Consider the following 72,089-nt stretch of genomic DNA (forward strand, 5'->3'; position numbering starts at 1 on the left):
ACACTTCACTGGCTGAGCCACCCAGGCATCCCCTGCCAAGTTAGACTCTTAAAGATTTTAAAGATTTTTGACTTATATATAAATCTAAGAAACTCCAAGAAGCCTCAGAAAACCCCTTAGGGGTCACCTTGGCCTATAGGTCTCAAAAATAATAAGGAAATCATTTTTCTAATGACACAGTCATTACAGGTTTTACCTTAAATTTGCTTAAAAGCAAATATCAGTTAATTCATTTAACTAAGAATACATTAATACAATATAAAAGAAGTATAAAAAAGTGTATTTTGAAGAACTGGAGGCTTGCTCTCATTTTCTCCTCATTCTGTACTGGGAAAATGGGGTAGGACTCTAAAGACAGAATTCCATGGCACACAGTTATCGGGTCACATGTTTCAAAAAGAAGAAACAGTTTTTAAATTTCTATTTCAGAATTTCCCCTATATGATACTTTCCAGCTTTGAATTCAATATACCCAAACAACCATTTAAGTTTTACAAGTTACCTTGAAAAAAATCAAATGCAAATGAGTCACCTAATTGCTCATTCTGCATAGCGCCAATACTAGAATACTGACTATGAACAAAACCATGACTGTTTGGATTAGTACCGTTTGATGGTCCTGCCTCATTCATCATACTGTTATCTGTGCAGTTGAAGTCAGATCTCTCAAATGCCTCCGGCTGTGGAACAAACGCAGCCGTACTGGAGCCAGCGGCTGCCGGCATGCTGGGAGAGGACATCTGATGGAGCTGTCTCAAGTCTCTCGGGTCTAACACTGAATTACATGAGGGGTTTTCGAGATTCATGCTCACAAGTCTCGGATTATCAGTCTCCCTCATGCTGTCATTACTAGGTGTTATCATATTCATAGGGCAATTCGTCAGCATGTTGCCATCAGAAATACCATATAAATCAGCTGGTGACATGGATGGTGCTTCCATTCTGCCTATGTCATTCGAATGGTTATAAATACAAGCATTAGAGGCATTCAAATCACGCTCAAGAGGCATTTCCAGATATGGTGAGATACCTTGTGGATTAGAGGAGAGTGTCCCTGTTGAAAAATCACTCAGTGGATTCGTACTGACTGTGCGCGAGGTGGGGTGGGCCCCTGACGACCAACTGGAAGAAGCCTGAGACACCATGGAAGGTATGGGTGAAGTATGATGTGACAGTGCATTTGAGATGGACACAGGTGAGGAAAAGTAGGAATCTGCTTGACTTGAAACACCGGAAGTCCTGGGCATTTCTGTCAAAACTGCACCATGAGAAAAGTCTGATTCTGTGGAGAGGAAAATGTATTTTTATAAGCTGAAATAAAAGTATAAAAAACATTATCTCTAAATTAAACTTGCATAAACACACTAATAAAAAAAATTTCCAAGCAAACTGATGTAACGTTTTAGAGAAAAATATTAAATAGCACCAAAATTATTATAAGAGTCCAAAAAGCTAAATTCTGTAACCCTTACTGTTTTACAAATACCTATAAAATAATTTTGTAAGTTATTTTGGCATAGATAGCTTCATTCCAGTTAAATATGAAAATTTAGCTTCTGAGGCTCTATAAAGTGAAAAATAAATCAGAATTTCAGGGATGCCTGGCTGGCTCAGTTGGAAATCCTGATCTCGGGGTCGTGAGTTTGAGATCCAGGTTGGGCGTAGAGATTACTTAAAAAATAAATTTTTTTTAAAAATCGGAATTTCAGTTAATGGGAATCTAAATAGCCAAAATCATTTCATATTCACTACGTTTAGGAGAAAATAGAGGGATAGAAGAAATGCTCATTAGGGATGATTGAAAAATACACATAACTTGCTAAGATATATTAAGATATAACTCTAGGGGCACCTGGGTGGCTCAGCTGGCTAAGCGTTTAACTCTTGATTTCAGCTTGGGTCCTAACCTCGGAGTTGTGAAATCGAGCCTTGAGTCAGGTTCCCTGCTGGGCATGCAGGCTGCTTAAGATTCTCTCTCTCCCTCTGCCCCTCCCCTCTCTCTGTCTCTCCCCATCTCTCTAAAAAAAAAAAAAAAGATAATTCTAAGGTACTACAAAATTCCCAGTCAGAAAAAAATTAAGGGTTCTGTATTTATTTATATAGTATATGACTGCTGTACATACTAAACCAGGAAAAAGCACAGATTTAAGAATGTAAGGGGAAGAAAAGACTTCTGGTTACATAACCCTGGTTCAGTGATTTAAACCAGAGGTTCACAGCTTTTTTTTTCTGTAAAGGGCCAAATATTTTACGGTCTGTGGGCCATACAGCCTCTGTTGGACCTACACAATTCTGCCACTATAGTGCAAAAAAAGCAGCCATAGACAGTATCTAATCAAATGAGCATGGCTGTGTTCCAGTTAAGCTTTATTTATAAAGATAGGCAACTGGCCAGATCCAAACCATTTCTTCCATGACACACTGTAATTAAATAAAATTACCACCATACAAACAAATGTAATTTCTCAAACAATAAATCCCAAAAACATAATCCTAGTTTCCAATAGAACCTTAAGAAGTGGAGATCAATTCATTTAACATTCAAAGCATGAAAAAAGTTGGAAAACAGTGAAGAAGCAGTTTTCATTCCTAAGAATGGAATTCTAATATATTGGGCAAAGCACTGGTCTTTTGACCATAAGGAATACTCTATAGGATAAAATACCTTTTTTGATGAATCTTCCTTCTCCAGTTGATACTAGGGTACCAGGTCTAGGTCTTTCAGGAAAATTAACTGCTGTGATAAAGTTTTTCCATTATTAAATGCAATTTAAAAAAGAACATCAGTTAAAATTTAGAAAACTGAATAAAGCAAAAAACCCAAAATCTATTTAAATACAAATCAATCCAAAATAATCTTACCACAGTCTTGCCACAGTTTCTGGAAAAGTAGAGTTGTTTTTTGTTTCTTTGCTTTATTGCCATAAGTATCTGGTTAAAAAGAAACCAGGAAATCATCACAGGTTTATGCTGCTTCTCCTTTAACAAATAAATAGGTGTTTTATTCCCATAAGGTGCTTTAAACAAATGTATGTAATATGGATTTAGTAAGTGTTGCAGAATGTGTCCCAAGTCAGTCGGAAAGGGTATAATACTCATCTTGTTTTCTTGTAACACCTATAAGTCAACAATGTCAACTAATGCAATAAAGGCAGATAAGGACCAAACCAAAATGGAGACCACTCTGAGTGGCAAGCTTCCCATCTTAAAAAGGGCACAATAAGTACAAAAACAGAATCTCAAATATACAATACATTTTGATAAACAGTTCAGATACTCTGAAATTATTCTAGATTCCTTTCCAAAGAAAGAGAGGCAAAGAGCAGAAGGACCAATCGATTAAAAAAAAAATCAACTGAAAACTTCCAGAAAATAGGGGCGCCTGGGTGACTCAGTCGTTAAGCATCTGCCTTCGGCTCAGGTCATGGTCCCAGGACCCTGGGATCGAGTCCTACATTGGGCTCCCTGCTCAGCGGGAAGCCTGCTTCTCCCTCTCCCCACTCCCCCTGCTTGTGTTCCCTCTCTTGCTTGCTGTGTCTCTCTCTGTCAAATAAACTAAAAAAAAAATCTTAAAAAAAAAAAAACTTCTAGGAAATAAAATGTAAATTATGAATAAACCTAACTGTATCCAAATGTATCTTACAAGAAAATGTTATTAGGAGAACTAACTTTAAGAAATACATAAAACATGACCACCAAGAAGTCATACCTTTTTCATCTGGCAGGTATCTAAAATCCATAGATTCACTAACTTCCTGGTCAGAAGGTCTCCGCAACTGCATTTTTACTGTCACTGGTTCTGTTATCGCTCTGCAATATGGTGGAGTCTTAAAAACAATGGCTACTTGACGGTGTACATCAGCTTGTGAAAAGATACCTTTTGCTTCCCAATCGTTCAACACAAACCGAACTTCTATGTCATCTAGTGAATACAAAAGTAAAGGAATAGCAATGGAAAACAAAATCCATCTATTAATCTAAAATACAGATGGTCCCCAACTGATGATGGTTCACTTAACAATTTTTTGACTTGATGATGGTGTGAAAGTGATATGCATTCAGCAGAAAGTGTATTTCAGATTTTTATTTTTTTCCCAGGCTAGTGATAGGCAGTACGACACTCTGAAGATGCTGGGCAGTGTCAGCAAGCCCGTCGGCGACATGACCAGGAGGGTAAACAACATATATCACAACTGTTCTGATTTTCACTTTCAGTACAGTTTTCAATAAATCACATGAGATATTCAACACTTTATTACAAGTAGGCTTTGTGTTAGGTCATTTTGCCCAACTGCAGGCTAATGTAAGTGTTCGGGCATGTTTAAGGTACACTAAGCTCAACTATGGTGTTTGGTAGGTTAGGTGTATTAACTGCATTTTCGATTTAAGATTATTTTCAATTTACAGTGAATTTATGATAGTATAACCCCACTGTAAGCCAAGGAAGATCTGTCTATTCTAAATTCAATGAAACAAATAAATGAATACCTTTCTGAACTTTATCACATAGTAGAAATATTTCATCACCACCTCTGACACTTCCACAGTTCTTGTTCACACGACAAATCCTTAATTCTGCAGTATTAGGAGCACCTAAATATAAAGGATTGTTTTAATGGGTTTCTGCTTTAGTAATATTTTTTATTCCTTTTTGATGGTGAGAATTATAGGAAAACAATTTACAGAACAGATAAAAGCTTTAGTGTATACATAAATTAAGGACACTAAGTACATTAATCACCCACAACTGTCCTTTTCCTTTCTAACTGCACTGCCCAACCTGGTTTACAGCCTTGTGATTTCGTTTCTCAGCAATAACTGATCCTCTAGTTAAATCTCTCTGTTCCTAAATTCTGATTCTTTCAATCCATCCATACACTGTCACCAGATTAATCTCTTAAATCATAACTATAAGCCTATAGCAATGCAATTTCATGCTTCCTATTAGGAATATAATTTTAGTAATTCTCCCTGGCAATTTAAAGTTCTCCATGATGAGGATACTCTGATCCACCTTTATAGGCCTATGTCCCACTATGCTACTATATGTAAAACAGGCAGTAATATACCATGAATGGATGCATATATAAGAGCAAATACACACACACACGTGCACACAAAAACTTTGAGGGCAATTTCTTTTAAAACTACGAATACCCATATCCTTTGATCTAGCATTTGCCAACATTTCTACTTCTGTAAAATTATGCTAGAGACACATTTGCACAAAATATGCACATACAGGATATCTTCTGAAGTACAATCTGTTAGAGAAAAAAATCGAGAAGGAAACAAACCAAATGTCTTGTAATAGGGTAATGATTTAATAAAATTGTGATAGAGCCATATAAGGAAATATGCAGCTACTGAAGAGAATAAGGTACCTGAAAAGGGAAAAAGGCTCAAGATATATTGCTAAGAGAAAAAAAAATTTTTTTAAATGATCTGTGATGATTTTTTTTAAGTTGCCAAAAGTATACTATATGAATGATAGTGATGATGTGTTTTTATATATGAAGAAACTGGTGAAATATGTACCTGGGGATAGTGATTATCTTTGGAGGAGAAGATCAGAGAAGATCTATTCCTGTTATTTCAGTAATGCTTGAATTTTTCTTATAATGAACATACTCTTTCTCTGCCAAAATACCTTAAAAAATTAAACTAAAAAAAATAAGCTAATGCTACAAATATAAGAAAATAAAGTACTTACGGTTGTCATAAATTGGGTTAGAGACAACAGGAGGTAGAGCCGTTGTCAAATTACCATGTTCATCAGGGAGGAAAACTTGAAAACATAATCTCACCACATTGAGGTCGCAATCTTCAATATCAAGCAGCTGCTGTTCAGGGACTAAAAGGTACATTTTTTTAAGAATGTAAAATAGTCACATAGAACTAAAATCCTGCTAGGTCCTCCTCCCTGCCCAACATATCCAATAACCCTAAGTAGCATCCAGTCTATGCTAACAAAATAGAATAGTATACAATCTCAAAAATGCCTTTTATCATTATCATATGTAGTCACTAACAGTATTCATTAAGTTATGTGCATGGTTGGGAAGTAACTACCCTAAATCATCTGAAATTTAGAGCAGAACTCTGAATTGATATTAATAACCAACCAAATTTTTACTAAAATGGTTGCAGGTTATACAAAACAGGGAAGAGGGAGAATATAAATCTGTGTAAGAACTACTATCATCCCTATTTTATAGATGAGGAACGGATTTTAAAGAGATAAAATTACTTCTCCAAAGTTCCAGATAGGAAGTGGTAGAGAAAGAATTCATACTAAGAAGTCATTGAATCCTGAACCTATGCTCTTGAAAACTGAACTCTATTAGAAATTTTACATATGTTTTGCATAAAGGTGACATACATAGAAATATTTACCAAAATTCAGAACAATACCTTAGGGATTAAATACCAAGAAGATAATAGATGATATAAGGTAGCCAGCTAGTTTCCATAAAAAGTTTTTTTTTTTTTTTTAACGATTTTATCTATCTATTTGACAGAGAGTTCACAAGTAGGCAGAGTGGCAGGCAGAGGGAGAGGGAGAAGCAGGCTCCCCGCTGAGCAGGGAGCCCAATGCGGGACCCGATCCCAGCAGCCTGGGATCATGACCTGAGCCGAAGGCAGACACCCAACCAACTGAGCCACCCAGGCGTCCCTCCATAAAAAGTTTTATGTGCGGGCGCCTGGGTGGCTCAGTTGGTTAAGCAACTGCCTTCGGCTCAGGTCGTGATCCTGGAGTCCCGGGATCGAGTCCCGCATCGGGCTCCCTGCTCGGCGGGGAGTCTGCTTCTCCCTCTGATCCTCCTCCCTCTCATGCTCTCTGTCTCCCATTCTCTCTCTCAGATAAATAAATAAAAAATCTTTAAAAAAAAAAAGTTTTATGTGCAAATTAGGTCTGCTTTAAAAGACAAAAAAATGCTATAGCAGGAAAAATTTGCAGCTCTGAAAAAATATAAAAACCTTTATGACAGGGGTGCCTGGGTGGCTCAGTCGTTAAGCGTCTGCCTTCGGCTCAGGTCATGATCCCAGGGTCCTGGGATCGAGCCCCGCATCAGGCTCCCTGCTCTGCAGGAAACCTGCTTCTCCCTCTTCTACTCCCCCTGCTTGTGTTCCCTCTCTCGCTATGTCTCTCTCTGTCAAATAAATAAAATCTTTAAAAAAAAATTAAAAAAAAAAAAACCTTTATGACAGAATATAATGTAATGACAGTTTGTTAAATTGATATCTGAAAAGAAATCCAGGTTTAGTTTTGGAATTAAAAGAAAATATTAACTGCATTTTCAAATAATACAAGCTGTAGGAGTAAATCATAACATAGTCATTTTTTTAAAAGCACAAAATACACAATTATGTGAAAATTTTTTTCAGAAAGTATTAAAATTTGAAATGCTAAATTGGAAACACAGTTAAAACCCAAATTCTTTAGTCTTACAGGCAATAATAAAATGACAATACAATTTTGATTCTGACTTTTTATTTAAACTATGCTCACAGTCTCAGTAGCTATCACAACATTTAAAATATCCCCATTAGTATTTTTTTTTTTATTTATTTGACAGAGAGAGAGATAGCGAGAGAGGGAACACAAGCAGGGGGAATGGGAGAGGGGGAAGCAGGCTTCCCGCTGAGCAGGGAGCCCGATGCAGGGCTCGATCCCAGGACCCTGGGATCATGACCTGAGCCGAAGGCAGACGCTTAACGACTGAGCCACCCAGGTGCTCCCCCCATTAGTATTCTTAAGCGAAGCATTTGAAGGCATCTACAAGAACTTATTTGTACAACTATTAGGTCAAAATACACACCTGTGATGTAGGTGTTCGTATCATAACATAATATGACATAACAGGTGTGGTTGAAAGGGGCTTATTACAAATAACAAAAGATACTCCTTTCAATTTTTTTGTGTTATCACTTAGCCAGGGTTTTAGGAGCTCTTTGCCAGGAATGGGGGTGAAGAGCAAATACATATTTATTATAAATCACAATATCACAAAAACCCAGAGAGTTAAGTTCAGCGTAAGAGACCTCTTTTTTTCCAGATAGAGCCTGCCAATTTTGTAAGAGGTGGCTAAGAAAATGAGAAGTTGAGATCAACTCTCAATAGCCTATAGAGGAAAAAGAAAGGAGTTCTGGTCTACTGAGAATGGAAGATCTGATAAATGCCCTATACTCTGGTTGGGGCCCTGAAGGAGCTATACCTTAGGAGTTAAGAATGAACTGGAAAGATACCAGATCTCACAGAGATGAAGTCCGGCTTCAAATAATCTAACTCATTCACTGATCTGAGGCGATCTGAGATTGCTATTGACTAGCTGCCTACCACAAGAAAATCTTCTGGAAAAAAAAAAAAGAAAATCTTCTGAAGACAGATAACAATATCCTCGGCCTAAAATCTTTATAATTTTTCATATACAATGACTGGTATTCTATTTTAAATAACAGGCAAATGAAGAGACAAAATAGAGGAATTTTGTTTTTTGTGTTTTTTTGGTTTTTTTTTAAAGAAAAGAAAAATAGTCTATAGAAATAGACCAGGGGCGCCTGGGTGGCTCAGTTGTTAAGTGACTGACTGACTCTTGATTTCAGCTCAGGTCATGATCTCAGGGGGTTGTGAGATCGAGCCCCATGTCATGCTCTGGCACTGGGCGTGAAGCCTGCTTAAGATTCTCTCTCTTCCTCTCCTTTTGCCATCCCCCCTAAAAAAAGAGACCATAAAGGATTCAAATAATGAAGTCTTCAGACAGGTTATTTAAAATATATATTCAAGGAGTTAAAAGACAAGATGGAGTTTAGTAGAGAACTTGAAACTATTAGGAAAGGAACCAAACAAATTCTACAACTGAAAAATACAGTAAACTGAAATTAAGACTATCATCAAATTTATCAACTGTTTTTATAAAACTTTATTTTGTATATTGCCTTTCTATATGCCAAGGACTAAAATTTGTTTACCAATATTTTTTACCAAGAGTCTTTAAAAATGTTGATTTACACTTAAATCTTCAATTCATTTTCAGCTGATTTCTGTATATAACAAGAGGTAGAAAAATCCAACTTAAGTCTTGTGTTTTCTTTTTTTTTTTTTTTAAGATTTTATTTATTTATTTGAGACAGAGAGAATGAGAGAGAGAGCACATGAGAGGGGAGAGGGTCAGAGGGAGAAGCAGGCTCCCTGCTGAGCAGGGAGCCCGATGCGGGACTCGATCCAGGGACTCCAGGATCATGACCTGAGCCGAAAGCAGTCGCTTAACCAACTGAGCCACTCAGGCGCCCAGTCTTGTGTTTTCTTAAGTGTCTTTCTGGGCTCACAATTCTACTCCACTGGCCAATCTGTCTATTATTACCCCAATACTATGCCTTAATTAATACGTCTTCATAATAAACCCTATTATCTGATAAAGTCAGTTCCTCATTGCTGTTTCTCTTCTATAAAGTATCCTCCTTCTCCTGTTCAGAATCATTTCATCATATTTAATGAAAAATCTCAAGAGTTTGGACTTGCATTGAATCTGTATATCAATGTGGGGAAAAATGCCATCTTTATAATATTGGTATTAGTGAACATGACATATATCTCCTTCGGTTTAGGTGTTCTCTATCATCTCATAATGAAATTTTATAATTTTCCCTAAAGAAATCTTGGTCATTTCTTAGATTTGTTGACATGTACTTTACATTTTCTGACAATTTTTCTTTAATTATTTGCTGCTGATCTATAGAAACGCAACTGACGTTTACATATTAATTTTACATCCACTCACCCTTTTAAAGTTATTATTTTAATAATCTATTTGTACGTCCTTTTGAGTTTTCACCATAAATAACAGCTTCCAATAATTACAGTTTTATTTCTGCATTTTTGATCAGGTCTCACTGCACTGGCTACAATCCCCACTACAACGCTGAACAGAAGTAGAAAGAGTACACATCCTTTCCTCATTCCTTTTCAGAGTGAATGCTTCTGATGTTTCCTTCATTTAGGATAATGCTTGCTGTAGGCTTTTTAATACATACATATCATTCTATAGCACAAAATGCAGTATTTTATTCTGCAATGTGACAAATGCTACTCAGCTTTTAAAAATATGCAAAATCTGAAGTATGAGAATAATCAAATTCTCTTAAATTCCTCTAAAACTAGTTTAAAATTTCCCTTTATATTTGATCAAAAGAAAACAAGGTAACAATCATTCTTAATCTATCTTTACAGATAAATATTACTCCTTAGTCCTAAGAGCAGGATGTACAAGAATTTCATTTTTATCAAAAATATATTACCATGATGTATTTCTCTTGGAAGTAGGGATTCTTTTTAAAAGTCAATTATAACCTCTATTAGGTCTAGAGATGTGACATTTTCAAAATCCTAATACAGTTAAATACTACTGAAACACAATTAAACAACAGGATAAAAATATACAGTATATAGACTAATGATTTTATTTTTTTAAAGATTTTATTTATTTGACAGAGCAAGAGAGAGAGAGCACAAGGAGGGGGAGGGGCAGAGGGAGAGGGAAAAGCAGGCTCCCTGCTGAGCAGGGAGACCAATGCAAGGCTGGATCCCAGGACCCTAGGATCATGACCTGAGCCGAGGGGCTTAACCAATTGAGCCACCCAGGCACCCTGATCACTTGTCTTTTTAAACTGTGTTCTTAAAAAACTTAAAAAAAAATTAATAAAATAAACTGTGTTCTTTTTTAGACTACCAATATAAAATAATTCCCCCAACTCAACTGTAAAACAGTTTTTGTAACAATTCAATGTCCTGTATATGGAAAAATAGTAAAATACCGAATAAAACTGAATTGCAAATTCTTTATTGTCAAAATGCTAGATTCTAATTACTGAATATTAGAATTCCTTATATGTCCTTAAATACATAGATAGAAAATGATAAATAAATGAAATTTTTTTCAGCTTTTGTAGTAAGAGTCCTCTACGAAGTCTAACTGCTATTCTTTTATTCCAGCTAAGTGGACACTATTAAAACTTGATATTGAAAAAAAAAAAAAACTTGATATTGAAGCCCTTCATTAAATTCCTCACCCAATTTAGATTTTAGCACATCTTAGACAATTTGAACAATATTTTTACATGAAGCCTCAAGGTTAATACTACTTGATTGCTATATATCCCTATTTGCAAGAGATAGTTCCTGTTTTAAAGAACTAATAGCAAGAAAGATAAGGAATGGCCTTACAACATACTAGTTGATGTAGTACACAAACTAATTCTACGCAAAGTAAGAATCGTTTTTAATAGTCTTTGTATTTTCACATGATACTTGATCTCTAGAAAACAGACTGTCACAATGAGGTAGCATCAGTCTATGGATCAGAATTTGTAGATCCTACTCTGCTAAACATTTCCAATTCCATTGTTTTGTTTTTTTTAAAACCCAGGAGAACTGAGCAACTCCTTTGTTTCTATATATCATAAATATATATCACAAAAACAAAGTCAGCTGGTCTCTTGCAGTACAGCAGAATTCTCCTATGTGAAGTGATGCAGCTATGAAAAAGTATCAATTCAGCTCTGACAAATTTCTATGTAAGTGGTAGAATTTGAACTTGCAGATCCCAAAAAAAAAATAAACAACCAAAGAAAGGATAATTCTACCTCTGAGTTCAGGTTATTTAAATTAGTTTTTAGTGTTTTTGAGGTTTTTTAGAGGGATTAGATTTTGTTTTGCTTAGTATTAGAAATGTACATTTTAGGTTTTATTTCAATACTCTAGGAAAATAATAACATAATAATCATTATTTCTATTATGAAAAATACATCAGAATAGAGAATGAGGCCTACTATAATCATCCATTTATAATTTATAACCTGTTCCCCCTAACTATGGATTCCCAACTCCTTACACTGCTGATATTCCCCCTTAGCACTTTTCATTGTCTAATAAATTATATAATACACTTATCTAGCAAATTTGTTAACTGTTAGTCTTTCTCCACAGAAATATAAGCTCCTCAAAGGCAGGAATTTCTGTTTTATTCACTAACTTATCCGAAGCATCTAGAACAAGCTCGGACTATAAAGACTGAATGAGGTAAACACCTGTTGAAGGAATGAATGCACATAAGTAGGTAAGATGTGTAACCTACTGCATAGAAGTAGACTTTTACCTCAAGGCACTTAGTTGTGAAGATATTTAATATAAATATACTGTTGAGGTACCAAAGTGAAATATAACCCAGTTCCATCAGAGATCCTGTCCACAGTGAGCATGAAATTCATCTCAGAAGACAACCACCGAAGCATTAAAGGATGCAACAGATGTCACAAAGCTTTTCATGACCAATTGCTGAGTGAATGTTATAATTAGGAGGTATCACCTTTGGCTCAGGAGAGCTGAAAAGGCTTTCAGGGCATTTCAGGTAAGGAAAACAACTTGAATATTTTTGGTAGACAACTACAAATAAGGCATGTTCACTCATTCATTTGTTCATTTACCCTTTCAACAAATTTTAATTAAGCCTCTACCATGTGCCAGATACTAGGCTATGTGTTAGAGATACATAGAAGACAGTCCTTCAGAGCCTCAGGACTCAGTGAAGGAGAAACATGCAAACAAAATTATAGCAAATCATATCAGAAATATGTAAAACATTTTGCTCTGTCTGGAAAGGTCACAGAAAGCTTCAAAGAGGTGACCTTAAACTTGAAAGCTGAACAGGAAGAATTCACAAGGTAGATCAGAATATTCCATGTAAGAGAGTTGCATATATTTAAAGGCTGAGTAGCAAGAAAGAATGTGGCTCTTCTAACCTGGCAAAATGGTTCAGATGGCAAAAACAAAGCACGTATGTGTGCACTCAGTATTAGGGGAAGGAGGGACAGGAAGTCGAGGCAGTGCAAGCTAGAGGTGATGATGGAATGGAAAGCAAAGATTGGATTATGAAGGGCTTAGAGTGCCATGATTGAGAAGCTGAATCTAGCAAGTAGGTCAGAGTTGCTCAAAGTGTGGCCCATGGATCACCTGCATCAGAATCATCTAGGGCAGAGATTTTCAAATTGTAGTTGGGGACCCACACTGGTCATAAAATTAATTTGGTGGTTGGATAAGCATTTTCTCTTTTCTTTAATTTTAATTCCAGTTAGTTACCACACAGTGCTATGCTAGTTTCAAGTGTACCATATAGTGATTCAACAATTCCATACATCACCTGGTGCTCATCACAAGTGCACTCCTTAATCCCCATCACTTATTTCACCCTCCCCCATGCACCTCCCCCTGGTAACCATCAGTTTGTTCTCTAGAGTTGAGTCTGTTTCTTAGTTTGTCTCTGTTTTTCCCTTTGCTCATTTGTTTTGTTTCCTAAATTCCAAATTTGAGTAAAATCATATGGTATTGGTCTTTCTCTGACTGACTTATTTCACTTAATTATACTCTCTAGCTCCACCCATGTCGTTGCAAATGGCAAGATTTCATTTTTTTTATGGCTGAATAACATTTCATTGTGTGTGTATATATATATATACACATATATCCTTATCCACTCATCAGTTGATGGGACACTTGGGCTGCCTCCGTATCTTGGCTATTGTAAATAATGCTGCTATAAACATAGAGGTACATGTGGATAAGCATTTTCTTTAAAAAAAAAAGAGAGAGAGAAGGAAATGGAATGGAAAGGAATGGAAGAATGGAATAGCATAGAGAACATATTCCATGTAGTAAGAATTTGGGACCCACTGCTCAGTCATAAAACTAATTTGGGGGCGCCTGGGTGGCTCAGTTGGTTAAGCGACTGCCTTCGGCTCAGGTCATGATCCTGGAGTCCCTGGATCGAGTCCCGCATCGGGCTCCCTGCTTGGCAGGGAGTCTGCTTCTCCCTCTGACCCTCCCCCCTCTCATGTGCTCTCTCTCATTCTCTCTCAAATAAATAAATAAAATCTTTAAAAAAAAAAAAAAAAAAACTAATTTGGTGGGTTGGATAAGCATTTTCTTAAAAAAAGGTGGGGGAAGAAATGGAATGCAAAGGCATAGCTATAAGAGAGTATATTGCATGTAGTAAGAATAGTGTTTTTAGGGCGCCTGGGTGGCTCAGTTGCTTAAGCGACTGCCTTCGGCTCAGGTCATAATCCCGGAGTCCCGGGATCGAGTCCCGCATCGGGCTCCCTGCTCAGCAGGGAGTCTGCTTCTCCCTCTGCCCCTCCCCCTCTCATGCTCTATCTCATTCTCTCTCTCAAATAAATAAATAAAATCTTTAAAAAAAAAAAAAGAATAATGTTTTTATCTATGTATGTATGTATGCCTATGTATGTATTGAGTGGAGAAATAAGATCTGTTTCTTCTATGAGTTAGTCAAATAAGTTAAGAAACATGGAGCTACAGGTTTCTTAAAACACAGTCCCAGGGGTGCCTGGGTGACTCAGTTAAGCATCAGCCTTTGACTCAGGTCATGGTCCCGGGGTGCTGGGATCGAGCCCCGAGTCTGGGCTCCCTGCTCAGCAGGGAGTCTACTTCTCCCTCTCCTTCTGCCCCCTGCCCCTGCTCGTGTGTGCACTCTTTCTCTCTCTCTCTCTCTCTCAAATAAATAAATCTTTAAAAAACAAAAACAAAACAAAAAACAACCAACACAGTCCCAGATCCCTTGCCAGACCTAACAAATTAATCAGAATGTGACCTGGAATCTACCTTTTTAGCAAGTAAGAAGGGATTCTTAATGCACATTCAAATTGAGAACCACTGATGAAAATTATTCAGAGCCACTGAAGGATGATAAGCAGAGTTCTGAAGTGATTCCTACTGGTTTTAGAAGGTATTTTTGTATGCAGTGTATAAAGTGTTTGGAAGATGATAAAGAACAGAGGCAGGACCACAAGTTTAGGGGCTAACAACACAATCCAGGCTACAAATGGTGTAAGCTTACCTACATCCCTACGGATTATGGAGAAGATGGCCAGAGAGATGATCAGGGTAAGGTGAACAAGAGAGTTTTGCTGGAAGAGTGAGGGGTTTATGACGAGGACCAGTGGAAGAGAAGGCAGGAAAGATATGTTGGAGTTACATGTGGAAGACTTTCAATTGAGGGCCATTTAGTTTTTAAACTTTTAAAAGAGCCATTCCAATTTCTTAATCAGAATAATATGCTATAAAAAGCACTGTTCTAAGAAGATCACTTCTTAGTAGTAAGTGAGGGTGGGGTGGATTCCACAACTCAAACTGTGAGATACGTCCTTCACCTAGAGAGAGCAAAAGGGCTATGGGGAAGAAAGGGATGTTACAAAAAACTAAACAACAACCAAAACCACAAACACTGTGAAGGCTCAACTGGCAGGATTGCTTCCTTCCCCAAATCTAAATCCACCTAGGCAGCTCAGTAGAGAGAAGATCATGAGCCTGGTAGCTAGGCTACCTGTGTTCAAATCCCAGCACCACCACTTACCAGTTCCATGACCCTGAGAAAATTACTTAATTTTTCTATGCCTTCATTTCCTTATTTTCAAAATGGAGATAACAACAGTCCCTACCTCATACGTTGCTGTAAGAATTAAATGAAATAAGGAGCACCTGACTGGCTCAGTCGAAAGAGCATGCGACTCTTGATCTCGGGGTTGTGAGTCTGAGCCCCATATTGAAGGGTAGAGATTACTTAAATAAATAAATAAACTTTAAAAAAAAATTTTAAAGATTAAATAAAATAAAATATGTAAAGCACTTATTTTGTACTAAGAACTATTCTAGGTGCTATATGAGTGTTATTAACATCATGCCTGGTTCTGGATTGGTAAAAAACCAAAAACCTAAAAAACTTCTGGAGGGCCCATCTGCCTCTTGACTCCTGCATCTTCCTTTCTTAATGCCTTTTCCACTGGAGTCAGGAGACCTAGACTGGAACTCTAGCTCTGCCACTTGTACTTGCTACATAACTTGGGGAAATTACCATAACCAAAGCTTTGGGATTCTCTTCTATAAAGCAGTGTTGTTGTAATGACTAAATACATAGCATACATAAAGCACTTAACATTTACTCCTTGACATACAAAAAATAATACATGGTAGCTGTTATTTATGATCTTCTTTTATACTACATGATCCCTGTTTTACACTGCATCTGGACACAGATGGACTCTTTATAAGTTTGGGCTTTTACTTTAGCAATGAAAATGAGCATACACTCTTGACCCAGAAATTTTCCACTTTTGAAAATTTATCCTAGGGGTGCCTGGCTGACTCAGTCAGAAGAGCAAGCGACCCTAGATCTCAGGGTCATAATTTGAGCCCCACGTTGGGTGTAGAGAGGACTTAAATAAATTTAAAAAAAAAACTTTAAAAAAATTTATCCTAAGGAAATAATCACACAAAAACTCTGTGTATATATGTTCAATGGAGTTTTTTTAATAAAATGAAAATAACCTAAATGTTCATTAACAGATGGCTAAATTGTGGTCTATCCAAACAATAGCATACTCTGTTAAAAAGTAAAATAGATTTATAAGTACTAACATGGCAAGATGCTTAAGATCTATTCCTAAGTGAAAAGAAAAAAGCAGTAGCATGGTTCTATTTATATAAAAATACATGCATATAGTTGTGTATACAGTTGGATACTTACTCTTTAGTGGATTTTGCTGGGGATGGCAACTGTAAGCACTCTGTATTGTTTGAATAGATAAATGACTACACCAAGCTAAATGCTGGCATCCCACACTACAGTAGTCTCCACTGTAAAAACTATGAAATGATAAGTTCCTAAACTAGGGAGACAGCTATACATGTATAAAGGAAATTCTAAAAAAATACACACCAAACTTAATAGTCATCTTGCTCTGATGTGGAAGACTGAAGGGGAAGAAGGGGACTTTTGTTTACAGCATTATACTAAATAGTATGAAAAATAAAGACCTAGGGAGAAGAGATGCAGACCTTATGGTTCATAAAAATACAGCACTTGGTTATGAACATATTCCTTAAATTATCTTCATAACCCTTAAATTATTTTTATACATCCAGGAAAAACACAAACCAATGATACGAGGATGTCTTAAATATGACGGAGAGATCTATTCTTTGAAAATGTTATTGTCATTCAGTTCCTGAATGATGCCTATTGAAGTAGCTGCAGAAGACTTTACAGTGGAGACTACCCTAGTGTGGGATGCCAGCATTTAGCTTGGTGTAGTCATTCATCTCTTCAAACAACACAGAGTGCTTACAGTTGCCAGGCGCTATACCAGATCACACTATCCCTGACAAAACCCACTAACCAGTAAATACCTAGCCTTATACACAAATACACTATGAAAATATTTTGTATAGCTTCTAGTATTTCTATACGTCTTCTTCCACCCTGGGATTAATTTAAATTTCGCTGCTGAGTATGCCCTTGATTTAAATAACCACAGTGCCAGTTCAACATTCAGAAAAGGTCACGTATACTGTCTGCTGGAATGGCATACGGAAGGCCACATTCAAAAAGAAATCAGAACATCTGTGAGGTTTTCTTATAGAAAACAACGGCCCTTTCCACAGATACCAGAAAGCCCTGTCAGATAATTTTTTTCCCCAACACTATGAAAGGTTTTAAATCTTCTTCCTTCCTTGGATACAGGTATCCATCAGCAAGCAGAAAAGTGAACACAAAACTTAGGACAGCTTTTAAAGCACAGGTTCAAGATACAAACAGAACTCACTTGCACAAATAGGTCAATATCCAAATAATAGAAATAATTCTGTCAAACATACTTACCATTGAAAGGATTGATTCCTGCCCTTATTCTTGAAATAATAGCTTCTTTTACTTCTTTTTTCTTTACACAACGAATACCCAAATTTTGAAAACTAGAAGGAAAACAGAACTTTCAAACTGTATTATAGTTAAACACAAGGACAAATAAATGAAGTCTTACCAAAAAATACTGCAAAAATCAAGGGTACATCCTGTGCCTATGTCAAATACGCCAAAATAGATGAAGATTAACAGGGAAGTAATACCAAAAAGCTAAAATTGACCTCCCAAACAAGAGTTGTAAAAGGACGCCCACAGGTATGTTTTGCTGAGCCCATAAAAGTGTCGCCTGTATTTAAAAAAAAAAAAAAAAAATGCGCACACACTACTAACATTGAACAATCCAGTAATTGCATATAAACATCTGGATTTCTGGCTTCTCTTGAACATTCGAAAGGTCTGGCCACAGTAGCCTAACACAGGAACACCTCGCTGGAGCTCAGCACCTGCAGCCCCATTTATGCAGGGCTCTCCAATTTACTACAGTGCCTGCTAGTCCTCTGACACCTGATCCATTCCACAGACATTTGATTTTTGAGCCCTGACTTCACTACTAGTAGCAATGGAATATGTTTTATGCTATATTACATGAAATTATAATAATCATTCATAAGAAAGCACTGAAATGTTTTCTTTTAAATTAGATGTTTAATAAAAAAAATCTTTAAATTAGAAAGATGTTTAATACGAACAATAATATTTAACAAAAGTTTCAAAATGTCATTTATGGAAAACTTCTCAATAGCTACAAATATTACTAATTTGCATATCTGTAGCACAGATGATGGTGGGGGGAACTCCCCCCCTACCACCACCAGTCATACTTGTTCCCACATGGAAAAACCATGACATCATTAAAGTTGGGTGGGTGTGAATAAGGAAGCAAAACTTGGTTATAATAACATTACTATTTGTTCAAACTTCACATGGCACTTGGGCAACAGGAGGCTGCCCGCCTCGTTTGCTCCTCTCCATCTCATGGTGCCTTGTGTTTATGTTCTGCACCTTCACCGTACTTGTCATTTTGTTAGCACCTAAAATATCTTTGGCGTTTCTTTCCTTTACCTCCAATAATTAAAAAATAAATCTTGAATTCATAATCCTTTCTCGAAACCCTGAAACCCATAATCCTCTTCCTCAAAAGTATTCCACTTCTTTGAAAGATTCATAGCTTGGTTCTCACTTTTTCTTTGACAAAAGATTTTAAAGAATTATTTATTTTAATATATTTATACACTAAATTTTGTTTCATCTGAAAAATCGTATTTGCTATTCACAGAATATTAGAAGTGGTAGGGATTTTTGAAATTCTGACATGAGGAAACCAAGGATCATGAAGATTATTTGAATCAATTATTCATTCATTCACTGATTCAGTCATTCAACAAATTTTGGGATTCCTACTCTGTACCAAAAACTCTAGAAAGTAATGGGCATTACAATCCCTCTCCTCAAGGGGCTTATTCTAGTGCAGAGGTTTGCAAACTGTGGCCCATGGACCATACCCGGGCCCACCACCCATTTTTCTAAATAAAGATTTTCTGAAACACAGACAAGCTGATTTGTTTACATATTGTCTATGTGTGCTTTCACGCTATAACAGAATTGAGCAGATGCAACAACAGAGACCATATAGCCTGCAAAGCCTAAAATATTTACTATCTGGCTCTTAACAGAGAAAGTTTGCTGACCTCTAGTCTAGTGAAGCACTTAGATCCATATTAAATAATCACATGCAAAAAACGCGAAACTGAAATCATGACAAGTTTTATAAAGGAGATATACACTGTGTCACGGGAGCCTATGACGGGAGAGTTGATCAATTCAGGAAGGACGGAGAGGCTTACTGTACAAAGTGGCACTTAAACAGAAATGAACGAGGGGATGAGGAGAGAAAGAGACTTCAGGAAGAAGGAACAGAACAAGCAAAGGCCCCTACAGAAGAGTCTTGTGAGCACAGGAAACTAAAGGAAGGCCTCTGGGACTGGAGTATAGAGTTCAAGGGAAGCATAGGACAGAAGGCTAAAAATACAAGCAGACCCTGTGGACCCTGTAGGCCAATAAGGAATACTGCCCTTATTCCAAGAGACACATAAAGCCCTTAAAATGTTTTAAATGGGAATGTGACAATCAGATTTCTATTTGAAAAGATGACTCCAGGGCGCCTGGGTGGCTCAGTTGGTTAAACGGCTGCCTTCGGCTCAGGTCATGATCCTGGAGTTCCAGGATTGAGTCCTGCATCGGGCTCCCTGCTCAGCGGGGAGTCTGCTCCTCCCTCTGACCCTCCTCCCTCTCATGCTCTCTTGTCTCTCATTCTCTCTCTCAAATAAATAAATAAAATCTTTAAAAAAAAAAATTAAAAAAAAAAGAAAAGATCACTCTGAATAAATTAATTTTTAAAAAAGATCACCTTGGCTAAAGTGGAGGACAGATTTGAGGAGAAAAGGTACAAAAAGAGTTGATGCAAGAAGACCAGTCAAGAGGCTATTCTGGCAGCCTACATTTATTTCGACTACGGGTAGTGTGGTGCTGACGGAGATCACTGAGAGAAGTGCACAGATTCAGTAATTATTTAGGAGGTACCTGTTAATGAATTCAATGCGTGTGCCTGTGTGAGGGGTGTCAAGGATGATACCCATGTCTGGGGGCTTTTATAGCAACCACCGAGATAAAGCACATTGGAAGACCCATTGAGAAGAAAGAAGTATGATCATGGTAAAGTCAGAGTTTGGGGCATATTCTATTTGAGGTGCTTTTGATATACTTAAGAGAATATGTCAAAAAGACTAAATACCATTCTCCACTGAAAGGAACCAGGGCTCCTTATAAAAACTGATTTCAGGGCTGGGGCGAGAAAAGTACAAGTAAGTCCTGAACACTTTGCTGTGTCAGAAAGTAAAGAAGTGCTCAAAGAAAGATAGAAGCATATCAAAAAGATACAGGGAGCAGGAGGAAGGGGCTTGCGTTGGTCAAATCAGGGTCAATCTGAACATCAAAATAATAATGCCAGTAATGGACTACAGTACACTGAATATAAGAATCCAAGGGTCTACAGTGGTATTTTTTTTTTAAGGGGGAAGGGGAAAAAGGGAAAGTTTTTCTTTACAATAGAATGCAAATTAATATCACCAATGGAAATACTAATATCCCATTTCTCCTGAAGGGATATTTTGAGAACAACATTGCACCCCCCTCTGTAGATTTCTCATCCAAAATGTTTCATGTTAACATGAAAATATTATTCATGTTATCATAGTAACATGAATATAAACGAGCAACTAGGCTAATCCACATTGAACAACAATCTTCAAAACAAGTAGCCTAGACTTCAAAAATGTTAATGTCATGAAAGACCAAAAAAGGCTGAGAAACTATCGTAAATTAAAGGAGACTTTAATAATCATGACAACTAAATAAACATGACAAGTGAATACAGTGTGTGATCCTTAACAGGGTCCTGGACTGGGAGGAGAAGCAGGAGAACCATAAAGGGCATTATTGGACATAACTAAGAATTTAACTGTCTATAACTAAGATTGAGAAGGAACAGCCAGAAAAATGAAACAGGAGACTCTGTTCTCACAGAAATCAAGAAATAAGAATGTTCCAAGAAAGGACTGGTCCACGGTGTAAAATGGTGTTGGGAGGTCAAATGATATAAATAGGAAATATTTCTTGCCATATGTGTATTACTAGATATTTTTTTGTTTTGTGTTGTAATTGTAAGAGGAATATTTTTAAAGTATATTTTCTAGATAGTTACTATTAATATATAAGGAGGCTACTAACATTTTCCTTGTTGTAATTAGGTTCAGTTTTTTCCAAAGGCAATACATGTTCATTATAAAAAATGAATCACAGAATAAACATAAGTTAAAAGAAAAACATAAAACCCCAGTCTTACCCACCAAGAGACAACCACTATTAATACCTTAGTGTATATACTACCAAGTACATGTACACATCTATTTTTTTAAAAGATTTTTTTATCACATATTCTGCTTTAAAACCTATTCACATAATGTGAATATCTTTTTATACAAAGAGATATTTGCAATGTTATTTTTAAGGCTACATAGGAGTACACTGCATGGATGTACCAGTTTATCTAATTGATCCCTCCTTGTTTATTATTTTGATAGCTTCTTAACTTTTTGCCATTAGAAACTGAGCTGCAACGAACATTAACTATAGCTAAATGTCTGAACATGCTTAATTGTTTCCTGAGGATAAATTCCTAGAAGTAGAATTGCTGGTTCAAGAGACATTCATATTTTTCAGGCTTTTCCTATGTAGTTGTTGAAGTGCCTACAACAGAAGGATTTTATTAATTTATACTATCACCAACATGATGAATGGACCCATCTTGTGGCAGCCTAACCAACAACAAAGTGTTACATCCTTTTTCTTATCTTATCATGTTACTTTTATAACCTGTCCTTTTCTAAATAATAATTCCAGGTTTCCATTCGGTTCTCTCATATCTGGTAATTTTTAACTATTAATGAAAAGACAAAGTAAAAATATATGAAAGAAAACTTTTCAGAGATTGTTCACACTAAGAAAGAAAATCACAGCGTAAAATAAGTTTATGTTTACCTTTAGTAGCAATAAATAAGTATTCCTGCTACCATCATGGGCTGTGTATACTAATAAAGAATAAAAGGGTAGTTCTATTACAAGTGGTAAGAAAATTTAAATGTATACTACAGTAAACAGAAGTAGAATGAGAAATTACTTTATCCTGCTAAGAAATAACAGATGTACATGTACAAGAAACAGAGCATCCTCTGCTTATCCTATTCCTAAAGATGTCTGTGACTGTGTACTTACAACAACGGTCTGCGTTCTTGTCCAAATTCTGCTTCATAGTAGCCGTCTCTGCAGTCTTTTCCTACTAAATCATGAGGATGAGGTTTATATGGGTCGTTCTTTGTTACTAATGTAATTCTCACTTTTCCCTTTCCGTAATAGTTCATAATCTGAAAAAGGGGGAAATTAAATATATGATCCATAAATTTATCTCATTCAGAACTGACCTACTAAATGAGAGTTCAATTTATATAACGTAGTTAGCACTAGATAAATAAAGTCCAACTGACTGACAAATACTGTTTGGATGGAACCTTCCAGGGAATACCAGAAGGGAAGAATTTACCTCTCAGTTCCTTGGCATATTATTTTCTGCACTACTTTCATCTGATTCTGCTTATTTTCTTTTTAAAACAAGCTATACCAAAATATTATCACAGAGCGAGAGAAAATACTTGGATGTTGGGCCACTGAATGCCATGCTCTTATATTCACTGTCGTATCATAAATATCCGTTGAGAGTATACATATAAGCACAGAGGAAATGAGAGCACACTGTGAAGAAACTGGGCCTTTCATGTAATTGCTATAGATAAAATATGGAGCAATTAAGAGTTAGATACACAAAGGAGAATGGTCTATTACCTGGATAGATGGGTATGTTCGGTTGTTCTCTGTGCTGTGCTCCCCTGGAATGCTGCCTGCTGATCGCCCTTCACATTTGTATCTAAAACGCATGCCCCTCTGCCTGGGCTGTTCAATGATCTCTATACATGGGTTATACCCACCTGAAAATTTAAAAAGGAGGGGGTGAGATTAGGATAGCAGTAATAATGGATTTGACCATTTTGGTTTTTTTTCAAAATAGCAGACTAAAAAATTTTCCCTCCCAATATTAAATAATAAGGTTGAAATGTAATTATCCAAGACTGGATGGTAAAGGTACCTCTTCTCCCATTCATATTGAGCTCCTATACAGTGTTAACACAAGTCACTCAAGTTATATTTATTGGTTAGCACTTTATCATTTAATGTCAAGAGCTAATGCCAGCATGAAGTTCTGAGATCCCCACTTCAGAGATATTCACTTTTCACGTTAAGACCAAGAACAAGGACATCCCTCAAGATTCCCCCAGAAGGGTCAAGAAGATAGTCTTCAAAAGTACAATATCATACTCCAAAAGTGAGTGGAGCTGCTTGATTTTACATTAGACCCTTAACAGTGGACTAAAAGACTGCTAATTGAAAATGAAAATGCATTTAAATCCTTGCAGAAGGATGTGTTTTTTTTAATATCTCCACTGGAATCTTAAAAGGATTAATACAGAGAACATCAAAACAAGTTCCAGAAGTGTTCATTTTAAGCTCAACAGAATTTTCAATCAGTTCCATCTAAATCTCTACTGAAGACACAAAAGAAGAAAATAAATTACTTTCTATAACAGATGTAATTCAAAATATGGAACTTTAGAATGAACTGATCTACACAGCATGGATGAATTGTATACGTTATACACCTGAAACTAATGTAACATTATGTGTCAACTATACTCCCAATTTAAAAAAAGTTACACTGACTGAAAGAAGCCAGACCAAAAGAGCACATCCTGTAGGATTCCATTTATATAAAACTCTAGAATATGTAAACTAATCTATAATCAAAAAAAGGACATCACTGATTGCCTAAGAACAGGGGTGTGGAATGGATGGGGAAAGTCAGGGGGATGATGGATATGTTAATTATCTTGACTGTGATGATGATTTTAAGGTTGTATTCATATGTCAAAAGCTATCAAATTGCAAACTTTAAGCATGTGCAATATATTATACATTAATTATATGTCAGTAAAGTTGTCTAAAACATATGCATCTTTACCCTTCTTATTATCCATACTATAGAAATGAAAAATTCAATGAAGATACTCAAGTGCTTACAAGTAGAGTACTTGGCAATGCGTCTTTATTTCAGGGGTATGAAGATGTCTTCCATTCAAAAAAACCCCATTTTCCTTCCATCAGTTTAGTGATTTCTAAATTCCCACAATTAGATAATCCATTTCTCTGACTAAAGACTTACCCTCTGTTAGAATGCAAGCAAATCTTTAGAAAGGGTAACACAATGGGTCTTATTGGTACAGTGTGAGGAAGAGGCCTTTTGAGTCCTACTTAGCCATATCTTAATAGCAAGGACCCTGGAAATGTATCTTCTAAGTCTCCAAATCTATGAAATGGGAATAATAATAGCACCTACCTCGTGTTGTGAGGATCAAGGTAGTGTGTGTTCAATTCTTATCAAGTATCACGCCTATGACAAATACTCAATAAATGTTGTCTACTATTGTTTCAGATGCTTTCTTGAAAATGATTTATAGTGATACATAACATGATGGTATAACAACTGGTGCTTTCAAGAATTTTATAGAACAGGGAGGCAAACAACACAAATTATTAGACTACAGAAGAGTCCAACAAAACAAAATTTTGTTTATGCTAACAAAAGTGTGCATAAAATGATAGTAAAAGCAAAAGAATCAGGCATGCCTGTGTCAAATCAAAGAAAAAAGAGTTAATGAAGCAAAAAGGTGGGGAGAGTAGAAGGGGAAGGCCTTCTAGTGAAAGGGAACAGTGTGTCCAAAGGCGTAGCAGCATAGAAGAGGAAGAGTTTAAAAATGACCAATGAAGCCACAGTGGAAGTGCAGTACACTTCTACCCTTGGAACCAAAAGCCAGAGTACATTTGTGATCTGTACAAATCTGTACAAAGTACAAAGGACATTAGGGATTTGGATTTTATTCCACGAGTGACAAAGAATCAACGAAGGGCTTTATGCAGGAGAATCATATGATTGGACTGACATTTTAGAGTAAGAACTCTGGTGGCAGTGGACAGACTGAAAAGGAGAAAGAGCCTGATGATCGGTTTCGAGGCTGTGACAGTACTGTGGGCAACAGTGAGGGCATGTCTGACATCTAGTAGTGGTAGCAGGAGTGCAGGATTATTTCAATAAAATTGACAGTTCCTGGTGACTGACTGAACATTAGGGTTAGGAGCAAGTAAAGAATCACTGAGGCTCCACAGTTTCTACTTTGGGTTACTGAGGAAAGTTACTGGTAGAGCCAGGGAAACCGGACTTTAACCTAATCATGTTCGTAATACTTATTTCAACTTTACTGAAAAATGTAAGGCATGCAGATGTCTTTCATTTTTCACTGTCACATACTTACATATCCTTATATATTATGAATAACTCAAATTCACATTTCAGCTTCAAGTATTTCACATCCTTATATATCATTGCAGGAGTATTTAAAAGAAAGTACATTTTCCTCTCAATAGTTCGAAATACTCAACAGTATTTTTTAAGTTATATCTTAAATAATTTATGTGCTTTAGCTAAAGGTCAAATAAATCCCTGCCCACTACTTACTTAAAGGTGTCTTGGTGGGAAGTTGATAGAGAATTACATCATTAATGGTAAGTGGCTAACTTTTGGGGGAAGAGTGTGAATAAAAGTGCTAGGCTCGTAGGGATTTTTCAAATATTTCATTGGTTACACAACACTTCCTTAAACTAGAAAGTATTTGTGAGAAAAGTCTACAGGCAAGAGAACCGAAAAGCAGTTGTTAAAAGATAAAAGAATTTTTAAAGATGTGAAGTTATAAAAACGACAAATATTAGTGATCATATAGTATCAAGTACTTACAAAACCTTTGAAATCTATTCTTCCTATTGTACAAGCTCTTTATTGGTAAAAACTCTCATTATCAACCAGGTAATATGTTATTGTAATATTTCATATTCCCCCAGCTGGAAATAATCTCCCCCTCCTCTAAATTATCATAGTATTTTGTTCATGATAATTATTCCAAATAACTATAATTTAGGGGAGACTCACTGTTTTATTTCTTCTTGAAAAAGCTCCTTGTTTTATTTCATCAAGCTACTTGTTTTATTTCTTTTCAAGCTACTTGAAGGCAGGAATTGTGACTTACTCATCAGTGCCATGCACATAGATATTCAGTAAATATCTGGGGAGTGAATAACTGAAAATCTAAAAATCTTTTTGTTTGTGTAAGTTATACAAACATCGAAGGATCGTATTAGTGATTAATCAGATTTTCCTTATTAGGTTCCACTACTATGGAAAAAAATAGTGCTTTGTAGGTATTAGAATTGCTACACTTTTCTACTCTTCATACCTATTCATGGTCTAATTTATCTGTATTTATGATTTAAAAATACTTCCCAGCTATAAATCATTTATGTCATGCATCAGTATAATGTACCTGTTATTTCCTCCCTTAGCACTGTGTTTTGAAGTGCCATTCTTCCTTAAGATAGAGTGCTGAACTGTAGTTTTGTATGGAGTGGAAGAAGGTAAAATGTAAATCAGAGAACTATAGGGAAAATAAGTACTCTTAACTAAGATTATCTCAAATCACTACAGTTTTGAAAAGTACTGAAATTTCTTCAAAGTGGTTAAGCAAGTTGTCTACTGTACTTTTTTTTAACCAATACTATGCAAAGCTGGTATTGACCCCTACATTTTTAACAATATTGTAAAATGCTAATACATACCAGAATAACATTTCAAATACAGCCAAAATGTTTGCAAGATATATTTATGTTTTTATTTGCACTTAAGCAGAAAAAGAGTGCTATTTGAGTTTTTAAGACTAAAAAACTACACTGAAATAAAAGTTAAAAATGCAGTCTCAATTGTCAGAAATACACACATTAATTAAAACCTTATGGCTAGCACCAGGAACCAGCATTAATTGTTCAGGAAAAAATTAATTACAGTAATTATAATACTGTTTTAAAGTACTTTTACATATATTCTCATTTGATCCTCTTAACCTTAATCTTCATAAAAACAGAACAGGTATTATCTCCCATTTTATAGATGATAAATTTCAAAATTATGAAGTCATAAGAAAAAGAAATTATGAATGAGATTAGCAAATATGATAGCTGGGATCCCAATGGATCAAATTAAAAAAAAAAAAGCATAAAACAGCTGGAGGTAAAGTCACAATAACTTATTACAGCAAATAACCTAAAATAAATACAACTTAGTTTAAGAAGATAATGCATCTTGGAATAGGCAAGTGAATATTTAGATGCAATGAAATTCCTGGAACAGAGTTCATAGTGGGGGTGTATACTAGAATCACTTTGGAAGCTTTTTCAAAAAACATACGCGCCCTGATCCCACTTGTAATCTGTTGAATAGAAATAGAAATCTTTAAAGCCCCGACATATTTCTGGGAAAGCCTTCCAAGCAATTCTAACACACTCCTGAATAAGAACCAGAGCCCTAAAACATAAAGAAGCAGAAAAAATGCACATATCCAGAAAAGCAATCCAAAAATTCATGTACAAGTATGGGCTGGGTGACAAACTAGGCAGAGGAAAATCTGACTTTTTTTTTTTTTAATTCTGACGACTTTAACTCTTTTTTCTCCCACCCTAAAAAGCTTAGCCAAATATAAGCAAGGGAAAAAAGCATTATGATAGGGATAGCCTTCAATCACACCAATTTATTTAAAAGGTAAATTGTTTGCAAAATTAATACTGTCATTATCATAACATTTCTTAAAATACGGCAAGCAAATGATCACACGCTAATGTATCAACACCACAGCTGAGACTGACTGCAGACTGCATCTCCCTTGCAGAAGTACTGGATAATAGACTGCCTGAGAGCCAAAGGAGCAGATGGAGCTAACAATATATACTTTTCTAAGTATCACTTTCACTCTGGAGAAAAAGAAAATAAGATCTATTCATCATTCCTCAAACCTAGGAACCCAACTGAATTGTGGTGCTAAGCTTCTTTACCTTAAGACACACTTCTTCCGTTTCTTCCTAATTATGATCAAAATTTAGAGTTACCATTTCTCACATAGATAGAATGGCATTCAATTAACAAAGGGGCAATGAAAACTTAAGCCTATTCCCACATGATAGAAAAAGACTAACACAGAAGGTGCAAAAGAAATCAAATGAAGGATAAGTTGTATCAATCAAATTAGTAAAAGGACACATGGTCTATCTACTAAGAAATTTTTTATTTACTTTCTTTCAGAATGTTTACTATCATCTAAGTGGACAAAGGAGAAAAGATACACTGCCTCCAAACATCACTGTCAAACTTTTCTCCACTAGCTTAAAAATACAGAAAACCATTCCAAATTATTTAAAAGTAAATGCACATTCTCAAAGTCTTGAAAGACGATTTTCTGTCTAGCATCTATTCTAGCCTATTATTGCAAGTTTTGAAGGTTTCACAGAATTCTAGAATGTCAGGATACTCAAACAATAGTGAGTGCCAACTACCTCTAGTAGCTCCTGTTTCCTAGAGGTCTGAGTCTCCAAACAGCTCCACTACATAAGAAAACGAACATTTATGGGCATGAATTGTCTGTTGTTCCTCAAAACAAGATGTTGTAGTAGTTATTCCCATTTTTATATTACAGAGTGGCAGAACTGGAATAAAACCAGGTTCATTATGGGCTAAAGTCCAGATTTACTCCAATTTCTGAGGCTGACTCTCAAATAAGTCTTAAGCATCCAAGTAAGGGAATTTTCAGACAAGTATTTGGCTGATGTACGCACCACAAGGTAAATAAAAGATGCAAGAGTTTCACAACAGAGATTTTACTGCTAGAGATTCCATTACGGTGGGGAGAGAGGGAATCTTGAAAAAAATGTTAACTTCCAGAATGAAAAAGCAAAGAAATATTTAAAATCTGTCCTAGATTACTCAGGTATTTAATCAACTTAAAAATAAATGGCAGTACCAACTCATCTATCTTGATTAAGACTGCCAGATTTAAAAATAAAAATTACAGGATGCCTACTTAAAAATGAATTAAACAAAGAAATTCTTTTAGTTAAGTATGTCCCATGCAAGTATTTGGGTCATGTGCCTACAAACCCGATCATATGCAGAGAACACAGATGAGAGAAGGATGGAACAAAAGGAAATTCTGGGCCTCTTATATTGTATTTGGGAAAGATAATACACACACCCCAGATGTTCCCAATATTGTTTCATCACGATTCCTCCTTAGCCATTTCACTCACTCATTCCCTTTACCCTATCATACATATATCAACTTAATCCTTTTATACAGTTGTTGTCTCTACATTTTCACGTGCCACATTTTGGAAACAGCCTTCATGTTTATAGTGTGTAGTCTTCTACTTAAAAAAAGTCATTTGCTTTAGTTGTCAATTCCAGCTTCCAGCTCTATCATTAATGATTAAGGTGTATCATAATTACACTGATTTTTTTTTTCCCCCTTACTCAAGAGAAATACTTATAGTTCTCTTGAAATTCATACCACAGAGTTGGAAGTAGTGTGGTTTACAAAAACAATTTCTTCATGTACTTCCTATTCTATGACACAACATCTATACTAAAGAACACTGTGAATAAAAATCAATTATCAAATTTTAAAACATATTTTACCATACTTACAAGTAAACAGAGCTATCTCTGCATAAGAATATTTTGCACTTTCTACAGGAACAATGAGAAGCTTTAAATTCAGACAAAATAGCTAATTTTACTTAAACAAAACAGAATCATAAATATACAAGAGTAGTGACTGCCTATGCATACCCTACATGGGACAGGGAACATTTTTCTTAACAGTACCTGTTCTAATTAATTGTGTCACAAGACAGAAATCAAGGTGTTAAAAAAAAAAGGCAATAAAGACAGCTTAATAGAACCCGATCTGTGAAATCCTAAATAATTTGGTAATTTACCTGAACAAAATTTAGAATCATATAGAATCATATACATATATATAATTTTTATATATCTATATATTAAATTCCCCATTACTCATGGTACTTAAATTTTTGCTAATGAGATTATGATCTGTTACTTTTACATTCTACGTTTGTTATTTTACAGATAACAAATCCAGCTACACATACCTATTTACATATGACATCCGGTGAGAAAAGAAGAAATGGTCTAAAGTGCCTGGTAATCAATAAAAATACTTTTTTGAGGTTTTACTACTACCTTACTACAAATAATCTAAACTAGACAGTGATAACTAATTAAGCAAAATTTTTTTCCTATTACTCTTTCAGTTCAATTACTGTTTCAAAACAGGATAAGAATTTATAATTTACTGAATCTTTTTCTCTAAGGCCTTTACAAGTGATTAAGAAAAATACTCCCAGACTCCTTTTTAAAAATTTCCTTGGCAGTTTTCAAACAACTGAATTACAATTTAAATAATCTGTCATATTTTAAATAGTCCCATTTTAATGCAACTCCAGAAAAGGCAAAAAAAAAAAAAAAAAGATAATTACCCTACAACTTTCCATTCCTTTAAATTTTTTCCCCTTCAATTTAGGGAATCAGTCCTCACAACAGCACAAAATATAGTACCATTAAACAAATTTAAATCGTATCACATTTTTTAATAATGTGGGTCTTACCTTTATGTAAATAGTTCTTTTCTCTCTTTTAAAAGAATTAGAAGTATTACACTCATGCCACATATTAATGAAGTTTGGTTAAACTGCCAGCAGTCTGACCTTTTTTACTTATACTGCTTACCATTCTTTACTACTTTCATACAAAATCTTTCTGTCATCCAATAAATTAGCCAAATATTTCAGATCATCTTTGCACTTTTAATCTAAACATGCCTTTAAATTATAAATTTACAAAATTATCTGAAAGTTTGGGGTCACTGAAGTGGGTAAAGAGAAAGTTGAAATATTTTAAACTACATTTGTATTCTCACATAAAAAACCACAGACAAACTGAAATCAAATGTCATGTGAACCACCCCAATTTCCTTTTCGGCCTACAGCAGTAGCTATGGCATTGTTCTGCTCAACCCCTTAAAAAAAAATCCTTTAATGCTTTCTACTTCCTCTTCTCAGCTAGACATCAGCCTCTGAGGGTCACTGAACCAGGGTCTTGGGAGGACGCGGGTCAAGCATAAACAGGTCCCGCAAAACCTTCAGCCTCCTAGTATACCGCTAACTTACCCTACAAGGCCTCCCTGCCTCTGCTCACGCTGCTCCGTCTGCCGAGAAAGGGCCCCGTGAACCTTGCCAGGATCCTGTAAAGGTCCAACTCGAACACAGTCTACTTGATTTACTTCCCTTTAGGTTACAGGCAGATCTAAACCACGGCTATATATATGAGACTCCCTCCCCTGCCCTCTAACCTGTTTCTTGGTAAACTCGTTTCCCCCCAAAGCAAGAGATCTACGCATCGGTTAACTGAAAATAAATTGTTACATTAGTGATGTAAAGTTTTCATTTCTACTCCTATTTTAAAGCACGGATATTCCAATACTCCTTTCCCCCTTTCTTCCAACAAAGAAAAAAAATGACTTCTACGTAAACTAGAAAGTACCCGCTTTATAGTAGAAATTATCCACTTTGTTGAAGCAACTTAAGACCCGTTATGATACCACTGGTGACTTTTAAAGCCGCACCACATTTTGTACAACTGTCAACACATCCAGCGATCACCTCCCGGCACTTGATTAAACTAAAAAAAGGAGAGCACTCCTGAGGTCTGAAGGTTCTTCATTCCTGTTCTAAAACATAAAACCACCATTTCAATATAAATCAATTTTTAAATACGAGAACTCTCCGTCCTCATTTAGATTCGTGTTACTTCCCTAATCCTAAAAATCAAGTCGTTGGGAATTTCTAAGGTTCCGGCTATTATAATGGCATCAAAATACAGAGCGTGACTTTGATTTCGCACGCAAACCCCGTGCCAGGTAACTTTTTTAAAGGCTGACAATTTGCCAGGTGAGACGATTTTAAAGACAGAACGCACACAACCGAAACCGAGACCCCGACACCCTGAACTGCAAGACCCCCGGACGAGCTCCCTCCCGCGGCCCGGACCCGCGCCTGAAACACTCACCCGAGGCCATGGCTCCGCTCACCGCGCCGCACTCTCCAAGTGTCCGACCCGAGGCCGCCACAATCAGCCCGCGTCGGTCCGGCGGCGGAGGGACTCTGCCGGCGGGACCCCAGTCCGCCTGACCTCCCCACGGGGCCTCCTCCTCCTTCCCGCCCTCCTCGGGGTTTGCGGCTCACACCTTCCCACCCCCTTAATTCTCGCGCTCCGGATCACCCGGCTTCTCCCGTCCAAGGTGCGGGAGCCAGGGGCAGGGGGCGGAGCGCCGCGAGAACCGAGCGCCTGCCGGGCCTAGAGGCAAGCAGCCTGGTGGGAGGGGGATTTCCCGCGACTGACGTAGGCCCCGCACCACCGCCTTCCCCGGGGCCCGCGTCCCGCCCCGTCCGTGCCCCGCGCCCCGCCCCTGCCGCCCCCGGCTTTGAGACTGGGTCCGGGCAGCGGGAGGCGGGATCTTCGGGAGCGCAGGGAACGCTGGGAGCCGGGCGGTGACTGTCCCGAGCGTGCGAAAGCCGCCGACTCCGGAGAAATCCCCCTCCTCCAGGTTGTTCTTAGGCGCGTGGTTTAAAGTTCAGGAGCGGGTGGGAGGGAGCGCTGCCGTCCAGGGCACCGGCCGCCTGGGAGCACTTGGGGTCGGGCCGGCCGGCGAAGTGGGGCTGGCTCTCCCGGGCCCAGGCGGACGGCGGCTCGGGGTTTTCGATGGGTGGTTCCCCCTCTTCCCAATTTCGTACATGCAAATCTTCGCCCCCGCGCGGGCCGGCGGCGCAGCGCCGACGTCCCCGTGCGCCCGGCAGGGGAAGTGCGGAAGCCGCTGGCGCCTGTGTTCATTTGTAATTCACGTATTTGCATTTGGGGACCCCCGCAGTCTGATTTTCCCCCATTCTGTCTGAACTACGAAGGCTCTGTCAGCATTACGTACTTTACCCTACGAAAACTTTTTAAACTCTTAAGGTCCGCACTTCCAGTTCGTTGCCTTATGACGCAGTGTGCTCAGGATAAGTGAAGGAAACGCTGTTTTAGTATTTGACAGATACTCACGAGGAAAGGGGGAGTGGGACGAAAGTTTAGTGTGTTGAGGGAATCTAGTACAATTTTGCTTCTTTCATGGGCTAAGAATCTCCTGTGTGTCAGTTTATTTACCTCATTTATAACATTCTAATTTTATAGATGATGTAATGGGGGTTCAGAGAATTAAGTAATACTTCAGAGAAAAAATAATAAAGGTAATACTTAAGAGAAGTTAAGTTCTGGTAACAAGAAAAGCACAGTTTAAATCCAGGATTGTCTAACTCCATGCTCTTTCCACTATACCTTACTGCCTAAAACAAGTGCGGAGAGGGAATGGGGATTATCAGCCAGCTATGTAAGTGCCGAAACTGGAGGACCAGTTGGGGAAATAATTAAAAATAAAATCTCCTAATATAAAAACCCTCCACGAAGAGTAGAAAACAATGAAACAATTTTATTATTGAATAAGCATTAAAACATGCTGTGAAGCACTGAAGAGATTATAAAGACAAAAAGAATCTCATTTGTTTATGTAGCAGGCAGATACAAGCCATGAGAGACCTGCTGTCTTTATCGAAAGGAAAAAATAATACGACGTTATATCTGGAGACCAAAAGCTGAGATTTAAACTCCCACAAAGACAGGGAGGTGGAGGGGGGGCGGGGTACCGTCGTCCTTAATACTTGCATTTCAAAGAGGTAAATTCAAGGCCCCCAAGAAAGACCTTAGGGGGATTCAAAACTGGCGCGAGGCTTATTTAGCTTTTTTAAAGGTGTACATACATCTCAAAGAGAGAAATCATTTACAATTTTGATTTTTCTAAAGAAATTGCTGAATGAAAAGAAAGGGGGTGAAGTTTCTTGTCCTTTTTGGGACCAGGGAAATTTTTTAATTTAATTTTTTAAACTTGTATTTACCCTTACAACCCCCAATGTTAGAGCTGTAAGGGAGAACTGAGGAGAGATTTTTAAGAATCCATTAGGAAGGTGAATGACAAATAGGAATGGAGAATATTTTGCTTGTATTTATTTATATTTCACCCCCAGAAACTGATTGATTTTAGGCACCTCTTGAACTCAATATGGGATAATAATGTTTGTTTACTGAAGAGTTCTGGACCAAACAAGAGTCTGTGCCAGTTGCAGACTTCAGTTCTAAAACCACTCCAATCTATAAAATCACAAGTTGCAGCTAAAGAGATTTAGTAAAACTAGAGAATTTTGAACTAAGTTTTATCTTTTATTTTTCAAAGACACTGACTTATTTAACTCTCACTAATAGGACAGCATGTTTATATTTACTTCCAGGGCTATTTTTATTTGTCACATGACTAAGCTTATTATCTCCCCTTTTATTATGGGTTTTATTATCTCCCCCTTTTTATTTTTTTTTAAGATTGTTATTTATTTATTTGAGAGAAAGAAGGAGAGAGCGAGCGAGAGAGCATAAGCAGGGGGAGCAGCAGAGAGGGAGAAGCAGGCTCCCCTTTGAGCAGGGATCATGATCTGAGCCAAACGCAGACACTTAAGCTTAACTGCTTAATGGACTGAGCCACCCAGGTGCCCCATCTCACCTCTTTAAAAGTTTTTTTTAAAACCCTTTCACTATTTCTTTTTTTATTTTTTTAATTTATTTTTAAGATTTTATTTATTTATTGAGAGAGAGAGTGTACCTGCATGCATGAGAGCTGGGGGTGGGGCTGTGCACAGAGGGAGAAGGAGAAGGAGAGAGAGAACCCCGGGCAGACTCCATGCTGAGTCTGGAGCCTGACACAGGACTCGATCCCACAATCTGGAGATCACGACCCCCAGCCGAAACCAAGAGTCAGAAGCCCAACTGACTGAGCCACCCAGGCGTGCCCCTTTATTTTATTTTATTTTTTAAGATTTATTTAAAGAGAGAGAAAGCACGAGCTGGGGGCAGGGCAGAAGGAGAGAAGCAGACCCCCTGCTGAGCACTGAGCCTGACTGTGGCTCCATTTCACCACCCTGAGATAATGACCTGAGCCAAAACCAGGAGTCAGATGCTTAACCGACTGAGCCACCTGGGCACCCCCCGACCTTTCACTATTTTTTAAAGTAGCTGAACCCCCTCTTGAAAGATTCAGTCCACACCTGAAAAGTGAAAATATTTTAGTTGTACAGGATATGCTTAATTTTTTGAAAAAGAAAGATTACATGACAAGGTAATGGATGGACTAAAACCAGCAAGGGTAAGTGGTGATTTTGATTTTGGGGGGACTTATGCTGGTGAAAAAATTTATTACTGTAAAGATGATAAGCAGCTAGTTGTTGGGGCTTATAGAAAAGAATAGCACATGTTGTTTTTCCTCAAGGGCCCCCAGTTGTTGTTAGTGTTCAGTTCAACAAATATCTACTCTGTGTCAGGTACTCCTCTCTTGGGAGCCCCATAGACATCCCAAACTCAACCTACTCAACATCTTTTCTCCCAAGTGTACTCTTACCCCATATTTCTTGTACCACCATCTACCCAGATACAGGTCAGGAAGCTGGGAGCCATCTTTGACTTTTAGCATCTCCCATCAACCCCACAACATCCAGTCACCAAGTCCTGCAGATTTTACCAATAAAATATGAATCCATTTCTTCTCCACTTTATTGCCATTGTCCAAGTTCAAATCTTCATCATATCTCACCTAAACTGGAATGGTCACCTATTATGCCCACCTACACTTTTGTGCCCTTTGAAAGCCATTCATACCTATTCAAATCCATTGCTGCTTGAATCTTCTGTATGAATGCACATCAGACTTCTTTCTTCAGCCTCATCTTCTGCATTCCATGCTTTGCGCTCTTCCACGTCATTGAACTGCTTCGTAGCTTCTCATATTCCATAAGCTGTGCGGTTTCTTATCCATCTGCCTTTGTACTTACTCTCTCCTCTGCCTAGAAGTTCCTCCCCAGAGACATGCCATGTTCATGGATTGAAAGACTTAATATTGTTTAAATGTCAGTTCTCTGCAAATTAATCCATAGGTTTAGTGAATCCCAGCTAAAACCCCAGCATATTGTTGGGGTTGACAAGGTGATTCTCAAGTGTATGTAGAATTGCCAAGGTCCTGGAATAGCCAAGCCAATAGTGAAGAATAAAGCTGAAGAATGTACATTACCAGATACCCACATTTATTATAAAACTACAGGAATTAAGACTGTGATATTGGCACAAGTTTAGATATTAATGGGCTGGATTAGAAAATCCAGAAACAGACCCATACATACACAGTCTCTTGTTTATAACAGTCTCCACTGCAGGTGCTGTGGGGGAAAGGCCTTTTCACTAACTAGTGCTGGAACAAATCTGTCATCTGGAAAATAATAAAAGCTGACCCCAACTTACACCCATACCCAAAGTATTATTTAAAATGGATCATAGAACTAAATGTGAACAGCAAAATAATAAAACTTCTAGGAGAAAACATAGAATATCTTCATGATCTTGAGAAAGGCAAAGACTTCCTGAACATTATACAAAAAGCAATAACTACCAAAGAAAAGATAGATAAATTGGACTTAATTAAAATTAACTAACAGGTGGGGCACCTGGGTGGCTCAGTTGGTTAAGCAACTGCCTTCGGCTCAGGTCATGATCCTGGAGTCCCGGGATCGAGTCCCACATCGGGCTCCCTGCTCAGCAGGGAGTCTGCTTCTCCCACTCCCGCTCCCCCCTCTTGTGCTCTGTCTCTAAAATAAATAAATAAAATCTTAAAAAAATAAAATTAAATTAAATTAACTAACAGGTGTCACTAAGAGAATAAAAAGGCAAGGCACATACTGGGAGAAGATACTTGCAATACATACATCTGGTAAAGAATTCTGTGGCATCCATGAAGTTACTTTGCTCAGATCTCCCTTCTAGAGAGGATCTACCTCAGCTTGCAAGCCAAGGCCACATGTTTCCTTGGAAGCACCTAGCCAATTATGAGCACAGTTGTGGGACAAGGACTTGCTATCTCTAGCGAGTACAGGACTTCTCTCTGGGGAGTCGTTGTGTCAGAGCTCCTTACTGGGCTGGCTGAGACTTTCTTAGAGATGTATGCCAATCTGATTCTATTCCTATCCAATTCTTCCATTCCCTTTTCACAAGTGTCAGACCTGTATCTGAAGACTCTTCCTGCCTATTCTTTCTTTCTCTCCCCTTTTTCTTTCATGTATATCTCTTGCACTGATCATTTCATATTGGTATCTGCCTCACACAGGACCCAACTCATTCACTCTACAAATCAGTAAGAAAAAGTAACTCAATTTTTTAAGTGGGCAAAAGACCCCAATAGGCACTTTACAAAAGAGGATAACCAAATGACTATAAGCATATAAAATCAACATATAAAAAGGCGCTCAGTCAAAAGAGAAATGTGTATAAAAATAATAATAAAATATTGCTACACCTTTGTCAGATTGGCTAAAATTAAAAGAACAATACCAAGTGCGAGAATGTGAAACAAATGGAATTCCCTTATATTTTTTGTGGGAATATAAATTGGTATAATAACCTTGGAAAATTGGCATATAAATTGGTGTCTAACCCTAAGATAATAAGTATCATATGATCCAGCAGTACCACTCTTAGGTTTATACCTAACAAATACTTATATTTATCAAAACATGGCCAAGAATATTGAGGGCATCTTTATTTGTACTGCTCAACAATATGAAAACAACTCAAATGTTCATCAACAGCAGAATACATAAATTGCGGCATATTCATACCATGGATTTCTCTCCAATTATGAAAAAGAATGTATTATTGCCACACAACAATATGGATGAGTCTTATAAATGAAAAGCTATACACAAGAGAGTGCATACCATATGACTCCATTTATAGGCATACCTTGGAGATAGTGTGGATTTGGTTCCAAACAACCACAATAAAGCAACTGTTGCAATAAAGTGAGTCAAATGAATTTTTCAGTTTCCCAGGGCACATAAAAGTTATGTTTATACTATACTGTAGTCTATTAAATGTGTAATATCATTATATCTAAAAAACCCAATGTATGTACCTTAACTTAAAAATACTTTATTGCTAAAAATACAATCAGAGCTTTCAGTGGGTTGAAATCTTTTTGCTGGTGGAGGGTCTTGCTTTGATGTTAATGGCTGCTGATCAGAATGGTGGTTGCTGAAGGCTGGGGTGGCTATCGTAATTTCTTAAAATAAGACAATAACGAAGTTTGTCACATTGATGGACTCTTCCTTTCATGAATGATTTCTCTGTACAGTGCTGTTTGATAACGTTTTACCCATAATAGAACTTCTTTCAAAACTGGGGTCCATCTTCTCAAACCCTGACACTGATTTATCAGCTGTGTTTATTTAATATTCTTAATCCTTTGTTGTTTTTCAGCAGTCTTCATGGCATCTTCATCAAAAGTAGAATCCATCTCAAGAAACTACTTTCTTTGCTCATCCGTAAAAAGCAACTCCTCATCCATTAGAGTCTTGCCATGAGACTGCAGCAATTCAGTCCCATCTTCAGGCTCCACTTCTAGTTCTCTTGCTGTTTTCACCACATCTGCTGTTCCTTCCTCCACTGATGTCTTGAACCCCTCAAAGTTTTCCATGAGGGTTGGGTCCACTTCTTCCAAACTCATGTGAATGTTGATATTTTGAGCTCTTCCCTCGTATCATGAATATTCTTAATGGCATCTAGAATGCTGAATCCTTTCTAAAAGCTTTTCAATTTACTTTGCCCAGATCCATCAAAGGAATCACTATCTGTGGCAGCTGTAGCCTTATGAAATGTATTTTTAAATCTTTTTATTTAAAAAAAATTTTTAATTGAATTATAATTGACACACAATATTATATTAGTTTCAGGTATACAACGTAGTGATTCAACAATTATGTACATTACAAAATGATCACCATGATGGGGCGCCAGATGGCTCAGTCGTTAAGCGTCTGCCTTCGGCTCAGGTCATGATCCCAGGGTCCTGGGATCGAGCCCCGCATCGGGCTCCCTGCTCAGTGGGGAGCCTGCTTCTCCCTCTCCCGCTCCCCCTGCTTGTGTTCCTGCTCTCGCTATCTCTCTCTCTCTAAAATATCTCTCTATATATAAATAAATAAAATCTTAAAAAAAAAAAAAAGATCACCATGATGAGTGTAATTACCATCTGTTACCATACCAGGTTATCACAATACTTCTTTTTTTAAATTTTATTTTATTTTATTATGTTATGTTAGTCACCATACATCATTAGTTTTTGATGTGGTGATCCACGATCCATTGTTTTCGTATAACACCCAGTGCTCCATGCAGTACGTGCCCTCCTTAATACCCATCACCTGGCTAACCCATCCCCCCTCCCCCCTCCTTTCTAAAACCCTGTTTGTTTCTCAGAGTCCATAGTCTTTCATGGTTCATCTCTCCCTCTGATTTCCACCCCCTTCATTTTTCCCTTCCTTCTCCTAATGTCCTCCATGCTATTCCTTATGTTCCAAAAATAAGTGAAACCATATGATAATTGACTTTCTCTGCTTGACTTATTTCACTTAGCATAATCTCCTCCAGTCCCATCCATGTTGATGTAAAAGTTGGGTATTCATCCTTTCTGATGGCTGAGTAATAATCCATTGTATATACGGACCACATCTTCTTTATCCACTCATCTATTGAAGGGCATCTCGGGTCTTTCCACAGTTTGGCTGTTGCAGACATTGCTGCTATGAACATTGGGGTGCATATGGCCCTTCTTTTCACTACATCTGTGTCTTCGGGGTAAATACCCAGGAGTGCAGTTGCTGGGTCATAGGGTAGCTCTAGCTATCACAATATTTCTAACTGTATTCCCTATGCTGTACTTTTCATCCCCATGGCTTATTTGTTTTATAACTGGAAGTTTATAACTCTTAATCCCCTTTACCTATTTTGCCCATCTCCCCAATCCTCTCCCCTCTGGCAACCACCAGTTTGGTCTCTGTATTTATGATCTGTTTCTGCTTTTGTCTCTTTGTTCATTTGTCTTGCTTTTTAGATTACAGGTGTAAGTGAAATCATATGGTGTTTGTCTTTTTCTGACTTATTTCACTTAGCATAATACCCTCTACGTCCACCCATGTTGCAAATGGCAAGATTTTTTTCTTTTTTTTTAATGGCTGAGTAATACATCATGGTCTATACCACATCTTCTTTGTCCATTCCTCTATTGTTGGATGCTTAAGTTGCTTCCATGTCTTGGCTATTGTAAATAATGCTGCAAGAAACATAAGAGTGCACGTATCTTTTCAAATTAGTGTTTTTGTTATCCTCAGATAAATATCCAGAAGAGGAATTACTAGATCATGTATTTCTATTCTATTGTTTTCTTAATTTTTTGAGGAACTTCCATACTGTTTTCCATAGTGGATGTACCAATTTACACTCCCACCAATAGTGCCCGGGGGTTCCTTTTCCTCCACATCGTTGCCAACACTTCTTATTCCTTGTCTTTTTGATACTAGCCATTCTGACAGGTGTGAGGTCTCATTGTGGTTTTGATTCGCATTTCCCTGATGATTAGTGATGTTGAGCATCTTTTCATATGTCTGTTGGCTATTTATCAGATTTTTTAGTTGCATGAGTTCCTTTTATATTTTGGGTATTAACACCTTATCAGATAGATCATTTGCAAATATCTTCTCCCATTCTGTAGCTTGCCTTTTCATTTTGTTGATGGTTTCCTTTGCTCTGCAAAAGCTTTTTAGTTTGATGCGGTCCCAATTATTTATTTTTGCTTGTTTCTTTTGCCTGAGGAGACATCCAGAAAAATATTGCTGAGGCCAATGTCCAAGAGATGTTTTCGTTTAGGAGATTTATATTTTCAGATCTTACATTTAGGTCTTTAATCCGTTTCGAGTTCATTTATGAATATGGTGTAGGAATGTTCTTCAGTTTCATTTTTTTGCAAGTAGCTTCCAGTTTACCAACACCATTTATTGAAGAGACTGTCTTTTCTCCATTGTATATTCTTACCAACTTTGTCCTAGATTAATTGACCCTATAAATGTAGAAGGTTTTTTTTTTTTCCCCTGGGATCTCTATTTTGTTCCATTGATCTATTTTTGTGCCAGTACCTTCTATTTTGATTACTGTGACTTTGTAGTATGGTTTGAAATCTGGAATTATGATCTTTCCCACTTTATTCTTCTTTCTCAATATTGCTTTGGCTATTTGGGGTCTTCTGCAGTTCCATACAAGTTTTAGAATTATTTGTTCTAGTTCTGTGAAAAATATTATTGGTATTTTGATAGGGTTTACATTGAATCTATAGATTGCTTTGAGTAGTATGGACATTTTAACAAAATATTAATTCTTCTAATCCATGAACATGGTCTATGTTTCTGTTTATTTATGTCATCTTTAATTTCTTTTAACAATGTCTTATCGTTTTCAGAGTACAGATCTTTCACCTCCTTGGTTAAATTTATTCCTAGGTATTTTATTCTTTTTGATTCAGTTGTAAATGGGATTATTAATTTATTTTTCTGCTAGTTACTAGTATATACAAACACAACAGATTTCTGTATATTTTGTATCCTACAACTTTACTAAATCAAAATGTATTTATTTTTTTACATTTATAAGATATATTTGTGATTTTTCTGACCAAAGTGCAATGATTTTTAAATCTCCTTAAACGAATAACTGAAAAAAAGTATTCAAGAAAATAAAACACAAATGGGAAATTTAACCATTAGATTTTTTTGCTTCATACCAACCCTATGTTTAGTCTAGAGAACAAACTTTGAATGAAGTGTTACTAAAATACTAGCCAAATCACAAAATGTATTTCTTACCTAATAAGACTTAAAAGTCAAAATGACTCCTTGATCTTTTGGCTGCAGAATGGATGTTGTGTTAGCGGACATGAACACAACATGAATCTCATTGTACATCTCCATCAGCATGCTTGGGTTACCAGGTGCATTGCCAATGAGCAGTAATGTTTTGAAAGGAACCCTTTTTTCTGAGCAGTAGGTCTTAATAGTGGTCTTAAAATATTCAGTAAACTGTATTTGAAACAGATGTGTTGTCATCTAGGCCTTGTTCCATTTATAGAGCACAGACAGAGTAGATTTAGCCTAATTCTTAAGAGCCCTAGAATTTTTGGAATGGTAAATGAGTGTTGACTTCAACTTAAAGTTACCAGCTGCATTAGCCCGTAACAAGAGAGTCAGCCTGTCCTTTGAAGCTTTGAAGCCAGACATTGATTTTTTTCTAGCTATTCAAGTCCTATCTTCTTCCAGTAGAAGGTTGTTTTGTCTACATTGACAGTCGTTGTTTAGCATAGCCATGGTCATTAATGATCTTAGGTAGATCTTCTGGATAACTTGCTGCAGCTTCTATATCAGCATTGCTGCTTCACTTCACACTTTTATGTTGTAGAAATTGCTTCTTTCCTTAAACCTCATGAACCAACCTTTGCTAGCTTCAAACTTTTCTTCTGCAGCTTCCTCACCTCTCTCAGGCTTCATAAAATTGAAGAAAGTTAGGGCCTTCCTCTGGATTAGGTTTTGGCTGAAGGGAATGTTGTGGCTAATTCAGTCTTTTTTTTTTTTAAGATTTTTAAAATTTATTTGACAGAGAGAGACACAGCAAGAGAGGGAACATGAGCAGGGGAGTGGGAGAGGGAGAAGCAGGCTTCCTGCGGAGCAGGGAGCCCAATGCGGGGCTCCATCCCAGGCCCCTGGGATCATGACCTGAGCCGAAGGCAGATGCTTAACAACTGAGCCACCCAGGCACCTCTGATTCAGTCTTGTATCCAGACCACTAAATCTTTCTCCATATCAGCAATAAGGCTGTTTCTCTTTCTTACCGTTCGTGTGATCACTGGCATAGCACTTTTCATTTCCTTCGAGAACTTTTCCTTTGCATTTACGACTTGGCTAACTGTTTTGAGCAGGAGGCCTAGCTTTTGGCTTATCTTGGGTTTTGACATGCCTTCTTCATAAGCTTAATAATTTCTAGCTTTTGATTTGAAGTGAGAGACATGTGAGCAGCACCTGGCTGGCTCAGTTGATAGAGCATGAGACTCTTGATCTCGGAGTCATGAATTCAAGCCCCACATTGGTCATACAGCTTACTTCAAAAAAAAAAAAAGAGAGAGAAACGTGATTATTCTTTCACTTGAACACTTAGAAGCCATTTCAGGGTTATTAATTGGCCTAATTTCAATATTGTTGTGTCTCAGGGAATAGGGAGGCCTGAGGAGGGGGAGAGAGATGGGGAGCCACTGGTGGGTGCAGCAGTCAGAACACAACATTAATTAAGTTTGCCATCTTACATAATTGCAGTTTGTAGTGCCCCAAAACAATTACAATAGTAACATCAAAGATCACAGATCACCATAACAAATGTAATAATAATGAAAAAGTTTGAAATATTGTGACAATTACCAAAATGTGACACACAGACATGAAGTGAGCAAATGCTATTGGAAAAATAGTGCAAATAGACTTGCTTGATGCAGGCGTACCACAAACCTTTGATTCGTAAAAAAAAAAAAAAAAAATCTGCGAAGTACAATAAAGTGAGCAATAAAACAAGGTATATCTGTATATCAAGTTCAAACAACAGATAAAAACTAATTTTTGTGATGGAGGGCAGAATGTTGGGTACCTTTGGGGTGGATATTGATGAGAAGTGGCCCAAGGGAGCCTTCCGAGTTGCTAGAAATGTTTTATATCTTGATCTGGGTGGTGGGAGATAAAGACTCTCTCCTTAAAAAAAAAAAAAAAAGACTCTCTCCTTGGCCAAACTCTAGTCAGGCTCTTCTGAGCCCTGTTTTTGACAAGTCCTCAGTCTTGGCCTATAACAACTTCCATCTCTTAGCACAAATGAGTTTCCCACCCCTTACACTAAGAGGCTTGAACAAACACTAGCAGAGTTTCTAACCACTCAAGTCCAGGATGATGATGTCAGCCCTCCTTAGGTTGCTGCTTGGGAAAGCACAAGACCCCCAAAAGAATTCACCGTTTATTCCGGCCAACACTTAAAGACAGGATGCCTGGGGCACCTGGGTGGCTCAGTCAGTTGAACATCTGCCTTCTGCTCAGGTCATGATCTCAGGGTCTTGGGATTGAGCCCCACGCTGGGCTCCCTGCTCAGCAGGGAGTCTGCTTCTCTCTCTTCCTTTGCCCCCCACCCCGCCCCACCACTCGTGCTCTCTCTCCCTTTCAAATAAATAAATAAATAAAAATTTTTAAAGACAGCATGCCTCTCTCTTAGTCTCTATGGGAGAGTGGGAGCCTAACTTAAATAAATGCTGGTTAACAAACACAGATGGCCCCTTCCCATTTTTTATGAATTTCCATGTCCCTGACTGCTCATTTCCCCTCCCTATTTCCCCCTTCTCCATTGAAAATGCCCAGTCACCTCTGCACAAATCAAAGTTGAGTTCAGTTTACACTGGACTCTCTTCCCTATTTCAATACCACTTTAGAGTCTGGATAGTTGTTTTTTTTTTTATTTAATATTTATTTATTTATTTTAGAGCTCACGCACCCTTACATGCATTCCAGCACAGGGGGAGGCAGAGGGACAAACGGACTCCATGCTGAGTGTGGAGCCCGAGTGGGGGCTCAGCCCCATGACCCTGAGATCATGACCTGAGCTGAAACCAGGAGTCTGATGCTCAGCCAGCTGAGCCACCCAGGCACCCCTGACTTTGTATATCTTTAACATGGGTTACATATATTTAAAAATTGAGCTATACTGGTGTGTAAAGACTTGCACACTTTATGTATGTTATACCTCAGTTTTTTAAAAGTATCTGAATAGACTTGTGAATAACTTTCCCCACGAGGGCCACACAACCTGCACAGCCTTCCCTTGAGACCCTGCTTACCATCTACCTTCTCTCCACCTTCTAACACATACTTCTTCACCTGTTTCATTCCTACTCATCCTTTTAAGATTCAGTATACAGATTCCCTTAGCCAGATAGGCTGTTCCTTCTTTGTCCTTGGTTAGCAACATCAGTAGTTCCCTGAGTGAAATTCAAAACTGGCCCCTGTACGCTGAGGACAAGGAGAGACTGAAGAAAGGCACACCACTCCAGATTGGTAAATTGCAGGTTTAATAAGCAAGGGAACTTACAAACAAGGTTTGTCTTGGGCAGCTGCAAGACAAGTAGATCTTGCCAGATTCTTAAAAGTTTATTTTGAGGCCTTAATGGATTTCAGTCACATACAAAGTCCAGATGGTCTCAACAACACATTACTCTCTTAAAGCTGCACCCTTGAAATGGCTGCTAGTGTGGGAATGGTGAGTAGAACCTATATCCCAAGGACAGGGAAGAGGGTAAAGAGCTTCTGATTGCCCAGCTTGAGGGTCAACTGGTGGTCACATCCTTTCGACCTCTTCTAACATCGGTGCAACATAAAAAGCAGCATATTACCTATCATCCTGCTTATCACACTGAACTACAGTTTTCTTGTTATGTGCCTGGTTCCCTTACTTAAAATATAAAATCCTTGAAAGCAGGGAGTCTTTTATTTCTGGTGGCTGGCATATATAGCAGATGTTCAATGTTTGCTGAATGAATTTTCCTGATTAGTGATCCATACCTTTTTTCCTTGAGCCTAGTTGGGTTATTAAATGTCCCACCATGTCTGGTCTTTAGTGTGTGGTATATTGTACACCTTGCATTTGGATAGCTCTTCTGAGCCTATGGGGGGCCACGATGGTTGATTTTATTATGAAACTTTGCTGTAAGCACATCTGTTCAGTTTGATAACAGGCGTCTTTTTTCTTATAAAGCAATTTCATTTTTTTTTAAAGATTTTATTTATTTATTTGAGAGAGAAAATGAGAGGGAGAGGGTCAGAGGGAGAAGCAGACTCCCCGTTGAGCAGGGAGCCTGATGCGGGACTCAATCCTGGGACTCCAGGATCATGACCTGAGCCGAAGGCAGTCGCTTAACCAACTGAGCCACCCAGGCGCCCCGCAATTTCATTTTTTATCTCTCACTCTCTTTCATATTCTTCTGGGATCATAGACCCACAATACATCCAATTACTAATCAGATTTGTGTGTTTCTTGAGAAATGTGACTTCTTGATTGCTATATCATTAAAAAAAAAGATTTTATGTGTTTAAGCCTGTTCTTTAGTATCAAGAACAATGATTCTTCACCTTATCAGATCAGCGTCCACTGTTTTATAACTTATATTTGTAACATCCCCTTTACTATCCTCAAGTGAAATTCATAGATAAAATCTACCTCACATGTATATTTTCAAGCAAATAAAACAATGCTCTAACAGCAATATCCAGGAGAAATAAAAAGCCATTTATAAAAAAAATAACACTTCAATATGTAAATGTTTGGTGTGAATAATGGGAAATATGTATATTTAGGTCTCTGCCCCCAGTTCCTGGCACAGAGCTCCTTAAAACCCTTGGAATTTCCTGAGTGATAGCAATGTCTTTTGTTCTAATGAGGCAGCTCCTGATTGGCTTCTGGTTGGTCACCAAAAAGACCAAGCTGCAATGAGAAGCTTGGAATATTCAGCCCCACCCCCCATTCTCCAAAGAGGGAAGAGGGGCTGGAAATGGAGTTGATAAGTGATCATGCCTATGTGATGAAGCCTCCGTAAAAATCCCAATATTATGGAGTTCAGAGGGCTTCCAGGTTGGTGAACATGTGGAGGTTCTGGGAGAGTAGCTTGCCTGGAGAGGGCAAGGAAGCCCCACTACCCTTCCCACATACCTCGATCCGTGTATCTGTGCATCTGGCTGTTCATCTGTGTCCTTTATCATATCCTTTATCATAGACTAAACTGGTAAATGCAAGCAAATGTTTCCTTGAGTTCTGTGAGTTGTTCCAGCAGACAGTTGAATCCAAGGGGGAGGAGATCATGGGAACTTCTGATAACGTAGCCAAGTCGGACAGAGGTTGTAGGTGACTGGGGGACCTACTACTTGTAGTTGGCATCTGAAGTGTGGGGGCAGTCTTATGGGACTGAGCCCTTAAATCTGTGGGATCTGATGCTCTCTCCAGGTAGATAGTGTCAGAATTGAGTTAAATTGTAAGACAGCTAGTTGGTGTAACACAGAATCGTTTGGTGTGTAAAAAAATCCCACACATCTGGTATCAGAAGTTGTAGGTTTGATAGCATGAGAGTAAAGTGTGTGTAAAGACTTACACACTTTATGTATGTTATACCTCAGTTTTTTAAAAGTATCTGAATAGACTTGTGAATAACTTTTTTTTTTTTAAGATTTTATTTATTTGAGAGAGCGAGCGGGAGGAGGAACAGAGAGAGAGGGACAAGCAGACTCCATGCTGAGCGCAGAGCCCTATGCGGGGCTCAATCCATCGATGCTGAGATCATGACCTGAGCCGAAATCAAGAGCCAGTCACTTTACAGACTGAGCCACCCAGGCACCCCAAAAATTGAGTTTTTCTTTCACACTGGGGTTTGACTACATTAAAAGACTTAATGAGAGGGATGCCTGGGTGGCTCAGTTAGTTAAGCATCTGCCTTCGGCTCTGGTCATGATCCCAGGGTCCTGGGATCAAGTCCTGCTTCGGGCTCCTTACTCAGCAGGGAGCCTGCTTCTCTCTCCCTCTGCCTGCCGCTCTCCCTGCTTTTGCTCTCTCTCTCTGACAAATAAACAAATAAAAATATTTTATAAGTAAATTAATAAATAAAAGACGAAATGAGGTTTTCAAATGTTTGTGCCTATGTATTAGCATCACAGTGAATGTGAGTGCTGCCCATGCAGCCTGATGCTCTTTTGTTATGGTGAGCTGTCAAAGGTGCGATTTTACAACTTTCAAAAAGTTTTTTAATTAGGGGCACCTGGGTGGCTCGGTCGTTAAGCGTCTGCCTTCTGCTCGGGTCATGATCCCAGGGTCCTGGGATCGAGCCCCACTTCGTGCTCCCTGCTCCGTGGGGAGCCTGCTTCTCCCTCTCCCACTCCCCCTGCTTGTGTTCCCTCTCCCGCTGTGTCTCTCTGTCAAGTAAGTAAATAAAATCTTTAAAAAAAAAAGTTTTCTAATTAAACAATCTTTTGATTTACACAGTAGTTGCATTCCTGGGGGAATTCAGTGTATATGAAAACCACATGAAAAATATTTTGTGCTTATATGTAAAATGGAATTGTGTTCCAGGCTTATAATAGATTTTTCACCTACATGCTTGTGAGTATCAGGTGAGACACTGGGAAATCATAAGGATGGGGGCCAGCTCTTGGCTGTGCCAGATTCTCCCTAGAAGGCATATAGCATCTCTAACCACCCCCCACAGTAAATGCCCACAGTGCCCCCAAATCATTTTGACAACCAACAATTTGGTCACGGATTTCCAAAATATCCCAAGGGGTTTGAAATAGTGGTTCTTTATTTTTTTTTTTAAAGATTTTATTTATTTATTTGAGAGAGAGAGAATGAGAGAGAGCACATGAGAGGGGGTAGGGTCAGAGGGAGAGGCAGACTCCCTGCCAAGCAGGGAGCCCGATGCGGAACTCGATCCAGGGACTCGATCCAGGGACTCCGGATCATGACCTGAGCCGAAGGCAGTTGCTTAACCAACTGAGCCACCCAGGCGCCCCGAAATAGTGGTTCTTTAATTTTGGTAGTCATAAGAATCACTTGGGGAGCTTATTTGGAATGCATATTCCTTGGCCCCATTCTCAAAAATTCTGATTCAGTACGTAGGGGAAGGGCTCTGGAATCCATGTTTTTTTATTGACTATCCTAAGAGTTCTGTCCCTCAAAACTCACTAAGATGAGCTTTGCTCTTCACTAGAGCCATGATAGTCAACTTACTGTGCTCTACTGCAGAAGCCAAGACACAGCAGGGGACAGATTTGCCCCATAAAAACCGTTATATTTAGAGATGTTCATTTGGTACATTTATGTTTTAAGGCCATACACATTGTGGTAATATTTTTGGCAATACATTTTATTGCTATCAGTTTATGACACCAACAGAAGTAAAAATTCCATTAGTAGTTGAAAATTGTAATAATGCTGTTGAGTATATTCCTGCCACTGTAATAACTATGTAACGCAGAAGTAAATCTTAGAAGTCAAGTGATAATAGGGGAGGGCCAGAAAAGCAATAGATAGTGGTAGGTGAGGTTAGGGAAAGTATTTGGAGGAGACAGGGGAGTCCCAGGTTAATGGCAGCCTACCAAGGAGTTCAAATGGACAACAGAGCCAAAAGGAAATGGCATCCTACCCTTCCAAGTAAACATCACAACTGAGAGGAGCTTCTTGATTTAATGATGAATATGAAAACCCAATACCCCACCTAGATGACATCTGTTTTCCACAACCATTGGAGAACCACACACAGCTCTGGAGTTTGATCAGAGGCTTTTCTTGTGAGCAGAGATGTAGTTCATCCATTAGTGCCCCGGGCACTCTTCTCCCAGGTGCAAGTTGTTTGGGAAGAAGTAGGAAGACTGCTTTATGGATAAGGAGTCAGGCAAAGTGAGTGAGAGAATCTTGAATAATATTTTATGGAGGCTATGAAAAAAGTCTGTTGACTTATCCCTGTACCATAACTAAGGTGTTTGGCTTTGCAAATAACACAGACCTGGATTTAAATCTTAGCGTGGCCGCGTTTTAAACATGGGATATCGGACAAGTCACTTAAACTCTCTGCGCTTATCTGTCTCACAGACTTGTCCCGAGGACGAAATGCCATCGTCAGTGTAAGGGGTCTGACACAGGAAAAGTGTTTTAAAAATGTTAGGTTTTTTCCCTCTTTTATTATAAACATTTTCAACATGCAGCAAAGTTGAAAGAATTTTGCAAGGACCATCTATATGCCCACCAACTAGATTTTACCATTAATATTTCACTACACTTGCCTTATCACCTGTCTAGCAATTTTTCTATCCCTCTATCCACTACTCATCTATCTTATTTTCTTAACGTATTTCCAAATCGATTGCCAACACTGGTACACTTCTCCCTAAATACTTCAGCGTAGAGAAGCAATTATTTTTAGACTTCTCTAATAACCACAATGAGGGGCGCCTGGGTGGCTCAGTGGGTTAAATGTCTGCCTTTGGCTCAGGTCATGATCCCAGGGTCCTGGAATCGAGCCCCGCATCGGGCTCCTTGCTCAGCAGGGAGCCTGCTTCTCCCTCTGCCTGCCGCTCTCACTGCTTGTGCACACTCGTGGGCTCTCTCTCTGACAAATAAATAAAATCTTTAAAAAATAATAATAGTAATAACCACAATGATCCTGTTCATCAGATTCAATGTCTCTCCCTCAAATAATTCTGGATGAACATTGCCAAATTGCTTCTCTTTGATACCCCTTTCATCTGTGTTACCTTCCCTCTGTTGCACAGTTTATGTAGATATTTTACATCAATTTAGGCAAGAAGACTACACTCGGGGCACCTGGCTGGGACAGTCGGTGGAGCATGTGACTCTTGATCTTAGGGTTTTGAGTTTGAGCTTCATGTTGGGTATAGAGATTACTTAAAAATAAAATCTTAAAAAAAAAAAAAAGGCCACTCTAGTCCAAGTTAGAGTACTCTCAAGCCAGGACAGATAGTTGCAGTAGTTGGGCTCAGCCATTAGGAGTGGATTTTACTTGTGCGATTGGCAACCCCCACCCCACCCCTGTCCCCACTGCTCCCCTGTTTACTTACTACTCAGTGAGCATTATTTAAGATCTCTGAAATCCACTTCCATGAATTTAAGAAGTTGTAAAAGACAAAGTCGGGGGAAAACACCTCCTAAATGGCAAGGATTAGGACGTACAAATCAGTTTTGAAGAGCCCTAGAACCATTTCTACTTTTTTCAGCTTACTGAAGCATTCTTTTATATGGCTGCAGTACTCATAGCAGGAGATAATACTTAAACAGGGCAGATGTTATTTGAGAGAAGAGAAGGAAAGAAAGAGAAAAACTGAGTGTTGGAGAGACCAGGACAATGGAAGCAGAGGGCATGTGGCACAAAGTGCTAGCTGACTTCTCTTTTTCTGTGTTAACTGTAGCTTGGTATATGATTGCTCAGCTGTGCTTTATCTCCCAACATCCCTTGAGTAGAGATGATATGTGCTCACCCTTTCCTAGGCAGAGACTTTCAGATAGTGAGCCTGCTTTTTTGCCTTTTCAGGGGCTAAAAAGAAGATGTCCTGTGATCCATAGTCAACCCTATAATTGAGGACAATGTCTTGGAGGTTATGATTGAGAAACAAGATGGAAGGAAACCGTGTGACTGCATGGAGCAGCCTGGAACTCAGACACTAAATTAAGAAATGAATTTCTGTCTTTTCTGAGCCATTTGGGTCTCTTTGTTATAGCAGCTAGCATAACACTAACTAATATGAATATATATTGAGAAACAGAGAAATAAGGGTAAAATTTGGTAATGGGAGGATTAGAAATGTTGGAAGGAGTGGTTTAGTTTTATCTTGTAGACAGTGGAGAAAATTGCCAAGTCCTTTTTTTTTTTTTTCTTTTTTAAGTAAACTCTACACCCAGCATGGGCCTTGAACTCACAACCCCAAGATCAAGAGTCACATGCTCCACCAACTGAGCCAGCCAGTGCCCTGAAAATTGTAAGTTCTTAAACCAGGTAGTGCTATGATGAAGGAAATGAGACTGGTAGCATGAAAGCCTCCATGAAGAGGTTATTTCAAGCATGAGCCTGAAACAGACCAGGGTATTGAATGTGGAAATGAAGGAAAAATGAAGAGGAAGGAAAACAATTAAGAGACGTTACAAAGAGAAATTATAGGCCTTGGTGACCAACTGGTTACAGGGAATTAAGGAGAACCAGGAGGCAAAGGAAAGTCCCAAATTTCTAATCTGGAAAAGTGCTGATACCGCAGGAATTGCTGACAGGAAAATGGAAATATGTAGATTAACTTTAAAAAAAAATCATAAATAGGGCGCCTGGGTGGCTCAGTTGGTTAAGCGACTGCCTTCGGCTCAGGTCATGATCCCGGAGTTCCGGGATCGAGTCCCACATCGGGCTCCCTGGCTCAGCAGGGGGTCTGCTTCTCCCTCTAACCCTACCCCCTCTTGCGCTCTCTCTCTCACTCTCTCTCTCTAATAAATAAATTTAAAAAAAAATCATAAATAGCTTGGGGTATGGCAGCAGACCCAGAGCCCACCATCACCAATGTTGCCTATAGTCCCTCCTATCCAACATGGGCCCATGTACCACCATTTCTAAAGCAAACTTTAGGGGCAAGGGACAGTCCCAAAAGGAGGGACTGTAGCTCTGAGAAACCTGCCCACTCACCTATTTTTCATTTAAGGAACTGAAACATAAGGCTTGTGAACACACAGAGAAATGAAATCTTAGTACATGAAAACTCCAAAAAGCTATCATAAAACACTCATTTTTCAAATGGCTCTCTCTCTGTAATCTCTATGTTTATATTGTTTGAGCCCTATAGTATTATATGTGCTAGTTATGCATGTATCACACGGCCTGGAAGGATGACACAGCATACTAACTTGGTTTCTGTAACAGTAGTAATACCCGATGTTTCACAAACATGAGCTCTAATAATTACTTGCACAGATTTAGAATTAGCATTTTTCGGAACTGGTAATAAAGCCATCATCAAAGTCATATGATATTTCTGATATGTCTCAACAGAGGATAGTTAAATTTTAAGGTTGGAAGGAACCTTATAGAAATACAGACAACTTGGGGCGCCTGGGTGGCTCAGTCGTTAAGCGTCTGCCTTCAGCTCAGGTCATGATCCCAGGGTCCTGGGATCGAGCCCTGCATCAGGCTCCCTGCTCAGTGAGAAGTCTGCTTCTCCCTCTCTCACTCCCCCCTGCTTGTGTTCCCTCTCTTGCTGTGTCTCTCTCTGTCAAACAAATAAAACCTTAAAAAAAAAAATACAGAAAACTTAAGTACTTTGCCCATGTTCATGCAGCTAGTTTGTTGTTGAATTGACACTTGAAACTAGACCTCCAAACTCTTAATTTGGATCTTCCCCCCCTGCCATATTGCATTTCCAAATGTGATCTAAGACATAAAGCAATAGAAGAATATTTGTTAGATAACTAGCAGCCGTAATCTCACTAAGAAAAATGCTAACATATAGAGTGTTTAGTGTTCATAGGCTCTATATCTTTTAAGACTCCCATTTTTTTTCCCCAACAGTTCTTAATTCACCATCTCCGTGGGAAAAGTAAAAATAAGACCTTTAACATGTTTTATTAAGGGCACTGACTGTGTCTTATTCATCATTTGTTCCCTATAAGGTCTAGCACAGTGCTCTGAGTATTGTAGATGCTCAATAAATATCATTTTTTTTTTTAAGATTTTATTTGTCTATTTGAGAGAAAGAGTGTATGAGCTGAGCGGGGTGCAGCAGGGAGCAGAGAATCTCAAGAAGACTCCGACACTGAGAGTGGAACTCCACACACGGCTCAGCCCCATGACCCTGAGATCAGGACCTGAGCCAAAACCAAGAGTTGAACGCTTAACCGACTGAGCCACCCAGGTGCCCCATGCTCAGTATATATCTAATGAAATATAAATTCTTATACATTGAATCACTCCAGTATTAATATGAGTGACAATGGGCATTAGGTACTATATATATATATATATATGAAGGCGGAAGATTCAACTCTCTGGCCCCAAAAAGGTAGGTAACTGTGCCTGCAGAGAGGCATAATAGTGATTATAGTAAGACAAATACCAAAATCATGGATTTAATATCATAAAAGCAAGCTTACAAATTCTTTTTTATTTTATTTTATTTTATTTATTTATTTGACAGAGAGAGACAGCGAGAGCAGGAACACAAGCAGGGGGAGTGGGAGAGGGAAAAGCAGGCTTCCCGCTGAGCAGGGAGCCCGATGTGGGGCTCGATCCCAGGACCCTGGGATCATGACCTGAGCCGAAGGCAGACATTTAACCCACTGAGCCACCCAGGCGCCCCTAACAAATTCTTTAATAACGTTTGAAGTCCTTAATTTTTGCTAAAATTTTTTATTTTAAAATTACAGCATCAAGGGGTGCCTTGGTGGCTCAGTCCATTAAGCATCTGACTCTATTTCAGCTCAGGTCATGATCTCGGGGTCATGAAATCGAGCCCCTCTGTGGGGCTCCTCAGTCAATGGGAAGTCTGCTTAAGATTCTCGCTCTCCCTCTCCCTCTATCCCTCCCCCCACCTCTCTCTCTCAAATAAATCTTTAAAAAAATTTACAGCATCAAAAATATACATCTAAAACATTCTAAAGAAAGATTGGAGAAAAGAAAAATGACCTGTAATTCTGCCTCACTAATACAAATGTCACCAATGTGCAGGTGTGAGAATGTGTGTATGTGTTCCCTTCCAGAGCTTTTTTGTATGCAAGCTTTGATGTATTTCTTCTGCTATTACTTGATCATTGCAAAAAATTAGAGCACAGAAAATGAGACTCAATTAAAATGACCTCACCCCTAACCCTGTGCAAAAAATATCCAAGAGTAATGGTTGGCAGTATATCCTCACATAACTTTTTTTTAATTTTATGTAGCTACAATCATGAATACTATCCATACATAAAATTTGGTAGCCTTCTTAAAAAAATATACTATTCATATTTTCCTGTGTTGCTATAGTTTTATGTGTGTGTGTTTTTGGTTTTTTTTATTCCTTTGTTTGTTTGTTTGCTACATAGTTTTTATACTAACCTGTTTAAGGAAGGAAGTTGGTGGGGCGCCTGGGTGGCTCAGTGAATTAAGCATCTGCCTTTGTCTCGGGTCCTGGTCCCAGGGTCCTGGGATGGATTCCTGCATCTGGCTTGCTGCTCAGTGGGGAGCTTGCTTCTCCCTCTCCTGCTCCCCCTGCTTGTGTGCTCACTCTCTCTCTCTCTCTGTCAAATAAATAAAATCTTTAAAAAAAAAAAAAAAAGGAAGCTGGCTAGAGAATGGATGTCCTAGGAAACTGGAAATTGTTCCAAAGTTTATAAGTCTTAATGAGGTTAAAAACCAGATTTTGTATGACCATGGAGTGGGAAAGTTGGAAAAATAAGAAATTATGATCTGAAAGTTGGGCTTTCTAAGTTGCAGCATAAGGAAGACTTATATTTGTGTGTGTGTGTTCTAAGATTTTATTCATTTATTTGAGAGAGAGAGAGAGAGACTGCAAGCGAGAGAGCAGCAGAGTGAGAGGGAGAAGCAGACTTCCCACTGAGCAGGGAGCCGGATGTGGGGCTCAATCCCAGGACCCTGAAGACCCATGACCTGAGCTGAAGGCAGCCGTTTAACCAACTGAGCCACCCAGGCACCTCAGAAGGCTTAGATTTATTATCTAGCAACTGAGATTGAAGATAAGCATAAATTCCATCTAATAATTTAATTATTCTAATATTTCATCTAATATTTACAGCCAACTATCAAAAACTCTCATGAGGTTCAAAATGTAATATACCTAATTTTAGAGTTTCCAGATGGAACTTTTTCATTTTTATAGCAAACATACACACATTTATCTATATTTAGTTATTATTAAAAATGATAGATCAATGTTATAAATCATAAAATTATACTTTAATACTACTGGCTATGGTTTGAATATATTTTTTGTCTTAAACATTATATGATGTAGGTCGCATCATTCCTCTGTGTGGTTCTTGTTGGGTTCTGTTTATATAAATGAAAATTAAACTTAATAAATGTTGAATTAATCAATGATTAAGTACTTACCACATGCCAAACACTGTGCTAGGCCCTTGGAATACAGAGGAGAAATTATGTCTCAGCACCAAAGACCTTCTAGCTAGTGGGGACACAGACCTGCCATTTCAATATAAGATAATTAGAGCTGAAATAGAAGGGACAGAATATAATAGAGCATGGAGTCTTTTCTCCTGCTTTGCTGAGCCCAGAAGACCTCCCCTTCTGTCCAACACAGTATCACACTTTGTCACCTCGGCCTCAAATAGGACTGCTTATGTGCCAAGTCTCACAGAGTCTATCACGAATACTTTTGGCTCTGACCCCCTCCTCTGCTGTGACTCTCAATCATCATCAGCCTGATGATAGTGCCAGATGCCATCCTGTCTCCTCTACTGGCCTTGCTTTCCCATTTGTCTCTTGAGCCTCCTTATACCAGAACACTTTCCTATTTCTGCAGCCACAAAACAAATTTCACCATATAAATGAACTCATGTTGGAGGAAGTAGAGAGTGAAAGTGGCATCTAACTTCATTTTTAGCGTTTGAGCTCCAATGAGAACACCCTGGTAATCCAGGAGAGAAAGCTCACCCAGTCAGCAATATGGAAGATGGACTAAGGGAAGTGCAGGACTAGGGGCAGGTGACTGTCAGGGAAAATAGTTGTAATAATGGTGGGGAGAGAAGATAAGTGTTTGATCTGAGGCAGTGGCTTTGGGAAATAGACGTTTAGGGAGGTAGGTAAATAGAACTTCCAGGTTTCTGCTTTGAGCTACGGTATTAATTGTGGTGCCATTCAATGATCTAGGAGCTCCAGGGGAGGGGAATGTCTCCCTTTGTATTACAGTAAATCCAAATACTAAAAGGCCCCCTGTCTATCATTCTTTCTCCTCCTCCCCCTTTCTAACAGAGTCTTGATTTTGTTTGGCTTATCTACCCTGCTACAAATGCCAACTTCTTTTTTAACCCAATCACGATAATCCCATCTTGAGCCAAAGAGTAGTTTAGGAATTGGCAAATGATAAAATTCTGACTGATAACGGGAGGGGAAATTTGGTGGGGAGGTTCTGGAATACGTTTTTTTTTTCATTAATGAAAAGAGATACCCAGGAATTCACTGGACTTTGCTGTGTCTGCATGTGACAAGTAAACTAGAGAAGCCATTTTAAGACCACAAATTAAAAATAAAAGCAGCATGCTGAAGATGTTAGAGCAGAAAGATTTAGAAGGAATCTGAGTTTTCGATGACATGGTTAGCAACTGAGTAAGAATCATCTCACCTCAGACTCCTTGTTATAGGAGATAATAAATATTCCCATATGGTTTAAGCCAGTTGAGTTGAGCCTCCTGTTTGCAGCCCAGAATGATTTAAGAAATATAGAACTGTCCCTAAAAGAGAATTCTAGCTAGGCTTGTAATTACTTGGGAACTAGATCTTTGGAGCTGGATCCTCAATAGTCCAACCAATGGCCAAGAGCAGTTCACTACTGAGAACATGAACCAACTCTTTGAGGTCTGAGATCTTGGAAAATGGTCTCCACTAAAATATGTATTTCTTTAAAGTGGGCATTTAATTCTATTAAAATCAAGTTAAGACAGTACTTTAATTTTCACTTCCTGTATTACACTTATAGTTACTGTATGCATACTGTTGCTTAAGACTACTGGCAGATTCAGAAATAGAACACAGTGCCTAGGCCAAAATGGAAGTTACAACTTTGACAAAAAGCCTTTGACAAAGAGTACAGGAAATAAAAGTCAGCCAAACAGGAAGTAAGCAGAGTAGAACAGAGCAGCCAGAAATATTTGAGCCTGGCACAAAAATTAATCTATCGGCAGAACACATAAGACCCAAGCAAAACATTTCAAGCTGAAATCTTCAATTTGTAAACATTTTAAGGGGATCATGACAGAGGGAAGAAAACACAGGAAGGAAAAGGAAGAGAGAAATAATGTGTCTCAGTGGAGTTAATTATTACATAAACCAAAGAATGTCTTCTGCTTAGATTAATGGCAGTTGAAAACCTTTCTGCAAATTCCTTGACCCTTCTCTCATTAGGAGGTGGATTCTGTGGCCCCTCTCTTTGAATCTGGACCAAACCTTAATGACTGGTTGACCAGTGAATTATGGCAGAAGTGACGTTATATGACTTTCCAGGCTAGGTCATAAAAGGTGGCAGGGGCGCCTGGGTGGCTCAGTTGGTTAAGTGTCCTACTCTTGATTTCAGCTCAGTCATGGTCTCAGGATTGTAATATCAAGCCCCTCATCGGGCTCCACACCCTGCTTAAGATTCTCTGTCTAGCCCTCTCCCTCTGCCCCTCCCCCCCCAAAAAGGTGGTGCAGATTCTACCAGGCTTGTTGCACCCCACATTAGAGCCATGACCCACTGTATAAGAAGCCTTACCACCCTGAGATCGCCATCTGGTGAGGAAGCACAAGTTAACCCATGCAGACAGACCACATGGAGACCCCCCCTCCTTACATGGTGAAAGAGAGATGCCCAGGCATTCCACACTCTGCCAATGCCCACTCTTTTAGCTCCTGCAACCGCATGAGAGATCCTAAGGCAGAACCACCTAGTGGAACTATTCCTGAATTCCTGACCCACAGATACTTTGAGAGATAATAAAATGATTATTGTTTTAAGCCAATGAGCTTTGGGGTGGTTTGTTATGCAACCATAGATAACCAGAACAATAGATGAGTTGATTTAAATGCTATGGCTCCTTATTAAGTAAGGAAAGAACCCAAGGGCCCATTAGAAGTCATTGGAGCTAATTACCATGACAAGCAAAATAAAGTGTTGGTTTCCTGTCAAGGGATCTGTTACCAATAATAAAAGCAAATAATCGGTGAGACCAAGTAAGATTCTTTAAAAATCTCAATTCTGAAAGAACTTCATTTTAGTTAATATGACATGTTTAAAGATTATGCCATATTTCTCAAGGGTAATTTGTGTAAGTACTTTCTACCACTTTTTATTCCTATTTCAGAGATTCATACTACACTAATCCCTGCCCTGTCCCCGCCGCCCCCCCAATCTGTGGGTTTCTGGGGGGCTATGGCCTAGGACTGCCAGTGGATGTCTGAAACCATGGCTAGTACCGAACCATATATACACTATATACTTTCCTGTACATACATCCCTATGATAGAGCTTAATTTATAAGTTAGGCGCAGTAAGAGTTAACAGCAATAATGAATAATGAAATAGAACAATTATAACAATATACTGTAATAAAAGTTATGTGAATGTGGTCTCTCTCTCTCTCAAAATAGCTTATGTGCTGTACTCACCTTCCTCTTCTTGTGATGACGTGAGATGGTAAAATGCCTACGGGAAGAGATGACGTGGAAATCGTGAGGCGTTGTGACTTAGCAGTAGGCTACTATTTTTCCTTCTAACAACAGGTCAGAGGAAGGATTCTCTGCTTCCAGACTGCGGTTGACTGTGGGTAACTGAAACCATGGCAGGCAAAACCTCGTAAGAGGTGGGGGGCACTACTGTCCCAGCAAACTATGACAGGTATTTGGGCTGATTTCTGTCTTGTCAACTCAGCTCTACTCAAAGAGCTACAAGCTTGGGGGCTCAGGATCTCTGTCCACTGGGGTCCAGTTTCCTGATCTCAGGATGTTTAGTCACAGAACATTCTTGTAAGGGAAGAATTCCCTAAGAATTCTTTTAGTCCACATAGGACATGTAACTAGTGGGGCCACAACTGTGGGCTAAATTTCAGGATAGGAAATGTTTATGTCAGAGAAGTCAAAGCCTCCTACAGCTCACGCTTCTGGTATTAGTTCTTGTTCTTGTTTTAGAGTATTGAAAGAAAACGAAATAAAAATTAAGATCAACCAAAGCAAGTTTAGAAAAGTAATGTGGAACATGTATATAAAATGTCTAGAATAGACAGATCTGGAGAGACAGAAAGTTGATTAGGTGCTCCCTAGGGCTGGAGTCTGCTTGAGATTCTCTCTCCCTCTACCTGCCTCCCCAACCCAGCCCCCCTCACTCTCTCTCTCTCTCAAATAAATAAATCTTTTTTTAAAAAAATAAAAACATTTAAAAAATAAAAATAAAAAATAAAAACAATAGTAATTGAGTATAATTTTTTTTGGTAATATTAGGTCTGTTGATGACAAGAATTGAATTCTTTTTTGACAGATAACATTTCACTTAACTGAGGTTCAAAGTTAATATTCTCTATCCTCAAATTGATTGCAGATGTTCTTCTGAAGAAAAAAGAGTTTTTTAGGGGTGCCTGGGTGGCTCAGTCGTTAAGCATCTGCCTTTGGCTCAGGTCGTGATCCCAGGGTCCTGGGATCGAGCCCTGCATCAGGCTCCCTGCTCAGTGGGAAGCCTGCTTCTCCCTCTCCCACTCCCCCTGCTTGTGTTCCCTCTCTCGCTGTGTCTCTCTCTATCAAATAAATAAATAAAATCTAAAAAAGAAAAGTTTTTAGCCCATGAGCCATATAAAAACAGGCAGTGAGCTGGGTTTGGCCAATGGGTCATAGTTTGCCAACTGCGGCTCTTGAGGACTATATTCCTAAAGGCTGGTTTATTAGTTTCTCATGGCTTCTGTAACAAAGAACTACAAAGTGAGTAGCTTAAAACAACAGAAATTTGTTATCTCATAGTTCTAGAGGCCAGAAATCTGAAATCAATGTTGCAGAGCCGGGCTCCCTCCAAAGGCTCTGGTGGAGAATACTGCTTTGCCTCTTCCAGCATCTGGTAGCCCTAGGTGTTCTTGGCTTGTGGCAGTATCATTCCAATCCCTGCCTCTGTCTTCTTGTGGCCGCCTTCCCTCTCTATCTGTGTCTGTGTTTCTCCTCCTATTCCTACAGGGACACCAGTCATACCCTAATTCAGTATGACCTCATTTAACTAAATACATTTGCAATGACCCTATTTCCAGATAAGAGCACATTCACTGGTACTGGACTTGAACATATCTTTTTGGGGGTACACAATTCAGCCCACAACAGCAACGGACTTGGGTAAAGAGCCCTGGAGGATCCTGGGGTCAAAGGTGTCCTCCTTATTATGTACCTCGAAGAACAGTGATGCTATTGATGACTACCAGATCTGGCTCAGTTCTCAGCCTAGGGAGCACTTGCAAACCTGGAGCACAGAGCACCACCCTTCATGGTTTCCACAGCTCCAAACACTTGGACAGTTCTTTTTTGTTGCTTTAAGGCCCTTAGATACTATCGTTAGGTGCTTTCATTTAAAAATATGTCACTTGGGATGCCTGGCTTGCTCTGTCAATGGAGTGTGCAACTCCTGATTGTGAGGTCATAAGTTCGAGCCCCACGTTGGGTGTAGAGCTTACTTAAAAAATTAAGGTAAAAATAAAAATATGTCACGTACTATTAGAAAAATGACTAGAGGAGCGCCTGGGTGGCTCAGTCGTTAAGCGTCTGCCTTCGGCTCAGGTCATGATCCCAGGGTCCTGGGATCGAGCCCCACATCGGGCTCCCTGCTTCGCGGGAAGCCTGCTGCTCCCTCTCCTATTCCTCCCTGCTTGTGTTCCCTCTCTCGCTATGTCTCTCTCTGTCAAATAAATAAATAAAATCTTTAGAAAAAAAAAAGACTTTTTAAAAAGCCGTTATTATGGTCCAGGCAAGAGTTAATGGTGGCTTATACCAAGGTTATAGCAATGGAAAGAGGATGGGTGGATTAATGATCTTTTCATAGGCAGGATCTGTAGTATTTGAAAATGTGTATATTTAAGGGTGAAGAAGAAGGTGTCAAGAATGACTTTCAGGTTTCCAGCAACTGGGTGGAGAGTGGTACCATGGAATGAAATAGGGAACATCGGGAGAAGTCTGGGGTAGAAAGAGGAAGATCATGAGTTTGGCATGGATATATTTGTTCTGAGCAGATTGCTAAACTATACAGCTTTCTATATGGAGCTGAAACTGGAGATATAAATTTGAGAGTGGTTGTGGGATTTAAGGGGACCCATGAATAATGCCCCCTATCTTCTGAATTCAGAGCAACAGAGAAACAGATGTTAGGGAACAAAATCCCAGCTTTTTAATTTTTTATTTATTATTATTATTTTTTAAAAATCTCAGCTTTTTATTTTTATTTTTTATTTTTTTAAAAAATCTCAGCTTTTTAATTGGTTAAGCTGGATTGTAGACTACAGCTTTGATTAGTAGACAAAACTGGGTTTTTAAATATCTTCCCACTGAATTCAAACCTATTGGCCTCCAACTGCAGACCTCCCTATTGCAGAAACAGAGCCTGGCCCAACAAAAGTGTGTCACGTGGGAGAAAGGACTGGGTGCCTGCTGCAGGGGGCACACATCCAGACAGAGAGAAGAGGAGAGGCACCAAGCTGTGTGTGAGTCACTCCTCCTGGGGCAAGGACTGAGTGTTTCAGCAGGAAACACATGGTATACTCAAAGAGGTAATTGAGGGGAACATAGCAAAGGGATTATTTACGGAGGCGTGAGCACGGTTGAGGGTACCAACAAAGGATGTAGAAGCATCCAGGAACTCCATACAGGGAAGTTCTAGTGAGGATCAGGGAAGGGAGCTCTTACCAGAACTCAGTGAGAGCTCTAGCCAAGGCAGAGGTGCTGCCCAACAGGAATGTGGCAGAGGAAAGGAGCCAGGGCCCAAACTGGTCCTGCCCCCAGGGTGAGGGTAGGCTGTGGGGGAAGATAAACACCTGCCTACTCGCCTGTCCCACCATCTGAACTCGCTCTCATTGACCAGACCCCCAGGAAATTACGGGACTATAATGACCATGGAATGCAGTCCGGAGCAGTCAGCCTGCCCAGGCACAGAGCAGGGCAGAGAAGGGTGGGGAATGGGCAGTCAGAAAATCACCAGCGTGTTGGTAGTAAGCCTGGAGAGAGGGCAAGAGGTGTCACTCTGGTTCAGTCGTGGCCGGGGACTTCCCTGAGGTGAGGATTAGAGACCTGTTGCTCCCACATTTATGAGGCAGACCTCTGCACCAGCACCCTACTGTCCAGTGCTCCTTGGGTCCCTCCTTCAACCATTGATGAGTAGTTTAGCCTCTACTCCAAGAAGACTCTAAAATGGGAGCAGAACAGTTCTTTAATTAAATGCCCACTGCACCCTAGGGTGAAAAGAGGATCACTATCCTCATTCCCTTCTCACATTTGCTCTGCTGTTTTGTCCAACTGGTTTACCAGGAGCTATGCAATGGGATCAGATGACAATGTAAACATATGACAACGTGATGTTTGACAGTGATGCAACACCAATTAAATTGAAATGTCCCAAATAACCTTCCATCACAATGTTTCATCCATACTAAGAGGTGAACCTTTTTTTTTTTTCACATTTTAACCTCTCTAAAATGGGGAGTTAAATGACAATCTCTTGCCAGGCAGCTGTTATGATGGCGATGTCATTGCCTGCCACGTGCATCAAAACTGGAAGAACGCATGTCGGCAGCTTGGGAGAAAACCCAGCAGACAGAGCAGAGCACTTCCGTAAAATTCTCCATCGCCAGTGCTCGTGATGACACAGAAGGTGACACTGTCTGAGATCACACAAGCCACTCTGATTTAAATAGTGGCTCAGCCATAGGGACAGAAGGTGAATTAGTGGTTGCAGGGGTAGGAGAGTGGGAGCAGTGGGCTGGGCCATGACGGCTAATGGGTGCAGGGTTTCTTGTTGGGGTGATGGAGACGTTCTGGAATATGTAGTGGTGATGGTGAGTATATTAAAAACCACTGAACTCGGGGCACCTGGGTGGCTCAGTCGTTAAGCGTCTGCCTTCGGCTCAGGTCATGATCCCAGGGTCCTGGGATCGAGCCCCGCATCGGGCTCCCTGCTCAGCGGGAGGCCTGCTTCTCCCTCTCCCACTCCCCCTGCTTGTGTTCCATCTCTTGCTGTGTCTCTCTCTGTCAAATAAATAAATAAAATCTTTAAAAAACAAAACAAAACACTGAACTGTATACTTTCAAAGTATACAGTTTGAATTTTGTGGAATGTGCATGATATCTCAGTTTTTAAAAAGCGATTTGAAACCTTAGGGGAAGCGAGGTAGTGGATATACAGGAACTCTTTTGGTATTTTTGCAAGTTATTGTGAGTCCAAAATTATTTCAAAACAAAAAACTTGAAAGAAATGTGAGAAGGGGGAACACGGTGTAAAACGGAGGTCTTAAATGTAAAAAGATCTGTATGCAGAGTATGTTCCAGACTTGTGTGAAGCCTTAGGAAAAAAGTAAAATGATACTCACTAAAAGCTCTTTTCCAACTCTGAAAACAAACATGATTCAGAATATTTGGGTTCTGAATATAAAGAGCTTCTAAGAATACTTGAAGTTATTTTGCTCATGTTTTCCTTTTTATGTATGCACAAGAACAACATATGGTAAAAATCTATATCTAAGTAAGTCTAAAAGAGCTTTAACTGTTAAGTAAGTATAAGATCAACATTTTAAGTGACAAGTGTTGTGTTAAAGTTTAACTGGCAGCTTCTCCCCCTTCCGCGGTGGTATTTAGATGTTCTGAAATACAGTCTTACATTCCCATGGAGGAATGAAAGCTCCCAGACCAAATCTCCGCTCTCGTAAGATAAAAACCGCAGACATGGAAGCTCACGGCTCTTCCACAAACTCGTTCTGTTCAGCCCCACTGAACTCAGTGCCTGGGAAGAGAGCGGTCCCCTCCTTGGTTGCAGCCAACATCTCTTCTATGTTCCACTATTGGGGTCCAAAGGGTTAGCAGGACATAGCCGGTTACCCCAGCACCAGCCCCACCCCTGAGAAACTTAGAAAACCCGAGCCCATCTGCCGGTCCTGTGGCATTTAGACCAGTTGTATCAGTCCTGATTCTCGGTTGTGAGCTGTAGAAACGGACTGTGCCTGATTTAAGCAGATAAGGAATTTATTGATAGTTCTCTGGAGAGTTGGGACAATTAGAAAAGCTGACTTTGGGTGCCTGGGTGGCTCAGTTGGTTAAGCGACTGCCTTCGGCTCAGGTCATGATCCCGGAGTCCCGGGATCGAGTCCCGCATCGGGCTCCCTGCTTGGCAGGGAGTCTGCTTCTCCCTCTGACCCTCCCGACCCTCCCCCCTCTCATGTGCTCTCTCTCTCTCAAATAAATAAATTAAAAAAAAATCTTTAAAAAAAAAAAAAAAGAAAAGCTGACTTTGAGTGGCCTTTGAGTGACCTGTCAACCGAGCCTGTGAGGACACAATTGCCGCAGGTGAGCTGTGCACCCCCCTCCATGGAGAATTCTCCGCCTGGCCCGCGTCTGTGCATCACCGACTCCAGATTCAAAGCTCTGGGTGAGTGCGTCTCACTGACGGAGCCTTGGTCACGTGGCAGCACCCTTGTCATGTGGCTGCAAGGGAAGCTGGGAAAGTGAGTAATTGGCATTTTCTGCTTCTATAAAAGGAGATAGACTCTGCTTCCCACCAAGACTCTTAAGGTGGGGGAAGAGGTGGCAGATGATGGGCAGCCAAAATCATGATGAATATCTACTTCAATCAAAATAGGGTTCTCACGGGCGCCTGGGTGGCTCAGTTGGTTAAGCGACTGCCTTCGGCTCAGGTCATGATCCTGGAGTCCCGGGATCGAGTCCCGCATCGGGCTCCCTGCTCGGCGGGGGGTCTGCTTCTCCCTCTCCCCCCTCTTGTGCTCTCTCTCTCACTCTCTCTCAAATAAATAAAATCTTAAAAAAAAAAAAAAAAAATAGGGTTCTCAGAATCCCAGAACACACACAGTACTGGCGCCGCCTGGAGACCCTGGCAGAGGCCTAGCAGGATGTGAGGGAAGGAAGGAAGACAGAAAACGGAAAAGAGAAGTCATACCGCTACCAGCCTTGTCTGAATGCCTCTGAGTCTCCAGGGCAGTTTGCTCTAGTGCTTGACCTGTAAACTTTTTGGTGTTGGGAGAAGGCTTTCATCCAGAGGTTAATTGTGGCCTAGTGTACCATATCATATCTGGAAATTGAAACCTTCCCAGCCTCCTGAAAAATTTAGAAATTTTTAACGATGCTCCAGGATTTACTAGAGCCTCCTTTCTTCCCCATTCTGTATATTTAAAACCCCCTAATTTCTATTTCCCCCGTGTCTCTGTCAAAACCAGGACTCAGCCACATTTCTTCTTATGAGCAGCCCTTGCAATGGGGTGCTGATAAGCTGGCTCCCTGAGGGGGAGGACAGAAAGAGAGAGAGAGACCCTGATGTATAGCATTTGCCAGTTTCCTCAGTGTAAGTTCTCCCACCGTGGAAGAGTTCAAGCTGGCAAAGTTGTGCCTTGCAAAAATCCCTGACTATTTATGAGCTTTTCTGAGCCCCTAGGAGCTATTGCCTCTTGCCCGGGATGTCTTAGGCCTGTAATACCTGCCTCCGAGAGCAGTTTTCTCACTTATTTAATCTGGAGAACCACTCATAGTGGATTTCTCAACCAAAGCTGCTGTTGAATGCATGCTCCGTGAGGGCAGAGGTCTTTGTCCAGGCTGTAGTCCCAGAATCTAGAACAGTACCCAGTACATGTTTGTTTGTGGCCGTGGTTCTGAGTCTCTTCTCTGGGGCTGGGGAGCACAACCCCGTCGGCCATGTGCTAGGCCACAGAACACTGCCTTTCCCTTGGTATTCGAGCTGTGCCAAAGACAGCAGAGAGTGTCCTGTCTTTTTCTGAGAAGTGGGAAGTGTCTCTGATCATCTGTTTGCCTCTGTCATTACATTTCTCTTTTTAGGAAGACTCAGCCCCATTTTTAACATTTTAACTTGCTTCTTTCTTTTTTTAAATTTTATTTATTTATTTGACAGAGAGACACAATGAGAGAGGGAATACAAGCAGGGGGAGTGGGAGAGGGAGAAGCAGGCTTCCCGCCGAGCAGGGAGCCGGATGCGGGGCTCCATCCCAGGACCCTGGGATTATGACCTGAGCCGAAGGCAGATGCTTAACAACTGCCACCCAGGCGCCCCTTAACTTGCTTCTTAAGTTGATCATTTCCTTCTTGATCATGTCGGCCAGCGCTGTTTTTTGCTGTATCAATTAGTGTTTTACTCTTTCTTTCCCTTAGCTTTTGAGTCAAGACGTTTGCTTTCCTGATATAGTCCTTAGACTCTGTCTTGTGGGGTCCACCCCAGTGAACAATGTGAAGTGATGAAGTTTTGAATCTGCCAGAAATACGGCTGTTGATATGGGTCTTGTCCTCCTTTATCTCTCCTCTTGCTTGGGTGGGTGTTCTTTCATGGACGGCGCTAGTGCCCTGGACCAGTACCTAATCTAGGCCTGGACTCTGTCTCCCACTGTCCTGCCTGGTTTGCGTGCAGTTCATTTCATTTTCCTGGGCCTTTCCTGAAAGTCCTCCTCCAGAAGTTTCCCGGGTAGGTTCCCTCCGGGCACGCGCCAGGCCTGCATTGTCTCTTGTCATAACTGAGCCACCTCAGAGCTCACTGGTAATGCCAGAAGCAGTCTGTGCTCATCTTCCCAGACCTCCCCACTCAAATCCGGCCACAGGTTGCGTGACTACCTGTTGTAACTGTCGCAATCTTTAAAGGGTGATTCCCCAATAAAACTTATTGTTGACTCCTTATCTGACCTTTTAAGAGGGCACTTCTCAAGAGCTTCCTGGAACTGTACTCCCTGGTTGGGGGTGGCAGGGTCTAGATTATTCCAGTCTGTTCTCTGAAATTTCACCTCCCTCTGTGAGAGTTTTTTGGATCCTAGTCAACCTTTCTGGTCTAGTAATAACCCAAACAAACAAAAAGTTGTTTAACACCTTCTTTAAGAGCAGTTAGGTCCAAGCATATTTCATTTCACCTTTCAAATTGGACTAGCCTCCGTGATCAAAACCCATCTCTTAGGGAAATCCTTCTCTCTCCATGGCAGTGGTGGTAAGGCCCAGTGCTGGACAATCAGAATAGACAACGGCTGCAAACAACCAAGGTATGTCTCTGGCCGAACCTCGGGCTTCCCCTGCTGACCACCCCCCTCCATTATCATCCTGACTCCTTTATTAATCTTTCTCTCTCCGACTGCTCTCATTCTGACTTCAAGATCAAAGTTTTGTTAAAGAAAAAAATATTCATGGGGCGCCTGGGTGGCTCAGTCGTTAAGCGTCTGCCTTCGGCTCAAGTCGTGATCCCAGGGTCCTGGGATCGAGCCTCACATCGAGCTCCCTGCTCAGCGGGAAGGCTGCTTCTCCCTCTCCCACTCCCCCTGCTTGTGTTCCCTCTCTCGCTATGTCTCTCTCTGTCAAATAAATAAATAAAATCTTTAAAGAAAAAAAAAAAGAAAAAATATTCATAACTCTTGTTAGAGAATGAATGGTAAGGCAGACTTTGTTCAGGAATAGGAACCACTGCAATGGGGTTTTGCAGAAGGGGAGAGAGATTGGGCTCAACTTGGAATACAGCATGGGCAAGAGGGAATGTATAGCCAGAGAGTGGGGAGGAGGGTCCGTGGATGGAAAATCACTCAGAGGAAACATCAGGGGTAAGGGGGGTGTTCTGGCTAAGCCCAGCTCACAGGATTCTTGCTGAATGCAGGCCAGGGAGACCAGATATCACCTGGGGTACTGGAGGATGAGGAACCTGATCAAATATCAAGGGGAGGTGGGGTTCTGGTTAAACTCACTTAGCAAGATTCTTCCTAAAATTGGACAATGTAGAGATGAACATGGAAGCCCAGAAGTCAGGGACCAGTTGAGAAAAGAGTTCAGAAGAGCCTTACTAGAGTTTGGTTTCTAAACCAATCCAGCTCCTCCTTGATTCCTAGAGACAGTATGTTCCTGGCACAGGCCTTTTACTAATCTTTTTTTTTTTTTTTTTGAATTTATTTATTTGACAGAAAGAGAGCCAGCACAAGCAGGGGGAGTGGAAGAGGGAGAAGCAGACTCCCAGCTGAGCAGGGAATCCCAGGACCCCAGGATCATGACTTGAGCTGAAGGCAGATGCTTAACTGACTGAGCCACCCAGGTGCCCCGCCTTTTACTATTCTTTCTGAGCCTTTGATTTACTAATATTATCATTAATGCCCAAAAGGATAGCCTGCCAGCCATCAAATAAGACCCTGTTTGAATCTCTGATCAAAGCTGTGGCCAGGCTTAGGTAACAAATCTAGAGGATTTTTCATCCACGTGGTGGGGTTTGAGGGTGATTCTAGGAGTCTGTAGAAAAGCCTTAAGGAACCAGGAGGTTAATTCCACCACACTTCACTCCTTGGCCCTAAAACTGGGTTCCGTTCAACATAACAAAGAGGAGGAGCGTTTGAGGTAGTTGATTTAATAATGCACCTAAAGCTAGAGCCGCACAACTTCTTCTAACCCAGTGTTCTCAGCGGTCCTCAGCAGCATGGGCACCACCTGGGAACTTGTTGGAAATGCTCATTCAAAGGCCTTGCCCCAGACCTACTGAATCAGGGGGCGGGAGCCCAGGAAAGAAAAGTAAACAAACTCGCTAGGTGAGTCTCATGAATGTTAGAGTTCAAGAACCACAGCTCCCACCCCAGTGGTACCTGACTCCGTTTACAGGAAGTTTCAGGTGGAATAGCTTCCTTTAGGCTGTTCCTGGCTAAGAAACATGGTAGGAGCAGCAAGGAATTTTCTCAACCACTAATACCTGAATAATTTTTTCACCAGAGCTCTGCATGTTTTAAGTGGTAGAGAGTCTCATCTAATCGCCATGTTGGGTGCACTGCTTAGATCTGTAAGTTGCAAAAGCCTTCACGGCCTGTATGCACTGAGGTTGCAAAGGCCTGGGTTTGCTGAAGCCCCATGACACCAGTCCCGTTAAGCTGCTGTGTCTTGAAGCAGTCAGGGACCTGGAAGCCCTGTGCTTACAAAGTACTGACACCTCCTTGCCCAGCCACACCTGAAGCAGCCCTCTCTCTGGGTGTATCTTATTTCTCCAAAACCCTATCTTTGTGCCTGTTCCTTAAGCTTTCCTGGTTTGTGGACCATGTGTGGGGCTTGGTGGTGAAGAGGGAACAAATCCAACCCCCCTCACTCGAGTTCAGAATCAACTGAGAAGTAAGATCAGACCGCCACTAGGGATCAGGAGACCAGTTTTATTGCTGATAAAGTTGAACTGGAAAATGCAACTGGAAATCTGCAGCCATCACTGGGCTTCCTCATACCCTCACCCTGAAATGAACCTCTCCACCGCCGTTGCCAGCTGTCTGGTCTGCTGGGGAGGTTGCCAGACGCAGCCATATTGTCACCAGGGCTGTACAGTCTTTCCCCAACCTTCCCCATCAGCTTGGTCTTTGGAGGAGAGTGGTAAGTTGTGGAAAGACAGCCAGGAGAGGTGCTCCAGACAGACAGTTCCTTCCTGGGGTGAATGGGAGGATGCAGGAGTAAGATTTGCCCTGGCTGTGGAAATAGTATTTGAGGTCACTGGCACCAATGAAAGAGTCTAGAATGGGAAGAGGGGAAGGTCAGGACTGAGGCTTGAGGAAGGCTCACATTTAAACGTGGTTTCAAGGAGGAAGCCCCAGCCAGAGAAATCGAGAAGCCAGAGAGAGGAGGAGGAGAACCAGGAGTATGTGGTGCCAGAGGAGCCAGGGAAAGATCATTTTAAGGAGGGAATGATCAGCAGGGTCAAACTTTCCCAAGGGCCTATAAAATGAGAACAAAAACTGTCCCTTAGACTTAGCCACATGGTGACCTTATTGAAGGGTGAGAAGGGGAACCGAGCTTTGGGGTAGTCTTTGGAGGGTGTCCAGGGGGAGGGTTTTTCAAGAGGGACAAAGCTTGTTTGAAAACTGATGGGGAATGACAGCCTTCTCAGCTTGTGGAGGTTGTGGTGGTGGTGGGGGGTGCAAATAGCTGGTACCCCATTCTCCAGGCCAGGCACCTTCAGTGTGGGGCTGTCTGTTTGCCAGGGGCACCTTTTCCTGATTTGCATGAAGATGCAGTGTGAACTAACAGCAGCCTTGGGTGGGAGGATGCTGGAACACAAGGGATGGTATAAAGGAAAGTAAGTCACATAGTCACCTGCAAAGCAGGACGAGAAGCTAAAGGCATTTGGCTCCAAGTTCACAGGTAGCTTTAAACACCCTGAGGGCAGACACAAGAAAGGCTCTCCTTCACTTCAAGAGCTTGTCTGTATTTTTGGCAATCTCTAATTATTTTAGCACCAGTTGACCACGTATTTAAATCCTGACTTGGAAAGAATGACCAGGATCCAATGGTCCCAACCATCCCTTAGTGACAACCCCTTAGTATCTCTAGAGATCCACACTTTAGATTAATGGCGAGGGACCTACAAAGGTAACAGACCAGCCTCTGCTTCTCAGGATGGGAGAGTGCTCCCTGGACCAGTTTGTGGTTTCTCCCTACCTTCTGTCCCTAGTCTCAGAGCCCATATTCTTTAAGAGCTGGTCTTTAGATGCAGTTTTGATAACCGTGGACTTAGCCCCTTTTTACAGTATCTTACTTATGTAAATTATTTCTAACTTTAACATAACAGAAATACTACCATCAGAGACTTCTTTTTTTTAAAAATATTTATTTATTTGTTGGAGAGAGAGAGCACAAGCAGGGAGAGCGGTAGGCAGAGGGAGAAGCAGGCTCTCCACTGAGCAAGGAGCCCGATGAGGGACTCAAGCCCAGGAGCCTGGGATCATGACCTGAGCCGAAGGCAGACGCTTAACTGACTGAGCCACCCAGGCGTCCCCATAAGAGACTTCTTAATGATTAGCTTCCCCCTGCTAGTTCCACACTCTTGTAGTTTCCTAAACCATTTAGCATATGCCCACATATCTGGAAAACAAAAGTTAGTACACTTGGGAGAGAGTGTTTGACAATTTTGCTAAGGATCTCACAGGTCTCTTAGTATTTGTTTCCCTCCTTAATGTGTTTGCTTTCCTATAGTTTAAATCAAATTCCAAAAATAAAAACATACTACTACAAAGGTACATTTAGTTTACATTAAGATTTAAATATCTTATTGAAGAGAAAAAATTAGGATCGATGCTAAAAGTTTATTTTAAGTTGGCCTGTGTATAATTTAGAC

The 72,089-nt window shown here is 39.7% G+C and overlaps 1 protein-coding gene across 1 annotated transcript; it reads right to left on the bottom strand.

The window, feature by feature from the left end:
• Nucleotides 1–245: 245 nt before the first annotated feature.
• Nucleotides 246–32,691, bottom strand: REL (REL proto-oncogene, NF-kB subunit). The gene is made up of 10 exons (XM_021699165.1): nucleotides 32,509–32,691; nucleotides 23,223–23,365; nucleotides 22,599–22,747; nucleotides 17,727–17,818; nucleotides 5,714–5,854; nucleotides 4,489–4,593; nucleotides 3,710–3,922; nucleotides 2,863–2,931; nucleotides 2,666–2,737; nucleotides 246–1,282 (listed from the first exon to the last, which is right to left on the bottom strand). Exons 1-10 carry the CDS (start codon nucleotides 32,516–32,518, stop codon nucleotides 492–494), a joined length of 1,785 nt encoding a protein of 594 aa, XP_021554840.1. The 5' UTR covers nucleotides 32,519–32,691; the 3' UTR covers nucleotides 246–491.
• Between the last annotated feature and the right edge of the window lie 39,398 nt (nucleotides 32,692–72,089).

Source organism: Neomonachus schauinslandi, chromosome 10, assembly GCF_002201575.2.
Source record: "Neomonachus schauinslandi chromosome 10, ASM220157v2, whole genome shotgun sequence".
NCBI lineage: Eukaryota > Metazoa > Chordata > Mammalia > Carnivora > Phocidae > Neomonachus > Neomonachus schauinslandi.

Bases quoted from the DNA above. Each gene is read 5' to 3' on its own strand.
- REL (XM_021699165.1), bottom strand. The intron at 3,923-4,488 runs GTATTCATTTAT...TGTATTCACTAG, and splicing joins ATGTGATAAAGTTCAGAAAG to ATGACATAGAAGTTCGGTTT. The intron at 2,932-3,709 runs GTATGACTTCTT...CTTTTTAACCAG, and splicing joins ATACCTGCCAGATGAAAAAG to ATACTTATGGCAATAAAGCA.